The sequence below is a fragment of the Cottoperca gobio genome, chromosome 5 (genome assembly GCF_900634415.1).
Source record: "Cottoperca gobio chromosome 5, fCotGob3.1, whole genome shotgun sequence".
Taxonomy (NCBI): domain Eukaryota; kingdom Metazoa; phylum Chordata; class Actinopteri; order Perciformes; family Bovichtidae; genus Cottoperca; species Cottoperca gobio.
In genome coordinates, this window is record NC_041359.1 from 5,411,541 (window position 1) to 5,482,612 (window position 71,072).

Below are 71,072 nucleotides of genomic sequence, written 5' to 3' on the forward strand. Positions count from 1 at the left end.
TCACTGTTTTTGTACAAACGATATCAGGTTACTGCTGGTGTGCTTTACTAATAAATCCCTCTGAAAGCAAAAATCTTCCATTTAAGATTTATTATTTTTGGAGCTTATTCAAAAACACAATGGATGAAACTGGTAATTGTTAAGGGGCTTAAAAGTTAAAAAAATAAATAAAAAAAGTTATTCCAAGTCAAGTAAAGTTCAGCAGTTTCCTGAGACTCACATTACACCTTCCATTAGGCTCATTAGACAACAGAGAAGAAGCAGAAGTGATCAGCTGTGGATAACACAATGCCACATGCTTAAATCTGATTAGTAGTAAACAGTCTCTTTCAGTCAGCATTAAGTTTTTAGCTGTTTGTTCTGTAATCCTCAGTAAACTCGCACACTGTGGCAAATAAAGTCTGCTGTGTTTTCAAGCCTCACACCTTGGAGAGTATCCTGTCCAGTCAGTTAAAAGAACGTGTGCACATTGCAAGACACATTTGGAAGTGGGCGCATCCACACACACACACACACACACACACACACACACACACACACACACACACACACACACACACACACACACACACACACACACACACACACTGAGAAATCATTGGCTGGTCCTTGAATGTTATTTCTTTCTTATGAAAATGGTTAAAAGTAAAATAAAAGAGGGATTAGCTGTGGAATGACCCACATTCAGACTGCCACTCAAATGTTATATAGGCTCCCAGAAAATAAGCCTTCAAGTCTTCATACTCTCGATCACGTCAGCGCTCCTCTCTGTTCTGAAATACAGACTTTGAAGAATTTGTCTAAGATGTGTATTGGAGCAGAAAGAGGAGTCGAGCGCCCCGGCTCTTTAAAATGCTTGTCTATAGAGTGAAGTTCCCAGGGTTTCCTCTGCCCGGCTCTTACTGGCAGAGTTTCCACTCTGTTCACCTCACTGCTCCCTAAGGAACAGAAACACTGGCTCTTTAATGATGTTCTTCTCCTCTTTATTAAAGGATTAGGTGGTGATTGAATGGTCGTATCAAAGCCTAATGTTATACAACATAGGCAGTGAATTGACTTAATATCCTACTAAGGCTTTTTTATATGATAATGATTAGAACAGGGGGGTGTTGCTGACAAAGTGGCTTTTTTGATCGTAGTTTTGTCCCTGTCAATTTTTTTATTACTTTTTAGCAGACTGTATTCATGTTTGCTAATATTTCTTTTATTATTTATGTCCCCGTATTTCATTGATTGTTATAATTACACACGTTAATTATGATTGCCTGTTTGCGTAACCCCTCCCCCAAACAGTAATCGTCCAATCATAGCTTAGCAACTGTAACTAGTCTCAGCAGGTCTGTCAAGCTTTGTATTCCCCCCCTTGCATGTATTAATTGAGCTGGATACACAGACGCCACTCAGCCTTGCTGCCAATTTGTCCCAGTGGCTAACCGCGGTACTGCAACACATGTTAGCATGTCTTGCTACCGTACTACCTAGAGTGGTAAACTAGCACTCCTTCCAAGGCCAAGGGGTATTTCATACTACATTGTGTTGTGGGATTACAGGTTACATAAAAAGCCCTGTTCATGAAAGCACATCCACTGTGTTCTATTGCCCCCCTGTGTGGAAACTGGTCCTGGACGCTATGCTCCAGCAACCCTGGTGTTACTCTAGCTCACAACACACAAGTCCTATCTTAAAAGCCTTTTCTCCTGTAATATTAAAAGTGAAACATGCTCTATTAAAATACAAACGATGAAGGATGAATCTGACCTCTGTGTTGCTTGACCAAGTATGTAAGCTAAAGTATCATATCCTACTGTATATGAAGCTATCAAGTGCATATTTTATGACCCTTTTACATATTTTAAAACAAGTGGACTGGAAGTATTAAAAAGTTAACTGTGGACAGCGTTTTCACCTACTCATGGAGCCAACCTTAGCTCAGTAAGCTGGTAAAGTCTGATTTTGTCTTCCTCTGTCTGAAATAAAGGACTTGTTTAAAACATTGAACTAGTAATCCTTAGTGGTAGAACTGCCGTCATTGTAAACAGTATATTTGGTTATAAGAACAGAAACTTGACAGGCATAGCAATAGCAACTAAGAGGGGGGCAGGGCTTGGCAAACGGTCACTTCTATTTTATTTGAACTTAGACTGATATTAGTGTTTATTTTTTGTAATCACGCATCTCATGAATAAGAAGCTGAATGTCAATGAGACTACCTGATTAAATAAGGAATAAATGAAAAGCTGAGGCACCCTATCTACCATAATACAAAGATGATAATGAAAGAGATTGAGCTCTCTGCCTGGCAGATAAGCATCTTTGGCAGCAGGTTAGCAATCACTGAATACACACACACACACACACACACACACACACACACACACACACACACACACACACACACACACACACACCAGCACCTCAAACTAGCTTGATTTGAGTTCCGTGGAAGATACCGCCCCAGGGCTCACCCCTGTTGCCCCTCATCATCACCCAGAAGGCTCAATACTGGCATAGATATCCCATGAAAAATGAAGGATCCTGGTGTGCTCTGAAGCAGCCTAAACCAGGGATCCAGGTTCCCAATTCCACTGTTGCTTTAGACGTCAAATGTGATATTTATATTATATATTTATATATTAATATAATTAAAGAAAATAGACCGTGAATAACAAAAGCTACAGCTGTGTAAATTCCTCACCAACCATGTACACACAGACGATTTCAACCTGATATTCCTTTAAGTAGGGTAAAATGGATTTAACAGAGAACTCTCAGAGGATGCACCAGAGGTTGACAGAGTAATTTCTGCGTGTCAGTCATCATTGTGTGTTGATATTGTGTCAACATGAACAGCTGCTTAAGTGTTTGGCAATTGCAAAGGTAAATCTATCCTTAGATTAGTTAAAGGGTAACATCTGTATTTTTCAACCTAGACCCTATTTTCCCTGTTTTTGTTACTAATGGGGACAACCATTTTTTAAATGGGTCCAGTATGAAGCGAAAGCGCTGCAGTCGCGAAAAAATCTGCACAATAAAATGTACAATAAAAGTGCTTGTTTTTGCCACTGATAGGCTAAGATTGTTATTGTAAGTATCTGACAGCTTTATGGAAAGGACCCTACATAGAAATAAGATGTTTTTATTTTCCTTTTACTTAATCTGGTCTATTTGTTATATTTTAGATAACATTAAGCTATGCTTTCTGTACTCCAACATAACAGACTCTTCCCAGCTCACCTCTCTCCAACTCTCCCTTCCGTTTCCACCGTAGTCTTTCAGCAACAAGTCACATTACATGATAACAAACGGAACAGAAAGGTAAAGAAAACCATTTCTCCATAGGGTCCTTTTTCCATAATGTTGACAGAAGCTTGTCAATCTGAGCCTGTCTGTGGCAAAATCGAGCACTGTACATTGTTAATGCGCTACATTTCAGCCCGTTGTTTTGTTCAGTACTGCACCACTTTCAGAAATGGTTGTCTCCATTATTCAATTAGACACAAAAACATGGGAAAATAGGGTCCAGGTTGAAGAATCCTGAGTTCACCATATTCAGAGTACCGAAACTGTTAAAGCCGGGTTTCTTTGGCTCATTACTGCATCAGCATGAGTTTTGTGTTCTTCACAAGCAGCTGAGCCGCGGCTGTGTTGAGGTACAGGGTTAACACAGCATAGTTGGAGAGCTCAGTGGTGGTGGAGCATTGTGTATTGTGTCAGGAGAGTGTTGTGTGTTTTTTCCCAGTGTGCTGCGAAGGGCCGCTCTGTGTCAGAGGTGAGCATGGTGAATGGAGGTCGTGGGACCCCCTCCACAGCTGGGAGGAGACTCTCCCCCCTCCCCATAGAGAGCACTGGGGCAGAATGCTCCGGGCCCAACAAGACGGGGGCTAAGGGCTTTGTCTCTGGTTCACTGCCTTCAAGTAGCCCCGGGATTCCTGGCAACCAGGTTTGACTGTTGGAGCCGGCATGCAGGGAGAATAAAGCACAAAGGCGCTTGTTTTCCTCAGCTGATGTACAACATCGTGGCTCGCTGTGGGAGACAAAGATGGTTGAGGATGTGAGGTCTCGTGTGATTTTAGGAAAGCTTATTACCGATACCAGGAGATAGGAATTCAGATGTCTTCTTTTATGTTGTGATGAATCGGTTGTTTCAGCTCACAGTCGAGGCCAGTTTCTTTCTTCGCAAGAGGGAGCGGTGGTCTTAAATCTCAAGGTTGTTTTTGTTTTTTTCAGTAGGATTTCTTCCATTAGTATTCCGTGGTACGATATTTTCTCAATGTCGAATTACTCCGAGCAAACTGCAAATAGATGAGCTATTAATTTTTGATGTAGAAGAAGTAGAAGTTTAAATCCGCAGAGATGATCCAATTATCCTGCAGGCCCAGGATTAGCATTAATCTGCTCTGGTTATTAGTGGGCACATAGCCTCTTCTGACTTCTGCATTAAGTAAATTTCCTCCTTTTCCTGCCTTCTTCGTCCTTCCTTTCAGCACACACTCACACTCACACACACACACACACAAGCCAAGTGCGTTTGGTTTCTATATGTACTCCTTTATAGAAATATGTACTCAGCTCTTACATTGTCTGGGTCAAAGTCAGGTTGTGCGCATATACGGAATTCATTCCCTGGAGGAGATTTAATAACGCTGCTACTCCTTATGTGCAGCATAACAGTTAAGTCTGCAAAGTGTGCCATGAATTCAAATGAGACAGCTATAGCCAGAAGGCAGGCACACCGACCAGCCAGCCCTGTGTTTATCAGAAAATGAATCCTCAAACACAGACTTGCATGCATGTTAGATTACATTACATTACATTATGTTAGATGTCAGGAGGAGTGAGAAGGGACACTAAAGATTCATGACACGCCTAATGATCTACAACTGAACTAGAAAGTAAGCTTTGAGCATGTGTGTGTCTGCCTTGGATTGGCAAGAGGAGGCAGCGAGTCTGTGAAATAAGAAGGGCCCCGGGCCGAGATCCTATCAAAGCTTTCCACACATCCAGGAATCACAAACCGGCAAAGTCTGTATGATGCGGTGATTGAAAGTGAAACAGCAGCTCTGTGTAAACCCTGATTAAATCAGAGGGCCAGTGTGATGACCCAGGATGCAATATGCTCGCAGGCGGCTGCAGGGGGACTCTTAAGGTCACTGGGTTAAAGCTTGGTTTGTATTTGTACGTCTCCCGCAGTATTTCTTTTTTGGAGAACTGAAAAGCAAAATCAAAATGTAATCCCCGCGCTCAGCTTGACATTTTGGACAGCATAGATCTGTGTGCAGACTTAAGTCTTCTTTATTTAATGGTGACACATTCCATTGAGAGCAGGGACTTTAGAGGGTCGGCGCTCGTCTGCCATCAGCAAACAGAGGCCTTAAGTGGCTCAACCCAACTTAATTAGCATCTTCTCCATGACACGCCGCAGCCTTTTGCTCAAATCAATCTCAGGTTAACGCACGGCACCCACGCCACTGTCTCTGATGGGAGGACAAATTTATCCTCTGCTGAGAAATTACTTAGCTAAATGAGGGCTAATTAAAGAGAGACTCATCCTAATTAGGGTCTTATTACACTTGGTCTGACTCTGACCCTGTAAACGAGCTGAGGCAGTAATGAGTCAACTCTCCAACAGAGCTTCATGTGAGGCCTTAATCATCTCAGATAATGATTACATCATTGGGGAATAATGAATATCCTCTTCAGTCGAAGAGCTCACAACAGCAAATTATTTCCTTCCTGTGTCTTCTCCATCAACTAACCATATAATATCCTTAACAAAAGTTGATGATTTGTTTCTCTCTGTGTTCTCTTCCAGGTCAATGGCAAGGACCTCTCCAAGGTCACCCACGACCAGGCAGTGGAGGCCTTCCGCACCGCAAAGGAGCCCATCATGGTCCAGGTTCTGCGCCGAGCCCCGCATCCCAAAGTGGCCGGCCAGGCTGGTGACTCCCAGGTGTCGGACATCAGCACCCAAACAGACATCACCCTCCAACACATCATGGCCCTTACAAAGCTGTCTCCCTCCTCACCCCCCATGACGCAGCTGGAGGAGTATCTGCTTCCAGAGGAGTAAGTACCAACTCAGTTCATGAAAAACTAGAGAGAAAACCCTGCTAATACGAGTAGATGGCGTAAATACTGTATCGATAAGTCATTATTTTCCCCCAGCAATTCATATCTGTCCTTGGTGTAGGACATGACACCAAGGCCTATATTTCACACACCATGTATGGAGTCTATTTGAGGCCTAATGTACTGTGGAAAACTCTTCCTGGGCGTTCTAGTAATGTAACACACATGGGGGTATGGCCAACAGAACACATCTGCTGTTCTGTTATGAGAGTCCTAACTATATTATATTAAGGTTTTGGAAGTGTATGTTAAGCCTTTCAAAATACACATTTTAACCTGTTTTTATGGGAACAGTGGAACTTGCCTATTCTCATTTTCCTTTTTCTTACTTCAGGAAACAGCACTGAGTGGGGAAGAAAACAATGTTGGGTCAGACTTACATTGTTTGGCCTGTACACACACTGTTAAGACCAGTTAGATGCAGGCCCATACCTTTAATATTACATTTCTTAAAAGTTAATTTAATTGTATAACCTAAATGTATTTTTTTTTGGATAAGATTAACCCCATTTCAACAGCAAGAGAAACAAATCTAAAATGATGTAAAATGTTAATTAAAACCCTTTCATTCATGCCCCTACATATACAAACACACACACGCACACACACACGCCCTCCTCCACTTTTTCCTAGTATGTGACATTAGATAAAGAACACATAAATAGTATCTTCCATGACAATAGACATTCATGATTGCTCAGGTAGCCACGATGTATTGGCTCCACAAGGCTGCAGCAGACAACAGCGATGCATGGAAGAAAGAAAAGCTGCCTCATTCTTTTAAATGTGGCCTTGAGAATGTGCTGAAGCAGCAAAACTGTTGAAGCTGGCTAAACTTTTGCCTGGACGCAATGCAGCTCTTACTGTAACATGAATGCTGTATCTCTACTGTTTACATCACAATCGTTTGATGTGAAACAGGAAAAAATCAGGAAATCGCGCTGAAAGAATGACCTTAATATATTTTTCTATCATTCGACTAATAGATTAGTTAATACATTTTTGCAGCTCTACTATTACATAAACCATCACTTCTGTATTGTATTTCAGCACAGCCTCTTGCATTGGTTTGATCTGAACACTCACTTAGGCTTAATTTAATTTAGTCGTTTCTGACTTAAATTTGATTCTGATTTTGAGCCCAAATCTACACAAACAAAATCTATCTGGGCGGTATTCTGTCCTCTGGTGCCTTGCTTTGTGAAAAAATCATTTTAACCACCATCATTTAAATCCACTTGAGACGATACAGGAAGTCTTTGGTGTCAGAAAAACAATGTTAAAAAGGTCACTTCACTCTCAGAGACACAGTCAGACCTTTCACCTTAATAGTTAATTAGGAGCGCGATACCTCATCTTCCTCTCCAGACCACACAGCTGTGATCACGCAGGATGTGTCTGAAGTTTGAAGGGAAAATGTCCCGTCACTTACTGGAGATGACAGCTCCTCCAGGGCACACAGATGCATTAAATTGATGGTTTATGCATATTTGCATATTCCCAAATTGCAAAGAAATCTTGTGTGTGTGTGTGTGCGTGCATGCTGTCACGCCCTGGAGCTCAGAGAGTTAGGCTACATTCTCCACCCCGTGGCGGCAGCAGTTGCCCTTTAATGAGTGATTGTGATTCCTTTAATTGATTTCCGAGTCAAATTAATATCACTGCATGTTAATTTGCGATTACCCTCCGGATGTAGCTTCAATATATCTGATTCAAGAGCGATTTCAACATTTATTTCTTATTACCTCTTCTCTCCTTCTCATTTAATCTTTCAAACTCTGGGGTAAATTAAATCCTTATTGCCAAATGTGTGCGTCTTTTCTTCTTTTCTCAGGCATCCTCCACATGCATACTTTGACCCCAATGACTTCCTGGAGGTCATACACCAGGACATAGAGCGTGAGGAGCTGGAATACGAGGTAAACATCAACTTCTCTTACTCCCCTCTCAATGAAGATCTACATTCAGACAGTAGTGCATCATTGCTACATAAGTAGACCCAAGGTCGCCCCTGTGTCTCCAGTCCAATGGCCTTGCTAGCCGCAAGTCCCGATATATCAGCGTTATTGATGGGGCACTCTCTCTCCACATGTAGGCCAGACAGGAATCGAGTTGCTGGTTTGTTCCAGCAGATGCACAACGGTGACATCATTACTTATTAGTGACAAGGCCTAATAAGTCTTCCTCGGCTAGTGGATAATTAGATGGCACAGATAATAGCTCTGCAGTGATGAATCTGATGATGCATGCTAACAATGCCTGGAGGAGGCCATGATGAGGCCACAATCAAGCCTCCGTTGGGCTCCTTCAGTGACCTCCGCCGACCCTGACACCCCCTCCAATTAAGCCCAAGCCACCTACTGCTTGATATTAATAATATATACGAAGGAGCTATGAGGCTGAGACCAGAAAGGTGAAACTCTGGGCGGCTAACAGCAGATGCACAGCAGACAAACACGGGGAAACTTGAAGGAGATGTTTTCTCAGCAATATGAAATAGATATTAAACACTAGCTTTAAGCAGTTTATGATACATTGTTAAAACTTATTGTTATTTATTTCTTTACAACACTCAGGATAACAGAATTGTTGACGGTTTACACTGACTTCATAATGTTTCTAATGTTAGTCATGTTGAAAATGTGCCTAATTCAGTGAAATGCTTTGTTTTTCAGCAGGTTTAAAAATAATAGTTTTGAGACTTACGTTAATTTTCTTCCTTGCCTGGCATCTTGTCAATGCCGTACAGTTGCCAGGCAACAAGCCAAGACTCCAGGAACCAGTTGACCAGCCGTTCCTAAGTTCAAAGCCGAGTTATAACACAAGTGAAACTTACCTCAAAAAACTGTGAATCTGTGTGATCGGATTTGTAAACCGTGTCCTCAGATTCCCAATTCCCTTAAGTACATTCTTCTTATGATATTTGCATACGTTTACTTGAATACAACATTTACGCCAATTGGAGTATTTTTTATTATTGTAGTATTGCTACCTTTATGTAACTACCACTGAGAACAGCTCAAGTATAAAAGTATTTAGACTAACAAATGTACTATATGGGAATAATATGGTCTCTATAAACTCACTACACTGCATGATCGGATAAAACTCCCCGTTGTAATATTACAGTACCATATTAAATTGATAAGTAGATAAAAATTGCTAGAAATACAGTAAGTTCATTATATATGTAGGCCTGCTATTCAGTACCACTAGACTCATTATAAGTTCCCTTTAGAAATATTCTAGTGACACAATAGCAGATAAAATTCCACAAAGTACAGTAAGGTCATATTGAGTGCCATGATTATAAAATGGGTAGTTTTTCTCGCGGATTTCCCAAATTGTCAAACTATTCCTTTAAAAAATAGTCTTCGGTATTCAGGTGTGGCTCCGTTTTTTGGGGGGTTTAACCCTCGCAGAGCCTGTCCTCTGCCCTCGAAGAACAGCCCCGTTCGTATCTTTATCTGTATCTGGGAGATTACAGGTGTTGACAAGTGAAAAACGGCACTCTGCCCATCTGCAGTCCACTGCATCATCGCTCATTCTGTCAGCGGGCCTCTAAGAAAGCCAATGGCTTCCCCGCGTCCAGCTGAAAGATCCATTACAGTGATTGATGGATCTCTGTTGCTCCATGATCCCATTTCCTAGTCCGTATATTCAATCCAGTCCAGAAAAACATGAACAAATATACAACCATATTATACTCAATCTTGAAAAAAAAGGATATTAATTTGTGCATTTATCTCACCAGGAAGTGGATTTGTACCGAGCCAATATCCAAGACAAGCTCGGCCTGACGATCTGTTACAGGACTGATGATGAGGATGAGGCTGGAATCTACATAAGTGAGGTATGTGGTGAAGGGGAGCTCAGGGACTGCTGGGACTGTCAGCGGTGATGATGTTCTCTGTAACTCACCAGAAATGTCAAATCTGATCCCAGAGTTGACAGAGTAAATCAGTAATAATCTCTTTTATTCCCTTCTTCTTTAGATTGATCCAAACAGCATTGCTGCAATGGACGGCAGAATTAGAGAAGGGGACAAAATAATTCAGGTAAAATCACTGAAATCTCAGCAGTTTCACTTGTTTCGTTAATATTCAGTTTATGTATAGGACTCAATTTCTTGCTTGTAAATGAATATATATAATATATATGAACAATATTGAAAAACATGGTAAGACTTTCTATGCCTTTCTATGTTTCCATGCCTATAGCACTGTATAATTATCGTTATAAGCACATATAAATATTCATAAAGCTTTGAAACAATAATCGTAGCACATTATGAAGCATTTCATAATGACTTATAAGTATCTTAATGCTTTGCTGGTCACTCATTGACATTTAGACAATTTAGATTTAATTATATTTTTTCACTTTAATTCAAGCAAACAATGACCACGTATAGTGACTTATAACCAGCTTGTAATGTATCATATCTCGCATACCTCAGAATAGTTCATAGGTAATTCATTATTATAAATGTATTATAATGTTTTACAACTGGGAGTTATAATACGCTTTGATCCTTGTCAGTGACTGACCAGCAATTATAAAGCATTATGATACTTGACCTTAAAAGTCATTATAAAATGCTTTATGTGTTATGATTATTGTTATAAAACATTATGAATAAATATGAGTGCTTATAACTATAATTATGCAGTACTTTAAGCAGATTATAACACATTATTGGTATCTTTATAATGCATTATATACTTTGGAGTCATAGAAAGTGTTACCAAAAACAATACTTTACCTATGTTAAGAACTTTAACTAGTGGTGGTTAGAGTTAAATGAAGCATATATGTACAAATTTAAAGAGTACAAACAATATTGCAATATTTCCTTTTATTTCCCAAGATCAATGGTGTTGAGATCCAGAACCGAGAGGATGCTGTAGTGCTGCTGACCAGTGAGGGGAACCAGAACATCACTCTGCTGGTGGCCAGACCAGAGATCCAGGTAAACATTTCATGTTAAAACCTCCTTTAATCACTTTTGGAACCAAAAATAAAGTCATTCAAATGCAATTCCCACAAACAACAGTAAGACTTTCAATGGTAGATGTTCCAACCTTTTTGAGTAAAAGTTCTAATGAGGCGTCTCTTCTCCCCACTGCCTCTCAGCTGGACGAGGGCTGGATGGATGATGACAGGAACGACTTCCTGGATGACCTCCACATGGACATGCTGGAGCAGCAGCACCATCAGGCCATGCAGTTCACTGCCAGCATGCTGCAGCAGGTACACACACACACACTCACAGCGGGTAGACGTAAACTAGCACAATCAATCTGCACAAACACATATGTTGTTCTATAGATTACTTTGGTCGAGCCAATTCTGCCGCAGGTAACAGCTGTTTTTGGCAATTTAGTTTTTCTCAGCAATATATGACAAAGCACATGCTCATTGCCAAACCTTTATGAAGCCTTTGTTAAAGGGCCTTTTCTTTCCCCTTAGATGCAGCTCTATTTCTGAGTGTTTCTGTCTTCTGTTTTTACAGAAGAAGCACGAGGAGGATGGAGGCACCACAGACACAGCCACTCTGCTGTCCAACCACCACGAGAAGGACAGCGGGGTGGGTCGCACGGATGAGAGCACGCGAAACGATGAGAGCTCGGAGCAGGAGAACCTCTGTGACGACCAGACCACGGCCTCCAACACGCTGGGCAGCTGCAGGAAGCTCACCTATAGCCAGGACACCCTCGGCAGCGCCGACCTGCCCTTCAGCAGCGAATCGTTCATCTCTGCAGACTACGCCGACGCTGACTTTCTGGGCATCCCGGCTGACGAGTGCGAGCGCTTCAGGGAGCTCCTGGAGCTGAAATGCCAGATGAGGAACAGTGGAGCCCAGGGTTTGTACTACCAGGGCAGTCAGGACCAAGAGGGTGTGGACAAAGAGCTGGAGATGCTCAACGAGGAGCTGCGCACCATCGAGCTGGAGTGCTTGAATATCGTCCGTGCTCACAAGATGCAGCAGCTGAGGGACCAGTGCCGCGAGTCCTGGATGCTCCACAACAGCGGCTTCCGCAACTACAACACCAGCATCGACGCACAGCGCCATGAGCTCTCGGACATCACAGAGCTGCCGGAGAAATCCGACAAAGACAGCTCCAGCGCCTACAACACTGGCGAGAGCTGTCGCAGCACCCCTCTAACGTTGGAGCTTTCTCCAGACAACTCGCTCCGACGAGGAGCAGCTGAGAATCAGGGTCCGGCTGGGGCGTCTGGCTCCACCAGCTCCAACGGCAGGAACCTCAAACCTCCCCAGTCCCCTGTACAAGAAGCTAGTGGGCCCAGCCGGAGCAGAAGCTCCTCCAAGGATCCAGATGCAGCCCTACAGCCTACCTCTCCTTGCTCTCAGCAGGCTGAGAGCAAGGAGAGGAAGATGGGAGAGTCCAGCTTTTCCCAGCCGCATTCGCCGTACAAGCATGCCCACATCCCCGCCCATGCCCAGCACTACCAGAGCTACATGCAGCTGATTCAGCAGAAATCAGCTGTGGAGTACGCCCAGAGCCAGATGAGTCTTGTCAGCATGTGCCGGGACCCCATCAGCGGCGGCGACCTAGATCCAAAGATGGAATGGAAGGTGAAGATCCGCAGTGACGGCACACGTTATATCACCAAGCGACCCGTCCGTGACAAGCTGCTGAGGGAGCGGGCGCTGCGCATTCACGAGGAGCGCAGCGGCATGACCACGGACGACGACGCCATAAGCGAGCTGAAGATGGGCCGCTACTGGAGCAAGGAGGAGAGGAAGCAGCATGCAGTTCGCGCCAAAGAGCAGAGGCAGCGCCGCGAGTTCATGAAGCAGAGCCGAGCCGATTGTCTGAAGGAGCAGTCCGGCGCGGAGGACAAAAAGGAACCCAACATCATCGAACTCAGCCACAAAAAGATGATGAAAAAGAGGAATAAGAAAATATTTGACAACTGGATGACTATCCAGGAACTGCTGACCCACGGTACCAAGTCACCAGATGGCACAAGGGTTTACAACTCAATTCTGTCTGTGACCACAGTCTAAGTCCTGCTCTCAGTGTGATGGACTGTACATAGGACACTACCAGTTGGGGTAGAGATTCCTGCCTCGTTCAATGTGGCAACATTTTGTAAATAGGAAATAAAGAAAGCCTTTCCTGGACGAACATTTTCCACCACCGCAGTGAAGAGAAGGTCTTTATAACGACGGTTGGACTCGACATGAATGGGACATGGCTATGAGGATGATTTTGGAAACTTTTTTTCCAATTCTTTCAATAACCTTTTCGACCTTTGTGCTTGCTCTTTTGACACTTTTTGGAAACAAAGACACAATATGTGACTTTTTTGGAAGGTTTTGAAAGTGTGTAAAGACCGTGTGCCATACATAAATAAACAGCCAGCATTTACACTATTTTACATTATTTTGTTCGTACTATATATCTCTTATCAGTATTTTTACTGTTATGCATACGTAATGCTTTTATGGAAACAATGCTATTTTCCTGTAAGCTAGAACACGTAATCCTTTTCAAAACGTCTTTTGTAAATTAAAAAATAATTTTTTTGTAACAAATTCACTTTTTTAGTTTTAATTTCTCACTAATGGTGCTGATTTCCCAAAGTTAATACCACCAGCGATGTACCATCTGTTAAATAATGTGGAGGACGTCATGACGTGATATCATTGTGTATGTACGTGTCTTTAGAGAAAGATGTTTCTCACGTTGAAATTGAAATGTCTGTGTTTGTTAAAGCACGCATTGTAGTCGCTTTTGCTTTCTTAGGGTTTCATGTATTGGACAGAATAACAGCGTAACAAATCCTTAGTTAGCCACACAATTTGATGTCTTGTAAAATGAGAGAAATAATAAATTATTGTTTTATATATGATGAGCTTTCAAATGTTGTTGCAATTTGTCATTTGTAAGAGTTGTTGGATCACCAAAAATATGACCAGACAAGGGGAAGAAGAAGCCTGCACATAATGTCACAAAATGTCACAAAATGTATTTTATATAGAGACTAGTTACACTATAATTGTAGTAGTAGTAATAATAATAATAATAATAATAATAATAATAATAATAATATAATAATTGTGAACATTTCTGATTATTTTGAATAATTATTTCTTCCACCTTTTATTTCTGTTTTTCTGTGTGTGTGTTGTTTGCACATCCATAATTGTACATTATTATTATTATTATTATTATTATTATTATTATTATATAAGTTTGTCATTATAATTACTTTTTTTTTCATCACATTGGCAGAAATGGGCATCCATAGTTTGCAGATGTTTTCACTTATTTTTGGCTAATTTGATATCACCAAACTCCATGAGCCAATAACAATGAGGTGTAACTTCTCTCTCTTTAACAATAAGCTGCAACAAAACTAATAGGAGAGTCTGCAAGATGTCGATCTAACACAATCTACATGCCCACACAGGCCGCAGAAGAGGTCTAAGGAGGCAAGTGTGTGTGTGTGTGTGTGTGTGTGTCTTCAAAATAAAATCTGCCTTTTTTATTCCATATCATACCCGGAACATCTACTACTTCAAATTCCCAGTAAGACAAACAATCCAAAGATGGACAAATAGTTTTACAGAATGTAAAACAGCACACAACTTCTCTCCATACAGTCTTATAGAGCACTACTGAGTGTGGAGGGTCCAATAATCCATCAGGGTGGTCCATGTGACAGAATACCCACAAGGGCAAATGTTGGATTCACGTCTAATCCAATATGAAATCAGTTTCCTGCTGGTGCTTGTTCAATACTACTGTTGTGGAGTTTAACATTGGCTAATGAAAGCCCTCTTTGCTTTCTTGTTTAGTGCATATTTAAATATAGGATATGCATTCTTAATGGCATCACAGAATCAGACATTCTGTTCATGTAAACATGCCAACTTGTAATGATAGCAGATTAGCTGTGTCTGTGTTTCATGTCAGAGCCCATTGGTGACATGATGTAAGGCTAATAACATCAATTAATCCAATCAGCAGAGATGCCTGCTGTCCAGATCTGGTGGTTAAGGGCTAACAAAAAAGATATTCTTAGTTTTCTCTTGTCATTATCGACAGTCTTTCCCTCACATGGATTTTGCAGTGGTGGCTTCCCTCCATCCGCTTTAATTGCTTTTACAAAGTGGTCCATCAGTTCACAATGAATATGTTGTTTTATGTTGGGACCAAGTTGGACGTGATGCTGGCACGAGTCTCCCTCACATGGCGATATCTGTGCTAATGGTTTATTTATCTGACTCAAGACTCCCACCATCTGTTAGAGGGAGCTCGTGCCCTCAGTCCCATATGATCCTTCATTAGTGAGGACAAAGGCAGCCCAGACTGCTGATACACTACTTTTGTCATCTCACCTCCATGAAACGCGCCTTTTGTTTTTTACGAGGCAACAACAATTAGGGCGACATTAATATGCATTTAGTTTGTTATTCATACTCGAGCCGATTTGCAAATTAAGTACTAAGGTGTTAGACCTGTATTCTTTTCAAATCACACACTCTAATCAGAATGTAATGCTCTAATTAGGTTGAGCTTAAAGCTGCACTCAATATCTTTATGTTAACGATGGGTCAATTGACTGTGCGATGTGACAAACCTGCATAGAGCTACCATCTGACTCAGATTTCCGCAGCTCTACGGAGCATTTTAGTGTCTTTCAGCTCATTGTTTTGGATATACAGCCCCTGTCTTTACTGTTTTGTTTTTCCCCATTTTCATCAACCTCTCTTTCATCAGCAAAGAACTATGTACCAGCCGGCCATAACGACAAATGCATTTTGCAACTAGCTAGTGATTGTAGTGAAGCAATATTTCCTCTCAAAGTTGGTAGAGACCAAAAAGTAGTTAAAAGAAGAGTCAATATGGGCCTCCATCTGTTGGATTGCCAGAAATACGACTCCAAATAAATGTTGATAACAACACGTTGCTGTATTTTGCTCATTCAGACACTGTAGCAACATGTTCACAGATAAAAGGTGGACTGTACTGTGTGTACAACAGATGTAATGAGACACAAATAAGACAGAAGTTCTAATAAACAGTATTCTATATTACTGCAGCTTTCACTTCTGTTGATGTGCGGAGCAGATATTTTGGATTTTGAGGTAGGGGTTGGGGGCGTTCTCTCAACTTTCTGAGTCGGAAATCTGATTTCAGGGGACAAAAGGAAATAAATCTCTTTGTCATGGCCACTGACGTTAAAACTCTCAACTACCCCTTACCCCAAAATGTCCCTCCCACATGCAACTCATAAAACTGCAACAACCATTTGCAGGGATTATGTGAAACAAAATACATTTTAAAGGGTTGTGTTTTTTTTTATCAAACTCTTCAGTTTGTATTATTTGTCCGACCTGGAAGTTCACGCATTCCACTCTTCATCCATTTTTAAATCTGCCTCACTTAAGGGGGATGATTATGATAATGAGAGCAGCCCAGGGTGCAAGCTCAGCCTCTTCCTCTACGTCTGGTAGAGTATAATTGATTATTCCTCTATAGGCCTGAGCGAACCCAAGCCCTGTGATTTATGTCTGGGTACAAGTCTGTGTACAATAATGGGAGATAACAATATGGCATGCAAGGCAAACAAAAAGCTCTAGCAATCAATTCTGGGATGCCCCCCCCCCCCCCCCCCCCAACACAGAATGCTTAGAGATTAGTCGATCACATACTTGTCTGTACAACCCCCATGTATTTTTATTATCTTAGGGGATGAAAGTGTTTGTCTCCCCGCCCGTTTGACAGTCCTGTGTTTGGGCTGGAGAGTGGGACTCATCAGTTTATATGTCAGAGCGGAGAACAGACCGACATTCCAGTGTGCTCATCCATTAACTGATAAGGAGGCGGCTCCTCTGATTCCCTGTGGGGACTGAGAAGCACTGAAGGGCTCGACCAGCCCAGTCATCATCCCTCACATATTTAAAAGTAGACTGTCATATTTATTTTTGACAGATGACACTGGAACTCAATCCAGAGAACCATTTGTTGCACGTCTTAGTAAAAAGTCCACTTGTAGTCTCTGATCTTTTGCATGACCTGAATTAAAATAAGCACATTTGTATTTTACCTCGGAGGCACCGTAGCTCCAGCAAGTTCAGCAGGTGCAGAGACTGTGTTAGCACATCTCACATCTTGGATTAAAGACAACGAGCTGCTGGATAAACAGAAAGAAATGCTGAACCACGTTTTCACACATGTCTGAACATCAGTCAAAAAGATTATACTTAGATGTGGAGGCATGTCCTCAGAGCTTTTTAGTCCTCTGACCTCGGAATATTTTCTTCCAAAAAATGTGATATTCACAATAAAAATGCAAAACTGCACCCAGAAGAATATTGCTGAGGTGAAACTGGAGCTCAGCATGAAAATATCGCAAAATATTACTTTCTAACTTGAGGCAAAACATTTCCAGCACTCATAACTAATTAGAAACATTTTTGGATACCATTTTTGTCATATCTTCAATAGTGATTTGGTGTATTTCCCCCCTAAATGTAATTTATTAAGGTTACAACAATAACCTCACTAGATATTAACATCAATAGTGTTTTGGTTTTATAAAAAGTAATTAACTTTCCCCTTTGAACTGAAGAAGTTTTTGTGAATAAAAATACAACAAAAACCTTGTTATGTTCTGTAAAATAGAACATTACCTCAAACATGGGTTTCACAGAGGTCCCGAAAGACGATATGAGTCTTTAGAAAGAAAACATTGCAAAACCTGCGTACTAATGCATGACTCTGTAAAGAACTGTAAATTACTTTTATCTGCATCTTGACTGAATTCATCTTTCACGCTGCCTGCAATAATGTCAAACTTGTCAAGAATGAAATACAAGCGTCAGCTGGGGATGGTTTTGAAGAAGTGACAACTTCACTGCATTCTACAGCGTTTTATCACTATTATTTCAATCCGGAGCAATGTGTTTGTTTGCTGTGAAACCATACGTGACAGGATAGATGAGCAAAACTACAAAGGTCCTAAATATATCACATACATAAAAATGAATAATAAAACCCGCCATCTATTCTGATTTATCACAAGTACGCAATGGAACAACACAGAGACATTACAATGATTAATGGCAGGAGAGGAACGCAGAAACATGTTGTTGACCTGCACGAGATAACATGCAACACCCTGACTTATCAGTTAGAATAATAGTCTTAGATCAGAAGTAGAATAGGGCTCATGCTGTCATTTTCATTGACTTGTCAACAGAGTCAAGCATATTCCCAGTCGCCCAGTCAATTCAAACCAATGGAGTACGAAGTGACACAGATTTGTATGTAAAAAGGTTAAAGAAGTAGAACCTTTCACTGATATTACCTACTAAAACAAAATAAAATAAATGGAAATTCGATGCTTGAGGGTTTTATTTCTCATTTTAATTGAAAAGCTGGAGACACCAGCTGCAATGACCCCTTCCCCTCCCTTCTTGTGGCGCCCATGCTCGGACCACACCCATCTTCGGAATTCGACCTTCATTTTGAAGAAGGTCAACTACACAGACAGTTTTCCTGACTGCATCTTGCGACTCATTGCGGTGACAAATTCTGAGTGAGCCGACGCTTTTATTTCATTGTTGTATCAAGTTTGACATTATTGCAGGCAGCATGAAAGATTAAGTCAGTCAAGATACAGACAAAAGTCATTTACAGTTCTGTTCAGAGTTGTGCTTAAGTATATAGGGTCCCCACTACCCGAGACAGACAGACAGGCAGACAGACAGACAGACAGACAACTGAGCAACTGAAAATGGAAAATTTGGAGAATTTCTACTAACATGACGTCACACAAATGGGCCATATAAGTGACAACCCTGTGCTAATCGCAGCAACGCCTGATTTGAGCTAAATGCTCACCTCACCATGCTGACGTGCTACTTAGCACTAAACACAAGTACAGCTGGGGCTGATCGGAATGTCATTTATTTTGCAGATATTTAGTCATGAAACTAAGTATTGAATGAAATTTTAAGACACTAACAGCAACAAGATCTGAGGAAGAGAAAATAAAGAATAGGGTGCCGGGAAAAAATGTGATATGAAAGTTCAGATTCCCCATTAACTCCGACCTTCACAGTGGTCTGAAACAAGTGTATGGTGGCAACATGATTGTCTGTAGTGGGGCCTGTGGGCTGCTGATGCTCCTGTCTTTGAGTTGTTTCTTTGCACTTTTACTCAAAGGTCAGGAGAGGTAATAAGCCAGCAAGAGTCCGGTCAGCTAGAAGAGCGGCTGTGTCGCTTAACCTTCCCCTTAACCAGCCAGGAAGAACTTTAAAAAATGACACAACATTGATTACAAATGAATCCAGACACCTCATTTATTCACTCAACACAAAACAAATACGTTTTTTGCACACCATACCTCACATTTTGCATTCATTAACTTCATTTGAAAACGTTTTTGTCTCATCTTCTTACATTTTTTCCAAAATGCGAGCCAGGTCTTTGACTGCTAAAGACATATAAATGTCCCTAACTACGTATTTGACCCTTGCATGGTCTTGTTAGCTTCAAAGGCCCCTTTGCTTGTGTTTTGTTTATGGCCCAGCGGAGCCATAACTCACAGTGCTCCGTCCTCCCACAGCTCGTCCCTCTCTGCTCAACTATTCTCACAGCGCAGTTTCCTGGGTCAGATCGCATGAACCTCTATGGCTCCCTTTTTTATTGGTTAACAGCTAATTTATCCATTATACACATTCCAAATTATAGGCTTCAGTCAGCAGGATGGCGGCAACTGAACAAGGAAGGAGAGAAGGAGCGAAAGAAAGGGAAAGACGTGCTGTCATTCTTCTGTGCCACCACAGTTCCCACTGGATCCAAAGGATTTACCTCAGCCTTATGCACAGCGTATCAGTGCTCATGTTCAAAGAGATAACACCAACGTCATTAAGTGTTAAGTACAGCACTGTCACAACAGGCTGACTTCATGAATGTAGAAAAAACACCAAGAGATGAGCAGATTGGAGTTTTGGTTACAGAGATTGTACACAGAAAATGTGCTGTGATCAAAACTTTGGAGGCTCTGCCCGCAGTGGTGTACGTCTTTGGACTGACATACAAATTAAGTTCAATGTCCAAGTGTCCAAATGACACAACAGAGCTTTTCACTGTTTTTCACTGCCTGAGAAGCACTTTTCAGGCAGATTTATTTACTTATTGAAACCCGAAAGCAGATTGTCAATGTTACATCTTCTAGTTATGATTATACACATATAGTGCCCAACGGACAGAAACAGAGACAGAGACCCTTAATAACCAGTACTGCTTATTGATTGTAATGGGCCATTGAATCTTTTTTTGGAAAACACAGCATCTTCGGTGGTGACCTGCACCAAGCTGGAAAGTGGGTGTAACTAAAAGAGTCCAGTCACATCCCATAAATAAGAAACTTTAAAATTGTCATGCTACACTGATGGTGAAACCTCATGGACGTTCTATAAGTGTTTCTTATAAAACGTCCTGGACAAGATAAAGACTTCTAGAGATTGCCGAGTGCATTTACTTCCAATCAACATTTTGGTATCGGTTTCTTTCCGAGATATATGAGATGATTGGTACCACTCGGTGCGGAATCTAGAATGAAACCGGAGCCAAAAGGTGATTAGTTGATTAGCGCTAGTCGCCAAGAAAATGGTTACACCACGTAACATCGACATTGGAAACCACAACTTGTTGTTTTGTCTATTAATGTGCAGGAGTATTAAAAAGAAGGCGCAACATCTTCAGAGGTGTTGGTAGGCATTATTTGAACTATTGACAGAGCCAAGCTAGCTGATGTTTCCCCGGGGTCATCCCTATGTTCCCAGTGTCCTATCTTGATATAAACTAACATTGTAATAGATTTGTAAGGGCTATCTTCGCAGTTCAGAAAAAAGAATCCTGTCTTGCCTGCAAATTGGAGGCTGTAGGTTTCAAGAAGTACAACGTCATTAGCTTATAAGCGGAAGGTGGGTGATTTCAATATGCATAGAGAAACATACATTGCTGAGAACAAAAACAGTCTTGTTAATGTGTCCATATTACGAGGATATTAAGCTGGGGAACATAGGACCCTGGGAACATAGATACGCCCCTGTTTCCCCCTGCTTCCTGTGTTTATGTTAAGCTTGGCTAATCGCCTCCTGGCTGCAGTTCCGTACCTAATGCCTCCCTCAGGACGAACTTTGAACTTCAATTCTGATTAGTATGTTTTTGGTTCCATCCCACAATTTTATATTGTGGGTACAGTGGACATTGTTAGCAAGCCTTTAGACTGTTAGTGCTTCAACAGCCTAAATCCCTAAGTGGGGATACAAAATAGTGCGGTCCTTATGATTTAGATAACTTGGCCTTTGCAGGAACGATTTTTCTGTTGGGTATTTTTACTTCTTAGCCCTAAGTTTTCAAAGGTTTTAAGGTTTAAAACACATACAACTTTAAGCCTTTCAGAGCCCTTGATGATTCATATGACCATGTTGAACTTTTTTCTTAATCTAAGGATTATAATGGCAAAGGACTTTAAATCTGCACCTCTGAGAGTTCTACAAGTTAACGATGTAATACGCTGAATTAAATGATGGTGAAATTAAACTGCTCCTCGTTTTCAAAGGATCCCCGCCAAGGGCTCCACTTTGAGAACCACTGGAGTAATGAATTAGAATCTCAGCGTGATACGAGCCGCAATTGAAAGACTTCACTAAGAAATCATTTTCAGGTGCTGAAAGAATCATGTGCTCAAACCGTATATATAAAAAAGACATCAGTGATTTTGTTTAAATGAACATTATCCTCTAACATTCGTACAGTGTATGCACTCAAACACAGAAATGTGTGCATATGCTCCGTGTGTGTATGAGCCAGAAATGCAGTGTGTGTATTTTTGGCCACAACAAATGTTTATGTACATGGGTGCATGTGTATGTGTGTAGTTTGTTGGGGCTTTTATTGACCATTAGCAATTATTAATATCCCTGGGGATCATGAGGTAAGGCTGAAGTTCACATATTTAGGAACGCTTGATTCTTAGCATTTAGATGTCAGCCTTTAATATTTACTATCTCCACCTTGCTTGTTTATTTATAATGTATGTGCCATGACGTATCACTGGTAATCCAAGTCCTGTGCACATAAAATGTTGGTCTGCAGACCTCTCGGCTGTGTGACAGGCTCCGTGAGTAACTCTTATTTCCTGCCTATTGATTTAGAATACAACAAGCGGCTCTAAATGTGACAAAAGCTCTATTGTCGCTGTGAACGGACTGAGCTCATGGCACAGGGTTTTTCTGGCCTCCCGCGGCAGCAGTTCTCAACCATCCGTGGCATGTTCTCACAAGCTACATTTCAACTTTATGTTCTCCCAGCTGAAAGTCAAATCAATACAGCTTAAGTGACCAGCTCAAAAGAGTCCATTTCATTTAGCTGCTTTTAAGGGGCTCAAATAAATAAACACCAATTGTATTAAGTGTAAAGAGTTCAAGTAACCAGCCCAGTCACTTTCTCCTTTATTGATGTTTTTATACTTGAACCACAGACCTGAAGAAAGACTATATGTCAGTGTCTGCTTGGACAGGTAGAAGCAGCTCAGACAGAGACTCTCCCGGTGTGGCCTAACAATCCATTATCATTATCATAAAACATCCAGGCAACCCGCCTCCTCAGCTGCAGGATGCATGCACACAATCCTGCAACAGCGGGTATCACCACATATACACTCAATTGCTGTAATTGCACCTTTATTAGTCTCCCATTCACACTTTTTACAACTCAGCGCAAAGAGCAGGCCGCATCTGTGAAAATGGCCTCTAAAAGCATGGGGCTGCTATAAACAAGACCCTTCAGTGCCATTAGACTGAGTGGCTGGGGGAAGCAGACAGGCCCTGTGCTGCCAACAAGGTGAGTAAAGTAAATTAGTGTACTTCATTAGAGTGTTGTAAACTTGCAGAAATGCTGTTGAATACTGTTAATGTTTCTGATATTAGAGGGATATTTTAGTATGAACATAAATACAAATGTAATGTTGGCATCAGAACAATAGAACATTGAGAAATTGAGCATTTCTTTGATATTGTAAGACCTGGGTTGGTTAAGATGAAGCACCTACCATCTGTTACCTCGTTGAATGCTTTACAGACCTAACAAATGAAGAGCACACAATTTCCTGTAACAGAATTTCTTGTTATTGTAAATATGTTCTGCCCTGTCTCCGATGGTCCCGCAGAGGTAATTATTGTTGATTCTGACCTTATTTTCTTGAGCAACATGACATAGCCCTTTATCGTCTAAGAAGTATATGAGTCCACAGCCATGCTATTGTATGTTAACTATGTTGGTAAGATGAACTTTAATGATACTAATGGATGCCACCATTTGCTAATTGGCACTGAACACAAAGTGCAGCTGAGGATAGTGAATGTCATTAGTTTTGCAGGTATTTGGTCATAAATCAAAGATAATTTTCATAGTTAAAATTTAAATATTGACCTGATTAACGCGCTGAAATCAAAATATATCAAAAGGATCACCAAAGTTATTACAGTTACATCCTGGGGGAACATGAATGTCTGAACAAATTCCATGAGAGATCATTCGATAGTTTTCACTTAAATAAAAATAAAAAGTCAAACTCTTGGTGGTGCTCGATGTAACTTCAGGGGATCACAGAAGTCTTTGGGATACATCATCTAAGGATCATGAATATCTGTACAAAATGTTGTGGCAAGCCATCCATGTAATGTGGAGATATTTCACTGGATAAGTGGTAATTGTGACCCACTGGTGGCACTACAGAGAACTTGGCGAATTACTTAAGTATTTAGGATTCATCCTCTGGGCACCATGTGTATCTGTATAACACTTCATGACAATCCATCCATTATTTGTTGAGATATTTCAGTCTGGACCAAAGTGTTGGACTCACAAACCCGACCTTGTCATCAATTGAGCCGCTTGCTTACCTCGAACAATATCTGGCGTAAGAGACTTCTTGCCTTGCTCGATGCAGAAAAACAACATTCCTGTCTAATTGGTTAGATTATTGCAGTACCCTTCTCACTGGTCTACTTAAAAAGGCTCTGGGCCGACTACTGCTAAATTCAAAAAGCCGCAAAGCAGCCAGAGTCCTTAAAAGACCAAGTTAATTTGACCTGATTTCATCTCCTTAGATCTCTGCAGTTACTTCCATGTAGTTTCTGAATGTATACCAGATTTGTTTCTTGTATAAATATAAAGCCCACGTGACCTGGCTCCACAGCACCGCTCTGTCTTGCTTGGGGAGGAACACAATATATGGAATAACTTTACATAATAAGGATACAAAAAAAATCTGTATTCCATTACAGTTACAGAAGAAAAAGATGTTATCAGATTACAGATACATTTAGTAAAAAAATAATTAAAACCTGGCAACCCATTGTGCCAAATGATTTGAGTATGATGACATCATTTTCACAGCTGAAAGGCAGAACTTGCACTGTACTGTGATGTTGTTCCCCTTTCTATTTTACATACTAAAAGAAATTCCAAATTTCAACATTTGTCTTTTGTCTTTGCATTTTTGGTATTGAGGTCGTTAAAAAAAAAAAAGGAAACCAATCAAGTTACGTTATATTGTGATACTTGGATTAGGTTACTGACTACATTTGTTTAACAGGTAATTAGTAATTATAACGGAATACATTTTTAAAGTAACCCTCCCGACCCTGGGTATGAGACATCTCAGGTCTTCTGGAACAGGCCTCCTGGTGGTTGCCAGATTGACTTTCTATTTACTGTACAGTATGTTCATCTATCTGTAAAACCAAGATGCATTTGTAGGAAACACAAGGTTAAGTGCTTCTGTAGCAGTCAACCTTATTCTTAGCTTACAGATCTCATAACACTGCCCTGATTTCCCCGAGCCAGGCTCACACAGCCAGCGTTTTACTGCCAACCACACACTTTATGTAATGTGTGATGTCTTCGAATTTCCCAACTTGCCATTTTTGAAGGGAGTGAAGGAGGCCGCCAATAGGCAGTGTCACAAATAGACCAGCTGAATCAAAGCAGTCTTCCACTTACAGTTTCTCTCTCTGTGTGGTGACACCATTCTGACAGAGAAGTGGAAATTCAAACAGCAGCCACCTGAGGTTGGTGCCCGCTGAGCGCGCCGCCCCCACGCTGAGCCGCACCAAAATCCACTCCTCAAACCCACTGGAGTTTGGACGAGAGAATAATTCAATTTCTACCTTCTTTTTTTCTTAACCACTAACCATTTCAGAACATTAGACGGTATTTCTCACTGTCCCCCACTTTGCTTAAGCGGTGCTTGTGAAGTCTGTCTGTGTGGTGGAGCCTCCCTGCTGCCTCCATTTTTAGGTGCGCCTGGTATTTTTGAAATGGAGGAAAAGCTTGCCCACACACTGAACAGCGTCCCACCCACTGCTGGTGTTTGTCATTTTGTCAGAGTAGCTCAGAATGTTTGACCCTGCTGTTTGCCAAATAATTAGGGCTGTCAAGCGATTAAAAAAATAATCTAATTAATTACAAGCTTTGTGATTAATTCATATTAGTTCATCAATATTTGCTGTGAGAGCTCCGTGCAACGGGGGGGTTGTCAGAGCTCCATGCTCCGTGCTGTCGGACCAAAAGTCAGGGGCATCTAGGAGCGTGATTAATCTGCGTTAATATTTTTAACGCGTTATTTTTTTCTGTGATGAATTAATCGAAATTAACGCGTTAATTCGACAGCCTTACAAATAATGTAACTTGGCATTGACAACAAACCCCCCACCTCCCTATTCTGGGTCTGCTAGTGCCTGGAATTCAACAGAGAACACTTACAAACCTATTAGGCAATGTCGAGAAAATCTCACCTTGTTTACTGTCTCAACAAATGTGACTAGGAATTCCCCACAAGGTAAGAAGCTAGTATTTACAAGCAGCAGATACTTCACATAAAGGTGTGAGAAAATGAGACACGTGGGACTCGATCTGACATCTGTGGTTTTTAAAGAGACAAGGGAAAATGTGTGGCATTATGTGAGGCATTCAAAGGCAGCAGGTGCTCTCCCGAAGAAACAAAAGTAGACAGGCGAGGGTTCATCGTGCAGCGTTGGATGGAGACGAAGGAGGTCATGATGTCTGTGTCTACTTTTTCAGGCGATTCAAGGCGGTGTATTAAAGAGGCACACTGAATGTGTCACAGCCTGCATTCACTGGCAGCAGGACACAGTGAGCATTCTGATTCCTGGGCAGGCAAAGCATGTTTGGTCTGGCTTGGAAACTAAACAGTACCCTCTATTGGATGACACGCAGATTGCGTGACCCCGTCTGCGGGGACATGACTGCTGGTGCAGCTTCATCAATCCTGAACATTTAATACTGTTGAACCACTTAGGGCGAGAGACCCTAAGAGACCAAAAACCTTTTCATGCACTAGTCAATTTTGAGATTGTGGGCTACTTTGCTTCCATAACATGTCTTCTTACAGACAAAGAAAACATCCAAATACACATTTAGGTGTTGATTTTACTCACAAAGAAATGTGATGGAAAATATAATTGTCTCAATGTAAGTATTCATCTTGGGAAGTTTCATCGTGGTATCTATTAGTCATTTTTAACCTATTTACCTGTAGTGTCTTGAAAATATATGGGATTTTACAATACATATCTTTAAAGGCTGTTATCTCAAAATGAGTTTCATTCCTCTCTATATTCTGAAGCTTTTTACCAAGGGGTTTGTTCATATATCATTCATAGCCTGATTCATGGAGCATTTTATTCCTAAATAAATGGTGAAAATAGATTATTTTCTATGGCTGTTGACAGTATTTTCTGATTTATGGAGCGATACAAAGAGATGCCTCATTTGCATATTCAAACATACATTTCAGAGAACTTGTAATACAAAAAATAATTGTCTTGATGTACGTAATCAGCTGGGGACATTTCATGTTGATATGTTTCAGCTCAAATCTCTCAACTGACTATGTTATAATGGCTTTCTTAAGACTTGATGTATTTCTCCTTTTAATCCTGTCAATGTCACCAAGTGTGTCCAACACTTTAGTGCTTCCCCTTTGCACGATGACTCGAGACAATTACTTTGATTTGATATGCACTACTACGGACAACAGATCCTTTTAAAAGTTCTTCTCTTCAGCCAGCTGGTGAAGCATGAAACTCAACTATAACTACATGCAGCAGCCCACTGGGTTTAAGTGTAGTCCAGAGGGCCCCAGGGGTCCGGGAGGGGGCTCCACGGGGGTCAGAAGCGAAATGAGGAAGAGTTTAATTTCATAGTTATTTTACTGACTAGTTTGATCAAAGGCTGCACTCTACTCACCGCGGCTATTATAACTATAGGAAGAGTTCCTTTGCGAGTTTGAGCCAATCTATAGGACTTACACGATAAACACCAACATCCATAGGTTCTTAAACATTTTCGAATAATTCTGAGAAGTGATGCTGCCACACTTTCAAGAAATAGCCCTGAAGTGTTTTCTTTCCTTTTATAACATTTGATTAGATGTTTTGCTTCTCAGGGAGGCCAGAGGGAGTTTGTCCTCAGAGCGGCTCTGACAGCAGGCAGGCTGGTGCATTTAACTTTCTGAAATGTTATCCCCTGGTAATACGGCTGCAGACACATGCAAGTGTAGTAATGACATAAAAAAGTGAGGAGTAACTATAAACTGTGATACAACAGTACGATAAGTCCACTGGCCATTTTTGGCAGGCCACTGGTGTCTCCTATAATGTCCGTGAAACCTTCAAGCCACCGTCATCCTCTGTCCGTATTATCTGCTAGGGTCAGAATTAAAATCATTTGGTGTTAAGCTGCTTTTAATATCCCTTCTGACCTGGTATTTGTTTCCCCGGAGACAAGTCTTCAAAGCCCACCGTTAAAAAGGCGCGGCGTGGATTAACACTGTCCTCTTTTTATTTCCTCAGAGAGCCTGGGCAAATTTCAGCAGTCAAAAGACAGCAGTGACAGACGATATTGGCCTTTTATCCCGGAAGACATGTTGACATGTCACAGTAGGAAAAAGCGATATTAATGATGACTGAAATCCACTTAGCTGCTTTGATTTCAGGGACGTGGTATCGTGCATGCTGGCTCACTGGGGCACTTGAATAGCACAGAGCCGCCATTAGTAACACCTGTGCTTTTCCTACTTTGACAAGTGGAAATGTGTGCCGTGAGAAAGGCTTCGGTATATTCTGATCATGACCACAGATAGCAGATGGTGAGCCTCTACAGAAAATGTTTGCCAAACACATCTTGTGTCCCCCTTTGACAAGTCAGAGATGTTCCTGAAAGAACAGCTTAAAAAAAAAAAATGTTCTCATGGACATCGAAGCTGATAGTGTAACTTGTCAACACAGCATTGGCAGCATTTCATTAATAGGTTATTACTATACATTTTGACTCGCCATAGTGGGATAAACACAGGTGGAAGTCATTTCGTTAATCATGGCTCCGTTCCATTAAGTGTCCCAGTAAGTCATGACAGTGAGTCAGCATGCACAACACCCAGCCCCCTGGAACTAGCTCATCTAAAGCATTAGTGACACCTGTGCTTGTCCTACTATGACAAGTCAAAATGTGTGCTGTGAGGAAGACCCATTATTCAAACGTCTGCCAGAAACATCGTTCCCGCTGCTCAGGACCCCGATACTTTACAGCCAACTACTCAGAGCCCATAACACACCAGGGTTTCACTTAACAAATACACAAGTATTCTGGCAGTCTCAATTGCCTACTACATAACATACTAACCAGGGTTTGTGATTAAATACACTGAAAACTGTACTCCAAAAGTCAGAACGCATACTGCGAAACACTTGATTTTGTGAGTGTTGATGATGATGTGCACTACTGTCCCATAATGCAATGAACAAAGCAAATCGAGGAGCAACTAACAGCTGTAAAGATGGTGAGAAAACTCTTGGAAAATCTGAAACATTAAGAGCACAGGTGTAACTTTAACATTAACCAATCTGCCTTGTTAATCATCCCCTTTCAGAGAGCCATCATTAACCATCCTGCACCTGGCTGTTAATGCACACAGTGAACAGAATAAACAAGGTGCTGTGTGTCAAAGTAAGCGAGTCCACCACTCATAAAAATGTTAACATTTATTGCCGTTTCTGAATACCGCACTGAAAGCAAAAGCATTCAGAGTATACACAGAAATGATACAATTATATATGGTTTCACAAAGGCAGTGAACACATACCGTATTACAATCTACAAAAATCTACTTTACAGAAATTTAAAATTCTAAATATCAAAAAGTACAGCTGCAGAAAACAGGTGTAGAACTGGAACTGGAAACTGCTCTGGATATCGGTCGGTGAAACAACATGGTGACATCACGATACAAAGAAAGCAGAATTCATCTTTGTACTTACAGCTGGTTTTTGTAAACTACAACTGGCAGACGAAACAAAAATGTACTCCAAAATAACTAATTGAATTGAAATGATCATATAAATTATGGTGGGTTTTAATGCATCCAAAATATATAATTTTACAGAAGACACCTTGTAGCATGGTCGTTGTATTGTAAATGGGATTGGTAGTGTATCATTGCAAAAATATGATTAGAATAATATAAGGACACAAAAAAAGTTTCCCATCTCATAAGGATTGAGAAATAATTTTTAAAACAATGCAGGTTCTCAACACCAGGCTGGAACTTGGTGGAGTAACAATATACAGTGGTGGTGGGGTGTTACCTCCAAAGAACACTTTTACATGAGCTTCAGTCAGGAACAGAAATGGTGGCGGTAGATCATATCTTGTACAATTTCATAAATAATCAGGGGCTGGTATGGCTGTTCTGACCCTGGTAGTGTGGCACACTGGGCTTAAAGGGTACAAAACGTAGACTACCAATCCTCTCACAATGTCCAAATGGTTGGAGTGAGTGGTACAAGAAAAGAAGCAGACCACCTCAGCATCCGAACAACCCCATTAAACACAGAGAAAAGAAGAATCCAGCCAAGAAACTCAAGGCTGCTGAAACCAAACCCTTTGAAGGTTAACTTAAAATCAGAGAAGATCAATAAAATGTTCCAGTTAAAAAATAAAAAAAATAAAATGAAAATGTATTTGTATGCCCATATCAATGCCAGGTAGCCATTTTGGAGGAGTGTCCAAAAGGGGGACGAGGCGTTCGTCTTGTGTACGAGATGCAGTTATCCTCATTCCCAGTGACAGTCAAGCTGGATTCAAGGACAAGCTGGTTTATGGTCACGCATGGCTGCAGGGGGAAGGGGGGCTTCAGTCTAGTCCTGCTCCATGGGCTCCTCAGTGGTCCCAGTGTTCAAGGTAGCACTTTCCATGGCGCCCTCTGTAGGGGGTTCAGATGTACTGCTGGAGGGAGCGAGAGCTATGTCTTCTCTTGCCGCTTCTGCACTCTCCTCTATGCTACAGCTGCTACCACTGCTGCTGCTGCTGCTCACTGGGTCACTGTTGCTCTCCTCGCTGTCTCTGCTGGTCTCGGGGCTTTCCAGGACGCATGCAGGTGCCTGCTGCTCCGTCTGATCCATGTCACTGCCCTCCTCCTGGGAGCCGCATGGCACCTCCCTCTCCGCCTGCTCAGCCTCCGGACCGAAGCCCGCACACACCTCGGCCTGCGTGCTGCTTGTTGGTTCTGTGGTGGAAAAGACACATTTAAAAACATTAAAACAACGCAGAGTATGTTTCATGTTTGAGTTGCTCTTCAGACTGAAATGACCCAAATCTTTCCAGACAACTTAAGACAGATGAATGAGAGGTCTTCTTGATCATTTGTACATTAGTTACTCACTCCGTGTTATTTTCAACTTTAGTTTTTCTCGCATGCCTCCAGAGTCACCACTCAGTATCAAACAAGACTTGATGAATTGAAGTAAAGGGGCTGCATTTAACAACCGCAAACTATTGCATCAAAGCATCTATTTACAAACCCTAACACAACTTGTGCAGTCTTATTTGTTCAGTTGAATGCTCACTAGATCCTAAAAGACATACACTCTTGCTAAAACTTTACTATTTAAAAACACTGGCGAGTAGTGTGCCTGCGCAGTGTGGGACTGCAAAGTGATTTAAATAGTAAGGTTTTAATGAAAGTGCATACGTTTTGGAAGTAGTGAGCATACGACTGCACGAGTTAAGAGAGTTTGTAAAAAGATGTTTTGATACAATACAATGTTTTGTTATAAGCAGCCCCGATTTACTTCAAATCAGCTAAGCTGTTTAATAGTGTCAACTCAAAGTAACTGATATACATATATAGTGATATTGTGGGTAAGTATTCCTATAATTTGTCCCATTTACTCACATAAGCTTAAGAAAATAGATTCAATGTTTCCTTTCATTATTGCAAAGAAACTACATTACGATAAAATCTACATAACAAAAAGTATTTTAATTCAAGAATATGACAAGTATAATATAAGTCATATGCCTCTTAACGTATAACATCTTAGTCTGATGAACCACATTCATGATGACAGCAGAGTCATCCTCGCAACATCAACTTACATATTAATAGAAATCAAATCTCATCTGTGCCTTCCATCTAGCTCTCGCCAGCTCGCATTAACTATGAGAAAGACTTTGGGCATAATGAACATCAGCTGATCTTTTGAACATTTTCCCACAATGGGAGAAAACCAGTCGCAGCTGAACGTGTGCATGTTTTGACAGAGCAAACGAAATGAACTGAAGCAGGCAGTTGTGTTAAAACACTGAAAGCTCTGGTTGGGATGAGCCGATCCTAAACCGTAGCTAAGAGACACAAACTACAGGGCTACAGCCAAACACTTTTGTCCATGTGGAACTTCAACAGCAATCTGAAAATGCCATTAAATTCCCAACTCTTCCACTGAGTCACAGCAAACTGGCTGTACATTTGTAATTGCTTAATACCAGGCATCGTGTTCAAGACTGATCTTTTTTCTGTAAAAACAGTCAACCACATGGTCATTGGACTGTCTGAAGAGAATTAAGCGCTAATGCAGCAAAATAAAACAAAGTAGCACTAGATGGGAGAAATTATAAAGTTAATTTGAAACACACTGCTCATGGAAATTGTGCCGATTGCACACACCAAGGTTCACCAAAAATGTATATTAATTATATTAAATAGAAAAAACTAAAGTCTACAGTCTGCCCTGACTCTAAAGTAGATCAACGATCATTTAAATAAAATCAACAATTGAATCCGTCATCGCCGGCACGGTTTCTGGCACACTGTCAGATGATAGCACGGCGCATCACATTTTCCTTGTAACTCACTGCAAACAAGCTCAAGTAACGTTGCCCAAGCTCCAGTGCCTTCGGAGGTTCTCCCGTGGGAAGGTTTTGATGCACGTTTATGAAATGGAAAATTAGTAATCTAAATATGCAAATCTAATATTCAAATGAGATGGTGTGGAAAAAAACCTGACACATAAGTCTGATGTTTGCCCACCAGGTGATTAGGTACATCTCGCTAAAACTATTGCAATGCAATCCAACAGTCCTGCAATAGATTTTACCTTCATGAAGGTTGTAATGTTAAGTTACAATTCAGTTGTTCAAACTGTTTAGAGAGGAGATGAATCAACTTCATTATCATGTTTTCGGCTGCAGTTTGTGATGTTGTTGAACTGTATTGCCATACAGGCCGTGTTTTTGTATTTAGCCTTGATAAATTTGGGTGGACAAAATAAATAATAAGACTGACCTGTAACTAATAAACTGCCAACTGAGTGTAATATGCAGCCAGTGCAATTGCAGTATTGGTCCAGCTTTCCACACCTGAGTGAACTCTGCTTTTTAAGAAAGTGTATCATGAACAGCCCAAACCACAACCAACCAAAGCATCACAAACAAACCAATCAACACAAATTAAATAAAAAACAACAGCCCTACCTTGGTCCTCAGCGGCAGCAGCACTGCTGGAGGCTTCATTCTCCTTGCTGTACCCGATCTTCTCCTCTTCGTCTTCCTCCTGGACCATGGCTTCCGCCTCTTTTGAGAGGCAGGTGGCGTGTAAAGACCTCAGGGTATCCGCCTCCTGGTCATCTTCTTCGTCCTCCTCATCTTCCTCTTCCTCATCGTCCTTGCTGAATTTAAGTCTCTTCACTTCCTGCTGCTCGGCTTCCATGTCCTCTTCTGCGTCTTCTGGGTGTTTGTTCTTCACCGAGCTCCCCAGGGAACTGCCCGACGCTGAAACCTCACTGACAAAGAAAGATGAATCGGGATATAAATGTGATTCCGGTGGGTTTACGTGGATCATGAAGAATAGATTTTCTGCTATAGCTTCTTAAATACCTCGAGTCTTTGTCGTCTTCTTGCTCTGTGTTGAGGTCTTTGTCGTCTGTGCTGTCTGGCAGGCCATTAGCTGCTAGTGAGTTGGCCAGAGACATCTTCGGTCGGTTCAGTGGCCGGGGAGTTCCAGGACCGTTCACTTTCCTAATAAAAACGCATCAAAAAAAAGGAATGAAAAAAGCATTTCATTAATATTGAAAATGTTCTGTTGTAATCTGAATTGTTAGGGTCAAGGACTAAATCTGTCCCTAGCACAACCTCTCTGTAAAAGCAGATGTGTTCCCAGGAAGCATCACTCCATTCATTCTGTTGACTGCGCTGCATCCATTTTTCCTGCACAAGCAAGTTAAGTATAAAAAAACAACTCTTAATCCAGTGGAAAGTATCATTCCCAGAACTTCATATTAAGTTGTTGTTTAGTTTATTCTACAAAGGTTTTGTTTACACTTACTCTGAGGTTGGGTGAACACAGCTTACCACCATTACATTCTAGAGGGGGAACAAGAATTCCAAAATGAGTGAAAACAGGTGACAGCAAGTTAACAACTTGAGGGGGATGAAAACCAGCCACGCTGCTGGGAACATACCTTCTCCACCCCCCGGAGAAACTTATCTGTTCCTGTGTAGTTCCTCTTGGGTTCTGTGAGCAGCTCGCACAAGCGCTGGATCGTAAATGGAATTCTAAAATTAAGAAGAAAAAAGCAACAGACTTAATACAAATTGTACAGAAATGTGTCATTTGGTGGCCTTCTGTACAAACTTGCCCTGACATTCTGTTTCGTCCTATTATTTGGACAATTTGGTTCTCAGGAATAGTGGGAGCTTGGGTAGGAAATCACAGCAGCAGACAAGTTGGGTATTAACATCACTAGAAAGGAAACATGAAGTATATTACTGGAGCATGATTACATAACAGTTACCAAATAATTGTGTTTGTAAACCCACTATAAACCCATAAAACACATCTCCCAATTATATCAGTTACTTTATAAAGGCTATTAACTGTTCCTTTCACAATCAATTAGTCTAATGATTATTTCCTTGATTTATTGCTTGGTCTATAAAATGTCAAAAACCTGAAAAATGTCCATCACAAGTTTCCAGAGCCCAAGCCATCATCTTCAAATGTTTTGTTTTGCCGATCAACACGCCAAAACCCAGATATTTAGTTTACTATCATATAAAAACAAAGAAGAGCAGAAAATCCTAACTTTGGAAAGGCTGGAAGCAGAGATTCTTTGGGCATTTTTGTTTTAAAAGAATAACTCAAGACAATCAGTCGATTATCAAACTTGTTGCCGTACAACTTTCTGTCGATTGACTATTTGAGTAAATATTTTGGCTCCATTACTTTACCAAAGTACTAGGGCTGTAACGAATGGATTTTTTTTTCTTCTAGAAGTCAAAGTTAGTCAGTCAAAGTATGACGACAGACATTCAAAGCTTCATTTCAAAAACCTCAATAGAAAAAAAAAATAATAATCCTCAATTTGAATACAGTGATTAATCGGAATAAATTTGTCTCTATTTCTTTTTACTTTATCAAATCAACTTTATTCTAAAAAACAACTTCAGTGTGAGCTTCCCTTTGTGTGCCGCAAGCTGGAGAGCAAACAGGGGACTGCAGTGAAAATGTTTTTGAAAGGCTAAACGGCAACAAATATGGATTAAGGTATAATACTCCTTGGATAAAATCATGTGAATTTTGGAAAGGATCTACATTTTTTCAATAAAAAGGTTGTGTTTTGCACTTTACAACGCTCAAGTTATTGGGAAGGTTTGGATCACACAAGTCAGGAAAAATCTGACGCAGCCGCCACTGGAATATAATTCTACAGTAGTATAATACTAATATTATTAGTGTAGCCTAATCTTTATCTGCAACTGTGCAGAAATACCAAGTTTAAACCGAATGAATAGAAAAAACAAACAAAGCCTTCAAATGTTCATTTAGAATTTGAATGTCAACGTTATGAATGAAGCTTTAAACTATTTGGTACGGCCCTACAGAGTACATTACTGTCAATCCAACCTTTTAAAAACATTTCCAACATTTGGACACTTTCTTTTGTTAGGGTCTGATGTAGAAGTTGTCACAGGTCTGTTCTGGACCCCATACTAGGTCTTTTTAATTGCTGTGGGTCACTGGTCTGTGTATCCACATGTCTAATACCAAAATAGATCTGAGCACACTCACAATTAGGTTTCATCATGTGGTATGTCTTAGTTTAAAGTAAGCATAAATAAATTGTGATCTGTGTCACTTATGCATCATCACTGACCAGGTGTAGAGTCTACAATTGCATTATTTGTGGTTCCATTGCAGGAATTTGACATATTGTACTACATAGTAAATTGGGAGTCATTGCAGATACATCCCTGTTTTCAAATTAGAACAGTGTATTCAATGGAGCAAGACCTTGCCATACAATTTGGGATTTTACAGTTGTGACAGGATAAAAAAAACCTCTTTAATAATAATAAAAACAATAACAACAATACTGTAGACTACTGTTATCTGTGTAGCGCTTAGCGTGAGCTAACCTAGAGGACAACCTGTCCATGGCGAGTGTTGGTCAAAGGGAACGAGACATGCTAAGTCTGGCTTTTCCCTCCAAAGTACTACTTAAGATAGTCACCTACCCATTGTATCCCTTCACAATCTTCAGGATTCTCTCCTTCATATCTTCAAATGGAATTGACTCAACGTTGGGATTTGCAGGACCCCTTTGCTCAGGTGCTGCGGTTCTGAAGTCATCCATCACGTCCTCCAGTTTAAACAGGAAGTAGTTCTTAAATTGAGACCACTGAACCCTGGAGGTAAATGGTAAGCACATTAAGGCTCAACACATTTGGCATAACACATTAGAATTGGACAGAAGCATATAGAGAAGGGGCAACGACATTATGGCGCATTGCATTCTAGATAGTGGTCACCATGTTTAGTTAACCACTCGTTGTTTACATTGATCATTTTTAACATAGCAACAACAAACAAATCAACAGAGAAAAAACTGTAATGAAACATTATCCAACAAGTGAAGCGGCTCTGTTGCAAAGGCTAACGGTGCTCGGTTTACGTACAGACAGCTTGAATGAAAATGTGGTTAGCTAGCCACCATGCTAACAGCATTGATAACTACGCCGACCGGTGCCATCACAACTTTTTAACAATCGGTTTCTTGCGATTGTCACGTTAATGAGAATACAACTATTAGAAGTTATAATTGAAGTCTAAGCTGACACTGTGACAGTTGAAGTCTCGATGAAGCTCCTAAGATGATATGTCAGTAGGTAAGGTGGTTAGTTAGCCACCATGTTAACAGCATTGATAACTACGCCAACTGGTGCGGTCACAACTTTTTAAGCGGTTTATGAGCAAACCCTTTCTTTCAGATTGTCACGTTAATGAGAAGTTAATATTTGAAGTCTAAGCTGACTCTGTGACAGCTGTAGGGCTAACGTTAGCTTGTTGTCTTCATGAAGCTCCCAGCCGAACTCCTATAAGTCACTAAGTAGTTAGGAAAAAAAGTATGAGCTAATTAAAGATAACATAAGCATTTTGACTTGGTGGATGTCAATTTTTATTTCATGTTAAAACAGTATCCCATCCATCTTTTGATTCACAGACACAGCCTGTCACTAGGTTTCTACAGTAGCTTACAATCCATGTCCTAAAGATCCACAATGCCTTACGTTGCTCACTGCTTCTCACGATCCTATTCTCTATCGTGGTAGGATGTTAATGAACATGTTAATTAAGGAGAGGCATGAAAATACAGTTACACTAACATAGACAATGCACCACAAACTAAGAAAAAATTTATTCTGCCAATTTTGTATGAACATAATTTCTGGACTACACATCTACAAAGGTTATAAATAAAGTTATAGTATAAAAAAATAATATGCGTGTGTGGTGTAGTAACGTTAATGAGGGGAGAATTTATCAGGCCTGCTATGTTCACTTACATGGTCTCTCCAGTCTTGGCAATATGACATAGAAATTGATCCAGAAGAGGAGATGCCTCCGTCTTTGCCTTCTTGTCAAAATCTGAGAACAGAAAACAAACTAACGTCACAGGGGAACAAACACAAACCGACATTACGTTAATAACTAGCCAAAAAAAGAGATGGACAGGCTTTGATTTAACCTAGCTTAACCTACAGTTTTGATAACTCGGTTGTTACGCTTGGGTGTTTTGCATTTAGCAAACAAATTAAGTTTGTAAGCAGGTCTCTTGCGACACGTTGGCTGAAGACGATCACATTGTCTAATTAACGTTACGTTAGCTATTTACATAACGTAGCGGGCTACTGTGTGCGATCCGTCTAGCTAGGTTGCTTGCTAGCTATAAGTTTAGCGCACTGGCTAGCATGTTAAGTTAGCCGCAAAAGCATAGCCGGCAAACAGTAGTCTACCGTTAGCCGGTGACACTTGCCAGTTTTCTCATCTCACCCAAAACATATTCAGCATGTTAAATCAAATATAGAGGGCAAATACATACAAGTTCGGAAATAAGGATAACGGAAAGCATCATATTTTAGTTTGCTTTCTTCCCTGGCTAATGAATTGGTACAGACAGCTAACCATTTCCGTGTAACAGCTTGTACTGTTAGCGTTAGCTAGTCATGAGTAGCAGCTAGCTAGCGACATTAGCTTGTGAGCTACAATCCGTTTGTTTTCTATAATATAACAATTGCGGACGCAAACGTATGACGCGTGGTCTCAATTAACACAACAACTATCGAAATAAAGTGACGTGACCTCGGAGCGCCTCTTGAAGCGAGTCAATTTCCATCACGCCGTTGCCCTCTGTCAGTCTTGGGGATGTAAAAAGCAGACTGGCGGCTAGCTGCTGCTAAGCTACGATCTCACAGGCAAAGAGGAGGGAGCATTTTAATATGGCGCCGTGAGGTCACTGCCTGTTCAGCAAACTGCACTAGGAAGAGCAATAATGCCCTATGGCATGAGTTATTATAACAAAATGAATTAAATTACAATATAGCAATATATTCATTAAAGGTATAATGAAACGTGAATACAAGACGGATGCATAGTATTTGATACTACCAGTATATGCATGTTGACACATCTGTACACTACTGTAGCCTACTCCCTCCTGCATCTGCCCACCTTATAATGTGAATTAGTAAACACACGCGCAGTTTTTGTTTTTTTTAAACACTTGCAAGATCAGAAACACTACTTTTTTGAAAATACAAAGTTTTAACCTGCAGACTATTATTGATCACCTGAACAGATGTTTGTCCTGTGAGTGGCAAACATTACATTACAGGTCATTTAGCAGACGCTCTTATCCAGCAACTTACAGTGAACTAACTATCGGGACAGTCTCCCTGGAGCAACTTAGTTAAGTACCTTGCTCAGGGGCACAATGGTGCCAGCTCTGGTATTAAACTCACAACCCTCCGGTGTAGTATTTGGAAGCCAAAACACTAGACCACTACACCACTAGACCACTAGGCACCAAACAGCTAATAACTCAGCTCATTATATCGCCTCTCTATTGTCTAAACATTGTTTGAGAAACAAGATTGTGATTTGTACACGGACGGGAATTGGCTTTGTTTTGTTTACTTTATTTGAATTAATATTACAACCAATAAACCTGTTACGTATTGCTAAGAGTTTGCTCTTAAGTCTGCCTTATTAGTTTTGCTTATGTGCTGTTCTGAATTGAAATTGAATTCAGGAACTGAAACTAAAGGACTGTATTAGTTTGAAACCCTTACAGAATTGGAGACTAAATCTTTCCTCAAAAATGGCCATTAACATATTACTACTATGAGCCATTGGTGAAACACATACAGTGAACATTTCAGTTAAAGTCCAGTTTCAAAACAACTATTTTATCACATTATCAAACCAAACTAAATATAAATGCAGATGCTTGTGTCAAGACAGATATTCTGTGTTGTGATCCAGCAGTTACCTATACTGTTGGTCAGGCATCAACAGCGACCATCTAAATTGTGTCTTACCTCATTGCATAATTAGTATACATTTGTGACAAGAATGCATTTCATCCATTTGTATTGGTTTAGTATGTTTCAATCCCCATAAAGTACATTCATATGTAAATGAGACTCAGTACATTGCATTGATTTATTTAGAAACGCATGTTGACTGTACAGCCACGTTCAGTTTCCAGTTTAAATGATATATTTAGATCATTACACCACATTGAAAGTAATGCTGCTAAACCATGTGTTCACAACAGACCATACATCATATTACAAACTAAGATACCCTCTCAAACACACGCCTATAACACTCATTGTCTTGTAATAGTAAACATGGCAGACATGGCACATAATTAGCTGTCACTATTTTTAAATGCTAGCACTTTTGGTTTTGATTAACTCCGGAGAGTGTAGCATCTAATGTGGACATGTTGCATACAAACAACCATCCAGTCCTAATAATATCATTCTGAAAGTGCATTTTAACATTCGGTTTGTTATATAAAAGTCTGTATTTCCTCTTGTTGTGCTGTATTTAATACTGTCAGTGGCATTTGGCAACCGCAGAACAGATCATGAACTCTTCTCATTCACACAAGCTCACGTTCCAAGTTATTTGCTGGTAAAACATTCACATGATTTTAGAGGAGTGGTTTATGAATCTACTACTTCAAGTAGTAAAGCTTTCCAAAGTCCAAAGTTGCCTTTGTTTAGTGTATGAGGAAAAATAAAGAAGGTAGATACACAAATATGTCATAAATGTAGCTTTAAGCCTACACTGGAGATGGATAGCTCATAGTTTCATAATTCTTGATTAAAAAAAACAATAAAAACTTGTGCAGTCTTTTTTTTTTGACTGTCGCTTTCCAACATTCTTATACATTTCATCGTACATAACTGAGATGTGAAGACGGCAATAAGGCAAGCCTATTCTACGGCACCACTGACCAGCACTGTATGCTTCTCTGTATACATAGGCTTGTTACCCATACCATGATTAGAGGTTCATCATTTTCACAAGACCCTTTCCAGGAACACAGAGCAAAAAGTTCAGTCTGGGAGATGCTCGTATGACACATAATCCACAGCAAGATGGTGCTTAGTGTTGTCAGATAAAAACAGAAAGTCCGTTTCTCCATCAGTTGTGCGGTCTGACGTGTCGGACCACTTTCTCCTCAAACACCTTCCTCATGGTCTTCTCTATCTGCTTGAGGAAGACTTGAGGAATGCGACCACACAGGGTGTTAACTGTGTCCAGGAACTTGGTCTGGATGGGGTAGAACAGCGACTGGAACATGTTGTCCTCGAAGGGAAACTGCAGGAACAGAAGCATTGTCCTGTGTTAGTTCTGATCCAAGAGCTATTTGTGTTTGATCGTTTTTTAATGGAACATATCAAAGACTAAATGGTATTTACACATTCTGTCAGCAGGGGTCGGTGGGGTGGTGGTGGTGTTGTGTATTAATCATAAATTACGACCCAGCTCGTCTTTAAGAGGCTTATCTCAGCAGAGCAGGGGGGAACTGACTCTACTGCAGGAAAAAACACATTCTATATTTAAAAACTGACCCAGATTGTTTAATGTAAGCAAGGGAGAATTTGTATCACAGAGAAAAATACTCAAAGCTGCTCTATTTCTGAGTCATTATAGGAACAGTGCAACATTTTGGGATATATGCTTCTTTGCTTCACCTAGAGCAGTGGTCCGTGGACCGGTACCGGTCTGCACAGAAAGAATGAATACAAAAATATTTTATTGATTATCAGTCTGAAAGATGTTTTATTTGGAAAAATGACCGGATACATCCGTCTGTGCGTCTGTCTTTACTTTACTTTACTTGAGTGGAAAACAAACGTCTTTAAAGAGTGTTTTTGGAAAGGGGAAAAGACCCAATGAGGAGACTGAAGAAGAAGAGCCTACGACTTCCAAAGAAAAAGAAAGCTGCATTTAAAAGTCAGGAGTACTTCAAATATGGGTTTATCGCTTCAGGTGATTTTCATGCACCAAACCCGCTCTGCAGAATATGTGGCGACAGGCTAGCAAATGAAGCTTTCAAAACTGCTTCGCCACATGGAGACCAAGCACCCCGCGTTAAAAGACAAGCCCTTTGAGTTTTTTGAAAGAAGAAAACTTGAACAAGGAGGACAGAAACAATTACTGATGGCCTGCTAAGGCGACGGAACCTTTTACTATTGGTGAAGAATTTATCCCCCTATATTGGACGGGCTCGTTGCAGAGACACAAGCTCAGGGCTCCCACTAATTCAGCGTAATGGTGAGTTTTTTTATGCACTTTATATTTGTTTTTATGCCGGTCGTATCATTTTATTTTGTCATATTTATCCCCCCACACTTTGAAGGCCGGTCCGTGAAAACATTGTCTTACATGAAGACCGTGGTGCCAAAAAAGGTTGGAGACCGCTGACCTAGAGTCAGATGAAAAGATTCAATAGCTTTGTTTGGAGGTGATAGAGTTAGGCTAGCAGTCTCCCCCTGCTTTCACTTTTTGTGCTAAGCTAGGTTGTGTCAGACTGTATTAGGAAGCACAGAGTTGACATTAATATTAAGCTTTTACCTGACTCTGGTTAAATAGTAAACAAGAGTATATGATGAGTTTATTCCTCTGTATTTTGGGTATATTTACATTACTCATATGTGGTTTGAATGAGTTTGAGAGGCTACGTAGTAAAATAAGCCTTATAAGTCTGAATGTTTGGAGGCAAAATTCAGCTGCATATTCCTCACAATTTCTCTAAATCACCTACCCTTTGCTTTAACAAATCACTAACGAATCAAAGCCAATTATACACTTAGTTGGGCTAAGTAAACAATCCCATATAATTAAAAAAGAGTGCATATATGATCTTCAAGCCAAATATAGAACCCTATCATATCATCTTCGCCCCATTCTTATAGCTAAAAATGCACTTGAGTATGTTTCTCATGGTAAATTCTTAGGTGTTATCATTGATGTTCACGTGAACTGAAGAAAAAAAACATCTCTTATGTGTCCAACCAAGTTCCAAAACAAATATTGGTATTTTACGAAGAGAAAGACAGATCTTGTCAAGAAAAAACTTTCTGGAACTAGAAATTATTTCCTTATTTTACGGCAATATAGTATGGGCAAGCACATATAAAATCAGTCTCTATTTTATCTTTTTATTATAAGAAAGAATATTCGAATAGTCACTAACTTTAGCTGGAATGCTCATACTGCCCCATTATTTTAAACCCTGGAGTTATTTAATATATTAGACACTGTAGGTACTTTTGTAACAATTCTCTTCCCATTTCCTTTCACACTTTCTTTGTAACTAGATTTCAAATCCACTGTAATCTCACCTGATCATATGATTTTATATTAGGTATAAAACAGTGCAAATATTTGCTATTGTAATCCTTGTTTATATTTTTATCTCTGGTATTTCTTCTTTGGAAATTGTATTATTTTCTTTCTTTTAGACATTCAAACCATATTTATTTCTGTTTTGTAAATTGGTGGCAAGCATACACATCTGTCTTTAATTTAGCATGTAACTGTATATTTCTTCTCTTTTGTTTTATTATTATATGCACAAATAAAGAACTAAAAGAACTATGTGCGGCTTCAACAGAGGGCGCTGTGCATCAACACCATATTGTGTCAGTAAAACTAGAATATCCTTCAGGGGTACTTACATCACGTATTGCATCATAGACTACTTTGAACGCCGGCTGCTTGTCGTCGTGATACACTCCACGGTTGCCATGGAGGATGGACACGCCCTCCTCTTCGGCCCCTTTGCAGTTACTCCCGTACATACAGTGATCTGGCCTGTAGTTCCACTGGCAGGGGAAGATGAAGAGACACTCTGGAAGAAAAAACAACAACACACAAGAAGTATCATTTTTATGCATTAGCAAAGACTGTATCTCATGTAAAAACAATGCTAGGACACGGTGAGGACAGGAACTCATGAAGGTTTATAAAAGGTTTGTGACAAGTAGAGTGTTAGTTTCCTCAGGACACATAACTAAATCTGTATGAAGAACTTGAACTAAGGTGTAGAACATACATGTCTATCCTTCCTCAAATACAAATTGTATGTTTCGGGAAAGCAACCTGAATATGCAGCCTGTAATGGCAGCACACAGCCAGCAGCAGGACGAGATGTTGTCCCACGATGGATGTAACCATGTATCTTTCTGTTTTATCAGAAATCATAAATTCTTTATTAGTCCCACAACGGGGAAATGTATCTTGTCACAGCAAAAGAACATATGAAGTAAGAAGGCAGTACACAATAATTAAATAGAATAAAAAATAATATAAGTACCAAGTAGTTTATAAAATAAAGTGAGTATTGTAAATGGCAGTGATAATTGCACAGCAGTGGTGGAATAGTCTTTTCTTGGTGTGGTGGTCTACCTCTCTATCTTTCCATGTGTTTATGTTCCGCTCTGCAGAGAGCTGCTTGTTGGGCCAAACTCCGCCGAAGAGCGTTAACTTTATCCAAACGCACTCGTCCTTTCAGCTCGTGCAGTTCGGCATGTTTCGTGCAGTACTGACGCTCGAGATTATTTCTCCTGGAAAGTGCGACATTCCACATCCAGCTTTCTCTGTTTTACACTCGCCACGCTGCGTTCACTGATGTCAATGACAGTCTCGTTTTTTGACATGACGTGACCACGTGATGACACGTTCCGCTCGTGTTGTGTTCAAGGACCCTGACCTTGGCCAGGAAAAACAGTCAGTCGGACGTTTAAAATATTGCCGTCTAGTTTTCTTTTGCTAGTGGATTTTATTTGCGTGCGTTTTACAAATTACCTCGAGGGCCGGATCAAATGGTCTCGCGGGCCGTATACGGCCCGGAGGCCGGAGGTTCCCCACCCCTGCATTATAGTGATATATTATATACAGTAGTATATCCAGGGTTAATCTCTAATATTTTAAAGCACTGTAAATGTGGTCTTTGTATGTGCTATATAGTACCGGGCCATGTTTTTAGGAATAAAATGTTATACATAAATCAGGCTATAAATGATATATGAACAAAGCCCTCTGTAAAAACCTTCAGACTAAGTTTGAAGTTTATGTAACTACTACTGAAGTGGAGACTACTGGATGTCTTTAAATATGCAAATGAGGCATTATCTACTGCTAACTTTTGGGTGAATTTAGGACAAAAGAAACTAACGAAATAAATAGACAAAGTGTTGTAAAATAAACACTGAAATGTATATTGTGGATGTTTTCTTTCCACTAGTCCTGATCTGAGGAGAGATCACAGTCTTTCGAAGCGTTTCCAGATTGCAGAACAAGCAAAAAGAAGTCAGAACAAAGCTTTTGCACTAACTTGAATATTCCTCTGGAGATTGAAGAGAGCTCCAAGCCGTACCATGTACAACAAACGCTTTGCCTGTGTTTTCAAGAAAACACCGTAGCGCTGAGTGCTTAATGCCCACATCTGGCTGCTGCAGCTGGAACTCAGTCTGCTGTTGCCTGCAGCCACAGCCTCGTGTGTTAATGCAGATTCATAATGCAGACCAGTTTATCATCAGCAAAATAAGACAAGATTTATGTTGAATGACATGTTGATCATGTGCAGACTAGTAATTCAAAATTGATTCATATACACAGATTGATATTCTGGTTATGCCTTTTGTGGGCCTTCCATTGAGCATTTTGAAGCCTCTTTGTGGGTGTGCATAATGTGTTTTTAGTGTGATAATAATATGTTCCATGATCATTGTAGACAACATGAATACACCGCTAAAAAAAAGCAATGTACCTGGGTTGTAGTGGAAGATAATGTTGAGGAGGTCCTGGTCTCCCCAGGTGATGTGGTTCTTGTACTTCTGATAGAGTGGATGTAGGATATCTTCCCATGAGAGGCCACTTGGGATCATACTGTTCTGAAATACCAACAACAACATTCACTCGCAAACAGCTCCAGAGCAATTTCTTTCTTCTTCTTTTTTAAACCCATCATCAAAGGAGGAGCACATTTACATTCCCACTTCCATTTGCAATCTGCTGGCAGTGTTAAGAGCTGGAGAACTGCTAAATTGAGTTCTGAGGGCAGAAGTATGTGCTTCTAGCATGGTAATCAGAAAGCTTCAATCGCAGCCCACTCACGAGCGCTGCGACTTGAGCTCAAAGAAAATAACCTTCAGTATGCAAAAGGGAAATCACAGCTCACTCTAGTGTTTCACTGATCAGAGTGTGAGGGAAATATGACTATGTTTTGTCCTTACTTTGAACATTGTGCTGCGGATCCTTGTAAGGTTCATCAGCATGACACCAGAGTTGACCCCCGTGACTCCGTAGAAAGGGTGTCGTGCAAAGCGGCTGTACCAGCCAATCTTTGGGACCTCGTGCTCCGGGGCCATTGCTGCCAGCTGGGTGCTGTTGAAGGACTTCAGGAGACTCCAGATGTCATCCATGGGCCGCAGGAACAACACATCAGTGTCTACGTAGAGTAACGAGTCCACGTCTTTCAGGATGACCTGGGAGGACAGCCATCATTAGAATGTTTATGACCACAATCTCTCCTCTGATAACTACAATGAGGATTACTGTATCACACCATGTAATACTCAAAAATTAGGTTAGACTAAGAAAGGTCACTCAGTAGAGTGCAGATCTCCACCAGGTGTGTCTCCCTCTCCCCTCCCACAGAAAGACTCAATTGTTCCTCCTGTCTCCCTTACAGTCAAGATGGCGGTGGGGATAACAAAAACAAGGATTTATGTAGCTCGTATCCTGCATAACTTTAGTGGATCATAACATATCAATTCATTAATGGAATTAATCTGCAGATACTTCGGTTCAAGATGAGACCAAACTATGGATGTCAGCCACAACAAAGACCAAATGTGGTCTCCAACAGGCTGCGAAAGGCTTGTTTTTAGCCCAGCCGATTGCTGGAAATCCTTATTGCTAATAAAGCAGCTGTTTAACACTTGCAGCCAATACTCAATGACTCAATCAGTCAATGATGGTATAACAGTCAATAAGATAAGTTCCTCAAATCTTGTGTTTGAGAGGTCCTTGAGCACAGAAAGTATTAGGCTCACACATACACACACACACACACACACACACACACACACACACACACACACACACACACACACAACCAAACACATGTTCTCCCTCACGCCTGGTAGAGCTAATAATAATAAATAAAGCTACTGTTGGTACATGGTCTCAAATACCTCTTACATTGAAAGATACATTATTTTCACCGTGTCTACTGTGCACCTCCTCTTTTGCACAAACAGCTCATCACATATTAATAAAACATAACTATAAAGTATGGAGAAAGCATGAAGAGGTTAAGTTCTGATCAGATCAGTGGGGATTCAACATAAAACCATCAGCATCAGTATTTTAACAAAACTAGATGCCAGGCTAGCAGCTCTGTGGGGCTGTAACTGAGACTCAAAGGTGCTTTGAGCTAAATGCTAACAATGACAATGCTAACATGCTGATGTTTGGAAAGTATAATGTGTGCCAGGTTCAACATCTTAGTTTAGCCTGTTAGCATGCTAACCCATTTCTTTAAAATGTATTTATTTTGACCAAAAGGCAAGGCTATTAAAAATGACTCCCCTGATTTAACAATCACATTTAAACCCGTTTACAATTAATTCATAAAGTCTTCATTATGGGGATGGTGAAGTCTCTCTATGTAAAGGTGTTGAAAAATATACATGTCATGTCTTAAGATATTAATCTATTTCACATTTTTGCATTTGCAAGATTAATATATCCGTTACCGTATTGGTATTAGTCACACAATCCAGATAATTATTGGTTATCGTCATAAGCTGTGAAATTCCTTATTGGTACATCTCTAAAATTAATAAAAACAAAACTATAAACCAGCATCAAGAGGTTCATTACAGATCTGGAAAGAGTGTGATTTAAGGGACTTTAAATATAGTTATATATAGTAACATTGAACAATCCTCCAGTCAACAAGTCAAAGAGGATCTGAAAGAGCATCTTCGTATTAACATATCATCAAACATTGAAGTTGTAGGATACAGTAGGAGAAGAACATGCTGACTTCCACCGTCTGCTACAAACAATAAGATGAGTTAAGACGAGACAATTACTTCCTGTATCCACTGATAAATTGTGCTGTCAACGCATGGCAGACAAATTATAGTCTCAGCCAGTTAGGCTGAGATAAGATTTCACCAGCAGCCAGACTTCAGAGCTGAGGAACTTTGAGAGTTCAAACTATATTTTAGACAGCTACTTCCGTGTAGGTAGTATAAGGAGTTATGAAGTTTGTTTTAAATCCAGCACACCACTTTTTGCTTTACAGCATTGCGCTTCCATCCCCCCTCCCAGGCTCACTCTCAGCCAGGCTGTGACATGTTTATTTCAGCTCGAGCCAAAACGACAGAAAGAGCGCCTCTTGTGTCAACAAGAAAGGTAAAAGCAATTCAGCTGTTTGGAAACAAGGAGTCTGACGAGGAACACCAACAAATACTTTGCAAGATTTGTTACACGGTCGTGTCTGCAACACGAGGCAACCAATTTGTTTAATCACCTGATATTCAATCACAAAGTGGTCTATGAACAAACAACACGGAAGAAAATGTTGAGCCAACTTGACCTCTTCCACCGCAACACATTCATCGATTAAGGACATTCTTTATAATTCAGCCCCCTCCCCGTCCACCCCTCATAGACAAAAAGAAATAAGAGATGCCAACACATTGTTCTGAGCAAAAGACCCAATTAGCACTGTTAGCATCCATGGCTTCAAGAAACTTGTAAACACTTTGGACCAGAGCTACGTCATGCTATCATGTTACCATTTAACCAGAGATGCACTGCCTGTGCTGTATAATAAATACTGTGAGGAAGTTGCAAATGATTTGTCGACAGCCGAATACTCCCCCACAGTGAACACATAGTCGAGCCGCACCACAAGTCTTACAATTCATTATACAAACACCAATCTTTAAAAAATATATATACCATAATTTCCGGACTATAAGCCGCGACTTTTCCCCCATTTCGCGACCCTGCGGCTTATATAACGGTGCGGCTTATCTATGGATTTTTACAGCTAACGGCCACTAGAGGAATTCCTAAATCTATGGATTTTACAGGTTACAGTCCACCGGATGCTGGGAAAGAGCCGCAAAAGTAGCGAGTGGTACAAGAGACAGACGGACATTACGAGAGCGAGACAGTTTGTGAGACACCCTCATTGGAAAAAAAACGTAGAAATGCATATATATTTATTTCGAGGAGTCTTATTTTGTTAAATATGTTGATACTCCTGAAACCGGCACTTTCTGGGGGACGGTTAGAAGGAAACGCGGAAGAGAGGGGTGAACAGGCAGAAGTTTTCCATCGTTATTTCCTGGTTCTACGCAACACAACGCAGAGTCGATCGTGGTGTCAGCTACAGACCGGCTACATACACATCAGTCAATTTAGCGTCTGTGGTTTATAGTCAGGTGCGGCTTATAGTCCAGTGCGTCTTATATATGTACAAATTAGTCAATTTAGCGTCTGCGGCTTATAGTCAGGTGCGGCTTATAGTCCAGTGCGTCTTATATATGTACAAATTAGTCAATTTAGCGTCTGCGGTTTATAGTCAGGTGCGGCTTATAGTCCGAAAATTACGGTATATAATAAATCCATAATCGATGAGTATTTGCGTTGAATAATCGTGATCTCAATATTGACCAAAAATAATAGTGATTCTGATTTTTTCCATTATGGAGCAGCACTAGTGGTAGTAAGAAACCTCGTCCCTGTGCAGCAGTGGGTTGGACCGCAGGCTGTGCTGGCTCTGTTGGATTATGTTGCTTACAGCAGCGAGGAGCGAGTGCTGGCGAGTGTGACAAAGCAGCAATCGATACCAATAAACACAAACAGATCAGTAACACACTGTTTCTACAGCCTCATTTTATGTGTGCACATGCACAACAATGTAATTATAGCCGCTGTGGACTGAGTAGGAGAACACAGATTTATCCGTCAATATAAATAGTGCTTTTTAAATAGTGTGGTTACACTCGATGCATTTTAAACCAGAGAAGGACACTGGATGTCCAAAGTTTTCTCTTAAAGCCAGTATCCATGATGAGCCTAAAGAAAGAAATCATGTACACATCTATTGTGTGGTGAGTATTGTAAAACCCACAACAAATGATTAAGGTAGAACCCTATAGCTGCAGAGCAACACATAAACAATATAACCTTAATATTTTGATATAGCTCTAACTTGTACATAACCTTGTGAGTTTTCTAACGTTACGCTATTGCTGTAGCTTAGTGTTGTTGATTAAGAAGATGGGGAGGTGAAGAATCTGCTGGAGAACAGAGTGCAGGACGCAGCACAATCTTTCCTCAAATCTTTTTTTACTTCAAGACAATGTCACTTCCAGATAAAACTAAAAAGAGCGATGCCGTGTTCGTCTGCCCTGCTGGAAATGTTCCATGATTTTAACAATACCAACTCAACCTGAATGTTACTAGAAAATAGGGCAAGGCAATAAACACTGCAGCTCCTAAAGACTCAAGGAAAGTCCCTGTGTCTTGCATCCCAGCTGCATGGTAAGGCGGAGGGGTTGTAACCCAGACGTGAGCATCAATTTCCCGGAGGAGAAACCGAGTCTGAATCAGGAACGGTTAACAACATGTTTCCAACGAGGCCTTGAGTTATCTAAATATCTTTAGAGTGGAAGAGCGGTAGTCAGTGTGCACTTTATTTTGTGTGATTTGTTACTGTTACTGAAGATCAGTAAGATTTTATATTTATTTTTTATATCTAAATGAATATTATAATATATTATTATACTCTGTTTGAAGGTATTTACAATAAAATAGCTAAATAAAGATATGAATTCATATATAATTAATCAAATTTAACCTGGCCTACATTAAAGAGCCGTTCATGTGTTGACCGTGTCTAATGTTGTGTTGGTCATACTATAATATCATTTATTGCTTTTGTTTAGATATAATTATGTTCATCCTTAAAAAGGAGTGTAACAGACCACTTTTAAGAAAAGGTGGATTTGGATTTTTGCAGGCAAAACGTCTGCAGAAGTCCGTGATGGTACTGATGGACTAATCCTGCCCTTAAATAATACAGACTATTGTAGAGGCAGAAAGACTACAATGGTCCTAAAAGGTATTCCTGTGAAAGTGAATAGTAAATGTTCATTGATTGTCTTGCAGCAAGAGAAGTCACCTATGGATCTGTCTGGCCCCCAATATGTTCATTACATGGTGTGTAAACTGGCTGTTATTTCAATGAACACCAGCAGAAAAAGAAAATCAATAGGCTTGACTTGATTAAATGACTGGAGTCTCTGGAGATTGCTTCTTTGTAAAGTAAATGCTGCAGAAAAAGTGTGAAATCATCAATAATCACACAAGTAATGAACTTCAGAGCACTAGGATAAAATAAGAAGGGTAGGAAAATGCTGTTTAAGTAGAAATGTTCTTAACACTGCTTAATGACATTATGCATGGCTAGGATATGAGAGGAGATAAGTGCTGCAGCCTTACGGGGAGGAAGAGTCTCTGAGCAGCGCAGGGCTTGAAGAGCTTCTTCCACTCGTCTGCGTTCCCCACAGAGAAGGTGATTGGGTAGATTCTGTACTGGAACTTGGCCGAGACGGCGCGAGGCCATTGGTTCAGCTGGAAGTGAAGCACAACATCACATATATTTAATTTACAAGATATTACGTGGAACAAGTGAGAATCTTTCTTCTTGATCCCTTCTGGTATTTTCCGAAGTAGTAGGATTAGTGGGTTTTTATTTAGAGAAATACAAAAATATTGGACAGTTCGCTAATAGAATTTCCCAGAAGCCATCTGTCGTTTACATGATAAAAATATACGACTGCTGTTTGCCATTAGAATTAGAAATCAAGTTCATGTCTATAAGGAAAGGTGGGAAGAATGGGTGAGGTATACAGCACACATTTCTAATGATCCTCCTGTTAGATGTGATAACTAAGATGATAATGTGTGTGTATCCATGTTACCCGGATGTTGTTTCCTTATTGGTGTAATGTGTTGTGGTGGGTTTTCTTTAAATAAATCACCTTAAACAACTAATGTTTGTCTTTGAGTTTTATTGAGAGTAGGCTTTGTGCGACAAGGTTCAGAGCGTACAGCACAATGTCTGTCAAGCAAAGATCCTGTGTGTCTGGCACAGTCCATCTTTACACACACTGTTCTAATTTGAAGGTTGCGTTTAGACAGTTTGGGTGAGATATTCTGTTATTCCTGCTGACATTTAGCAAAAGAAGAAAACAAGGTTGCAAAACCTGGTTACGGAAAAAGTCTTGCACAATGGTTGAATAACACAATATCTTTCCATTACAGTATCCTCTGACTTGATTTGATCAGTCAACTATATCCTATGAACTGATATTTATGTAATGTTATTTGAATAACTTTTTTTCTCTTTTTCTTTCGATCTTTCTTTCATTATATCCTGTTTCTAATTATTATTTTCTTTATTTTTCTGTATGCTCTGTTACTACATAGTTTCTTAAAAAAGCAACCTATTACACTTTATATAGAGGAAGTGTCTAATAGGCTTCTTGAAAGGTTGAGTAAGGAAGAGTGTGTGAGAAAGAGCCATTATAAACAACCCTTATTCTAAAAGCTATTCCCCCCCCTTCTCACACACTTTATCAACATAAAATGTCTCGTACAGACGTCCATTTAAAACAATGAAGTCATGTCTCGTGGTGCTGCTGGGTGCTGCGTGAAACACATGCAGCCACCAGCTGCTGTTTGATTAAAAAGCTACAGTCTAAACAAGGGAAGGCACCCTCTTAAACTCCACAGTGATATCCGACCTGTTTCAGGCACGGAGTCCCTCCACAATCGTCAGTTTAACAGTTTGGCCCTGAAAAGAGTGAGAGCGCTGCAAGCATTTGGCAGCGTTTGTGCTGACGAGGACAAGAAATCAGAGGAGATTATGGACAACCCTTGTAACTCCTTCAACACGCATACACCGTGTCTTTTTACACTGTGGCTGGACATAAGCTCCTTGCTGTACATACCCTGCATTTGTGCCCTATTATCTATGCCTCGACTATTTCCTGTCTGCCACATGGGGATTTTCAACACATGGCAATGATTCACTCTACACATGATGGCAAGGTCACAGGTTTGGGGTTTGGATTTAAAGCGCTTTAAGGTGCTGCTTGAGGTCCATTGATAGAAGTGATGTTAATAGACTGTTACAATATCAGTGGAACTGAACAAAATCATGCAATGCACCTCTGTAAAGGTGACTTTGAAGTGATACATGGTGGTGGAGAAAAAGCAGGGTGTTTTGGTAATATATTACTCCCCTGCCTTGAGATAAAAGGGTTATATGTCTGTAGAGAGGAAGAGTTAAAACTGCTCTGATCTTGATATCATCTGTTACAAAGAGAGGGGGGAATGTTTAACACACACTGGATTAAATCAGCAGTCAGAGGACTCACTAAAGCAGTATACATAGAAAATAAACCAAAAAGAGTTAAAGTCTCTGTGGCACCACGTTTAATCTTGTGCCTTTTTTGTAAAAGCCTGCGATATACATTAGGGCTTCAGGCCACTGGAGGGTTCTTACCCTTTTTTCGAACTGCGGGGCCAAAGGGTCCTCAGCAAAAATGTGAAACGTGATCCTCTTGAGGCTGAACAGGAGGGCTGATTTAACCATGGTGAGGGTCTCGTCCAGACGATTTCCACAGGCCACCACGGCCAGGTGCATGATCTCCTCTGCCCGTTTGCGCTTGGTCACAGGTCGGGCCACGTTGTTCCGCGGTTTGCTGAAACAGAGGTGCAAAAGACAGGGATGAGAAGTGCTTACAGTCTAATACAAGATAAAAATGGGTCCCATCTATTGAACAAAAATGTTTTCAGATCAAAAAAAGGGCCAAGGTTGTGTGTGGGGAAAGTGGAGGGGGTTTGGATCTGCTGACAATCACTGACTACACAAACCTTGTTTCACTCACTCGTCGCCTGTAAATTGGCCTGTGTGCTGCAGTGCTTGTGAAGAGCAATTTGTACAAGATATTTACTGAACCATACTTGAGTCATAACATATTTACATTCAAAGTGAAAGAACTGAAAGAGAAACTGTCATTTAAAACTTCCACATTAGGTTTGACCAATACCGAATTTTGAAGGTTGAACATTTCTGAGCCACCAAATTCTGATTTTTATACAAAAATCGGCAAAATTATAAAGCAACTCAGCTCTTGCCCTTGTAATTGGAAAAGCCTATAAAACAGCCCTTGAACACCATAAACCCTCCGCTGTGAGTGGGGTAGTTATTAGCCTCTTGCTCCTTCAAATTCCCCTTTGCTTCAACATTCTTTTCACTGTAAAAAACATTATTCGCTTCATTGCAGCAATATAATGCTTGTATTAAACATTCAAACCCAAGAAACCAGTTTTTCTGGTTGCATGAATACATCAAATGGAAAATCATGTGTTGCTCATTGCTTAAACACGTTCCTCTGTAACTCTGTAGCCTGACATATTTCAATGATAACATGACAACTGATCATTTTACTTTTAGGTATTTACATAAAGCTCAGCTGCACAACATGTAATTACAGAGTCAGTGATAGAACTTAAAGGGTAGAAGTAGGGCTGAACCACCATACTTCTTTCCGAACAATGTTGTGATTTAAAAACCAAATTATTTTATTTAAAAAACATTGGTGATCTACATAATATTAAACTAAATAATCACACATTTCTGTTGCTTTTACATAAACATAATAAAGCAAACCGGCTGAAAATAACACGATGCAATCTTTCCACACTGTGACAGAGTGACTGCATGTAAATACTACAAGTAGCATAAGTATAAGTCCTTCTACAGTTAATGTTAATTAGCTACAGCTGACTCGCCGGTTGCTAGCTAATGTAGCTGGCGAACTCTATGGTTTCAAAATGAATCTTTCTTCAGGCTTGTTAAGACATTGTTAATTATGTGTTATACACCAATTTCAAATTTCAAATCTTATTTTGATTTAAAAACAATTGGTCGTTTAGCCTTATTTAGAAGATTTAAAGTTAAATGAGCCAACAAAACTGTGACGATTACAGGATAATGATAAATGCTAATACATAATGTGACAGTAGCACAAGAAAATAGTTATTATTGGGCGAACCAGCTGAATAAAGTTTGCTAATGTTAGTTAATGCTAGCCACCATTAGCCACCCTAAACTACTATTCATACACAAGTGGCAACCTCTGTGGCTGAGCAGTGAAGGGCCATGAAACTGCAGTTCATCGTATGGCCACTTGAGGCTGGCTCCAAAAGGGAGTCAATCTCCATAGACCCCCATGTTAAAATGCCCAACTTTACAGCAGAAATAACCATGTTAACCGTCTGGTTTTGGTCTCTATAGCTAATTTCTCTATTAATGACAACTGTGACCCATTTTCAATTATATTAGGGTTATGAAATAAACTTTTCATCTGTAAGAGGAAGAATGTTTTCTGTCTTTGTTCAGAGGTTACAAAGTCTCACTTTGCTTAGACACCCCATAGAATGCATCCAAATGCATCCAGTGTCAGAGCACAGCGGCACATGTGAGCTCTCCTGAACCGTCAACATGTCACTGTTGAACAGTAACAGGACGTCACAAGCACAGAAATTCAAGACCGAAGAAACAAGCGAAGCATTCAAAAAAACAAAATAGCAGATCATCACATTCGTCCTCCTGTCAGACAGACAGACAAGGTGAAAAATATTTTTTCTCAAAGACAAAGTGCATATATTGTTCAACACTACCCCCACACACTACTACACACACACTACCACTTATTTTCTTCCGTAGCTCTGTGAGTTCCCACCAGACTTTGTTCTTCTATGTTCAAAGGCAAGGAGTTCCTTTATCTGATGTAAAAAATGTGCTCTCTCTGCAGAGCTAGTGTTGCTGTGGTGTTAAAATACACTCAGCAGTGCAGAGTATCTCCCACTACATTTGTACAATGGGGGAGCCTGGAGCTGAGGCCGACATCATCTAATTGCCCTCCACATACACACTCTGCACGGGGCTGGTTGTAATAACAACATGTTCAACATAAAAAAAGAACAAAGATCCTTTTCCTTCAGCATGTCACGTTATTTAGGAGAACAGTACAAGGTAAATGGTTTTTACGACTAAAGACTGCATATTCGGAAAGGCCTTGATCTTCTCTGAGCCTGGAGGAAGCAACCATAAAGCGGATGTGAAGAGAGAAGAGTGAAATTTGACAGGTGGGTTGCAGGGCTGTCTCCAAGCGTGACACTTCGTTTTCTGCATGGCTGAGGGACAATGATGAACCGCAGATTAGGATGAATGAGAAGGTGCTGAGAAATCTGTCTGCCACGCTTCAAAGGCCGATGCTCTGTCAAGGTTGTTGAACACACATTCCTATTTTCCCGCAGAAAATGCAATCCATATCTCCAACACGGGTGTAATTACGTTGGACTTAGTCATGCAAAATAAACGCCCTTGAAATGATTTCTTCGTAAAATTGGAAGGACAAAACTAAAACTAAAATTCCTATGTTGCATAAAGCATGGGCTGCACACACAGTGTTTTGTGTCATGGCACTGTTCCTCACATCTGGAAGCAGTCAAAAAAGCACAGAAGAGGTACAAAAGAACTGAATTCGTTACTGGCTGCAGAGTGAGCACATGAGGAGCCCTCTGCTTACAAAGCAGCACAGCCAACCCTTTTAAATCATGTAAAGACAGAAAAAAGCAGCACCTTTGAAGATAATGTCAAAGAAAAATGTACATGTAGTGTGAAGAGCCGGAGTACAAACTAACCCAAAGAACACCTTGAAGGCATTTAATTATTCAGCATATGCCTGGGTAATTTGGTGGACTTGTCTTACAAGTTCACTTTAGTTTGAGCTGGTCGGTGTAAACGCCATTAAACTGAACATGTCCTTCCTCTATAGGGGAGTTGAGCAGATTGCAGAACAGGCACAAGATGTTCAACCACACGGAAACCTACAGATGTTTCTTCAGACTGATTAACTGGATTCATGGCTTGCACTTTATTCAAGACGTGGCAAAGCAGAAACAATTCAGAAACTTTAGCAGACCTGTGGTGATTGGTTAGGAAAAGTTGTTGATTACATTACATTTCATTTAGCAGACGCTCTTATCCAGAGCGACTTACAGTGAACTAACTACAGGGACAGTCCGCCTGGAGCAACTCAGGGTTAAGTATCTTGCTCATGGGCACAATGGTGAAAGCCTGGTATTGAACTCACAACCATCACCTGATTTCCTATAGGGATATCATGAGAACCAGTGCTTTGTTACCAAGTTGATGCCAAAATTCTGAAAACAGACAATACTCCTTTTTCTACAGTACTCCAGGTACCTGAGGTACCGGGGCAGTGCTTGAGACTACTACTTCTGTCTGTATGGTGCATCTGGTGAATCAAATCTGTTGTTCGGCTTATCAATTAATTAGTCAATTTATCAATTGTTTTAAGCATTTGCTGGATCAGTAATTTCAAAATAAATAAATAACCTTGAGGAAAACTTGGGATTTATTTGTCATGAGTTGTCACTTTCTAAACCTTGACTTTCAAATCCTGCTCCTTAGAAATTGTACCCAATGCATGTCTTTGTATCCTTCTAGTTCAGGGGTGGGGAACCTTTTTCCTATCAGGGGCCATTTCAATTTTTACAACATCCTTTGAGGGCCATACTAATTATTGAACTCATAACCTCTGCTAAAGATTTTAAGACACAGCCCATTCATTTCACCTTTCTTTCATGCTGTGCAAATAAAGCAACTTTTTCATCCATGTATCTTTCTGTTTCATCTTTAAAAAATGTTTTGCTCTGGAGAGAGCTGCTTGTTGGGCCAAACTCCGCCGAAGAGCGTTAACTTTATCCAAACGCACTCGTCCTTTCAGCTCGTGCAGTTTGGCATGTTTTGTGCTGTAATGACGCTGAGAGTCTTTTTCATCACCGCGAGCGCGTCCGCACAAACTGGCCTTTTACTTCCACTAAGAAATAATCGTTCGTCCATTTCGCCTGGAAAATGCGACATTCCGCATCCACCTTTCTCTTTTTTACACTCGTCATGCTGCGTTTGCTGATGTCAACGACCGTTTCATTAAATATTGAAGTTTTTTGACATGATGTGACCACGTGATGACACGTTCCCTCCACACCCTCTATGACTCATGTACTTGTAAATTAAAAGTGAAAGTTAGCCACTGTAACAGGCAGATTTAACTTCCCCTATTGAGGTTAACACAAGCACCCCCTCCAATGACGTTCAGCTACACAGGCAAGCAGGGAGATTTTAAAACTCTCCTCGCAGAGAGTGTTCAGTCATCCAAGATGACATTTTTATAGCTATGCATAATGCCACAGCGAGAGATTGACTTCTTTACTGCAAAGAGTGCTGCTGAACGATATTTGAAGTGACAGGGCAAGGGATTTGTTTCAACACAAAGTATCAACACCCATCTAATCCTATAGATGGAGGCCTTAATTAAATGTAACAAACAGATAGAGGGGTTACATCTGTGTTATTCTGCATATACTGATGGTAATAAAGAGATCAGAGTGAAAGTAATGTACAGGTAAAGACTCTGTTGTGAGGATTATAAATCACAGGTTTTGATGTTTGGTGGTGCAACCAACACTTGTTTTTGTTTGTTTTTTACAGACAGAAGAACATAGCAGCTTGCTTTCCACTTCATCCTGACACCTGGCGTGAGCTGTCAACTAAAGTTACCAGCACTGAAACTGGGACAGTTTGACCATGTGACAGGGCTAGCAACTCGGATACAACTAGGCAAGCAAGATGTTGAAAAAGTCAAGCATCTGGAATAAAAGATTTTTGCAAAGATGACCAACAAAAAGTTGAGTGCCAGAGATGCCAAAGGAAACAGCATATCCCATATGGCATTAGACAACTACGAGTTTGAGGAAATTATCACTTTCGAATGAAGCTTCCATGAAGCTACGAAAACCCAAAAATGTAATTTGGGAAATCCCTAAAATTTTGAAAAAACATTTTAAAATGTTCAAGAGTACGGTATATGTAATGTGTCTGGGGGGGCCAATGGAGCTCTCTTTAGTCTCTCTATTTTTGGCCACAGGAAGTAGTGTGATGTGTCAAGAGGAAATGATATGATTAGGAAAAACAGGGATGTTTGTCTATTAAGCATGCTGCACAGGAAATCTGTCCACCGCTCAGACTTACATATGAATAGTGTCAAACAGTAAAAGGCAAAGATACACACCTATACAATCTGTTTGACGTCATCTCTAAAATTGCATGTGTGTTTGAAAACTACACCCTGTTGTTGAGATTCCTCTGGCTTTTATTCTCCCAACCAAACATCCATCTGATTAGCTCATGCAATTAAATAGAAGAAGGTTTTTTGGAGGCTTTGGCCAGAGATGCTCAGTGTGTTTCCCCTAATCGCAGCACTCAGTCTTGAGCGCTTTCCAAACCTGGTTGTGTGTTTTTGTTTTTTTTACGGCCACAGGTGACCCCTTTCACCCCATCTCCCTTATCAGTGCTGAGCACACATGGAGGAGTGGGGTTTCTGGGAGGATGTAAAGGTTCTTTATCAATGTAACGCCTTGATGGCTTTTATCTACAGAAGAATGTCCCGAACCTCCAGACTGGCTTTGGAATAGAATACATATTATTGGCTGGCGACGGAGCGGGGCATCTCCACACGTCGACACTCGTGGCTATTATGGCAAAGCTGGCATTCAGCCCAGGAGGAAACGTTAAGGGATGTGTGAGGTTGAAATTAGAAAGCTGGAAGACATAATAAAAATGCTCCCATCCTTGAACAGAAATAGCAACTGACAATCTCTGCCTTTTGTCTACATTTGAAAGGCTGCAAAGAGATGGTGACTTAATCAGATCATCTGCCAGGGTGCAGCTTCTCTTTAAGCGTCCAGAGAGGGAAATCACACCTGACAAGCTTTTCACTCCCACATAGATTGTTTCGGCGGACTTTGACAGTCAACAGGATGGGTTTCCGTTTTCTGTCATTTTCAGTAATATCTCACCAGTGTTGTAGTACAATTAATATAACAGGCTAACCAAACTATTCTGCGCTCATTTGTAATCCTTATTAATTGCATTGTATGTCTTTCAAGGTGACCTTTACCCCCTTTAAAGCAGCAGAGGACTGAATTAAAAGGCCTGAAAAAAGGGTCAAATGATCAAGATTTAGAGGTCAGGTAATTGTGTATCATTCAGCTGTGCTATTATGCCCTCTCTGCACATACTTCCACCTAATCACATTAGTAATGCTCTCTACTCACATTTCAGCCAGACATTTGAGCAGCCCCTGATTACAACAACGTAACTCACAGTTCAATAAAAAAAATAATGGGCATAAAATGTAGCCAAGCAGGATATTCTCATATCCATGTTGAAAGTGTCCCTTGACAGATCAGGCTATTGTGAAGCCAGTGTCCTTGAGCACAATGTAGGCTGTTTTGATGGAGGGAGCACGTCTGCTTCAAAGCATGATTAAACACTGACTCTTTAACTTCCTAACGACAGGAAAGATGAGATTCAGCAACAACGAATAGTTAATGATGCGTTTGTGTGTGCACAAATGGAATCAGGCGTGGAGGGAAAAAAGAGCTCATCAAGGTTGCAAATCGACAGAGGAGAAACAAACAAACTCCCCTCACCTCTTTGCATGCACACTGGCTCCTCTATTGATCGCTTTCCCCTCTTTCCGTCCTTTGAGAGGCTCTTCCGCACGCACGCCGACTCCAGCGGGGGATTTCTTCGCAAACTTCCCTGCAACATCGCGTCTGAACTCAGAGGGCGATCGCCGGGAAGAGTTGCTGTCCTCCTCCTTCTTCTCCTTCTCCTGCTCTACAACTTCTTTCAACAGCGGATCGTCAGCGGCGTTGCCCCCCAAAAAGTACAAAAGTAGAAAAACTCCGAAACACACGGCGATCACAACTACTTTGCAGTGGATCCGCATGGTGAGAGCGACTTGTTGCGGATGGCAGAGGCAGACGGGACTCTGCTCATGTCTGCGGGTGAGGGAGAGCAGCCCGAGTTGACATTTTGTTACCGCTCCCCGCTCGCATTTTTCTGCAGATGATGATGGGGAGCGGAGACTAGAGGAGCTTCTCTCAACGTCCATGGAGGATTACACGGCGGAGGCGTGGCCCCAACGGCATTACCGTAATCATGGTAGCACTACCGGACTATTATATTGTAATTACCATGTAGGAGTTGAATTGTCTATGTAATAAGTATTGTGTGTATTGGAAATAAATGAATAATTTATCCTTTTTTTAAATTTTATAAATCTTTGGCACAGTAAAAAATACTTTCACACAACTAACAGTGTCATATATTGTCTCTCTAAAAACTGAAACATGACACGTAAATTTTGCAAATAACATTCATATAATCTAATCTAGACTATAATCTAAAAAACACTAGTGATTTGTTCAGCCTAAATATTGATTCACACCATACCACACCATCTGCTATTTTTCGACTCAGTTTAAGACCTACAGTTATGCCTATTAAATAAACCAGTGGTTCTCAATCTTTCCAAGTTGCGACCCCCCAGAATAATCAAGTTGGTTTTGCAAACACATTGATCGCTCATAAACTGTCTGCACATACAGGTTTCGATGCACTTAATGCTGGTCAGTTAATGCGTTTTGGTGTCTAAACATTTTGTCATAAAATGACCGCAAGCCCTACAGCTAAGTGCACAATTTATCAATGGTATAGGCGATGTAATGTTAAAAGCCATTTCCCATTCTGAAATAAGTAGTTTTATTTTTAATGTTTTTTTTTTGTTTTTTTATCTCCATAACCATCTGACACCAGAAATAATCTAGTGACCCACTGGGGGTCCTGACCCCTAGGTTGAGAACCACTGCAATAAACTACAGTCTTCCATCTGATAATCAGTGGCCAACGAAGTATTCAGATCTTTTACTTAAAGTAAAAGTAGCAATAACATAATGTGTGGGCAGATTATGAGATGATGGGCCCCTGGGTACATATGCTTTAAAGGCCCTCACCATCATCTCTGCTGATCAAGTTACCACAAAGTTGTTGTATGATTTCTTTCTGCAGATCCTACATAAAACTTGAGAGGATAAACACTCACTAAGAAGGTATAATAATAAACCCTTTCTTGTCTTTTTTTTTTAAGAATTGCAAGGGCATTTCTTTAAGTTTTCAAAAGAAAGTTTTGCTCTTGTAATTTGCAAATATAAATTGTATCAGCAACTTCACACAGAGGCTTTGATTTGGGACCCCCGACCCCTTTGGCTTCTAAGTATGTGTCTGATAGGCGTGTTCCATAAATCCATGCCACAGTTTAAAAATTGAGGTCCTGCATTTAAAATCCCACTACAAGCAAAATGTTCTTAAAGTATCAAAACTAAAAGCGCTGAATATGCAACAGAATGGCCCGTGTGGCATAAGCAGTATTTCAATGTTGTGACCAGTGGAGATGATTTCCCCTACTTATAGGCCTACTGCTGGATAGTTTAATCTATAACAATGCTTCATATTTTATAAACTCATACCATAGCAGGTACAGAGTAAACTTTTCAAATACATTTACCAGAAGGAAGACTACAACGTTTGCCTCCAGAATGCTGTAAAGTAATGTATAAAGTGTCATCAAATGAAAATAGTCAAATAAAGTACAAGTACTTCAAAATGGTATTCAAGTACAGTAACTGAGTAAATGTTTGAGTTAAATTCCAACTTCAAGATTCAAGTTCTTTAATATCATATGCAAAACAGCTTTGGGACTGACTTGTGCCACTTCTAGTAAAACAAACATAGCTTAACAAAGCTATACTGACACATCCATATATATTTGTATTGTCCATAAAAATATCTTGTGAAAACAAACTATATATTTTGGCTGAAAATCTTTACTGCCAGTTTACACTTTACATTACGGTAAAACATGGGCGCTAGATCCAAGAGCTGCCACTGAAGCTTGTTGGGATAACTCAGTGTTTCTCTGGTGAGTGTGTATTGAAAAGTGTATCCTAACTGTGCTTTGTCTTAGTCACTGTCGTTGAAGCGATTCAAACTCTCCATTCCCACCGCATGCATTGGAATAAAAGTAGTGTTAGGTCGCGGTAGCATCTGACAGCTAGCACTGTTGCTGTGCTATGTTAGCCGAAACACGAGGAGCCTCATCATGTGTTAGCTTAGTTTACAGGCTAGTAGCGAGCTATACACAAAACCAAACTCCCTTAAAGAAACCTGTGAAGTCAGTGTGACATAAAGCTCATCGACAGATATGGTCACCTCATAGAAAACCACTTAATGTATTGTGCTTGTTAGAGTCTAATGTTAAATTCGGAATGCATGTTGGCCAATAAAAACTGTACTATAGACAACATTTAGACCTTGACAATTCGTTTTGCATGTGAAGTCCCCATGTTCCTAAACTGAAATAACGTTAGCGCCATAAGATTTGTGCTAATATTTTAATATTAACATTCTCAAATTTCTTTTAAACATGCTTTAGGTAGATGAGATTCATGCCGGACATAAAAACAGACCACTATAATTAGTCAAATGGGTTAAGCAATGTTTTGAAAGATGCACATGTTTGTCAACAAGTAAGACCTTTTAAAATGTCTAGATTTTCGAATGCAATTTGGTATGAAGATATTTGTAAACAAGAGAGGGCGGAAGTAACGTGTTATACTTGTACTAATGTTGTACTAATGTTGTACTAATATTAAGCCAAAGTAAAGACACCTTTTGTGACTTGCTGCTGTAGGAAACGAGTGTTAATGTTTTACACAAGCTATGTTTACAGTTCTCACTATCGGTGTGTCACATGTGGGCTGCTGCTTGTGGAGACGTGATCAACTACAACAACATTTAATAGTCAACCACAAGGTGGCATGCTATAGTCTGCTGGGCCGCCATTCAGACTGCTGTGTTATGCAATCCTATACATTGTTACTGGAAATTGAGATTCTTCCTGTCATTGATGCTACAGGTCTGTATTACACCAGCATTCATAATGTTAACTCCTGCGTTTGACCTGAGCCAAGATCCAGAGTACCTGATCTTCAGCATCCGTGTGCCCTACACCAGAACATCGGCGTTTGACCTGTACATTGATGGAACAGATTTCAAGTTCTATGCTAAGCCATACTTTCTCAGGTGAGTTCCAGTGCACATAAACTAATGCAACTGTATATCTCTGTTCAAAGAGGGGTGATGAAAGCAGTTAATCAATCGGCTGATCAAGTATCGCCATCTATCTGAGCCTTCAATTTGCAGACAACAGGCTCAATAGATATCACGCCCTGATAGAAAACCTTGAAGTCAACAGTAGTACAAATGTCGTATGAAAGGTATGAAATACAACCAGTGAATGTAATATTATAGCCAGTGAAAAGTACGGAAAATTAGCTATTTTCCAAAATGTATAAAATGATGCTGTAATGTACAATCTTTACTTTTTTATTCATATGTAATGAATATTAATAATTTCCCATAAAGAAGTTTCAAGGGAAATTTAAAATAATCCTTTTGGGGAAAACATGCAATCAAAATTCCTTTAGAAAGTGAGGTTTTCAAAGCTGTATTCAGCTAAATCTGTGGCACTCAATAAAAACAACTTGTATTTGTGACTATGTTAATACTACACAGAATCAGAATTTGGTTGCAAGAAAGTGAAAACTAGTGGATATATTCATTTCTGAAAATGAAAGATTTTTCGTTAGGGTAAAAAAATATTTAATTTGATTATTGTAAAACATTCAGCAACAACTAGTTGTATGTTTATCCTTAAATTACATTTCAACCCAATCCAGTTCAAAATAAGCAATCTAAAAATTCATAACTTTAAAAGTATTTGGACTAGAGCTATATAATTTTGCACGTCCCATTCATTTAATACACATTTTTAATGATTGCATTTTTTAAGAAAAGCCATGATATGAACTGGGAGTTGGTATGAAATGACCCGGTCATTTATTGTCTGATCATAGTATTGGTCTCAATATCAATAGACAGGATCTAACAATTAGGTTGTTTGTCTTTGTTACCAGTGACTGTAACCATCTGGGTCTATCTTACTTTCAGATTATCTCTTCCTGGAAGAATAGTGGAGGATGGGAGAGAAAAGGCCAAATTTGACATTGATAAAGGTAGGTTATATCATATGATGGTAACGCATGCAATGGTAGTAAAAAAGGGTGACTTGTCAACTCAGTTGTAGTCATGTTGCAGAACAAAATGTCTGCTGAGTAAGTGCACTGACAGCTGTTGCATTAAAGAGAGCCCAATTTCTGCAATCGTGCCGCTTGTAAGTAGCAATGTAAATTTAGCATGTACACAACCTGCAGCAACAAGCAGTTTCTCATTCACATTTCCTACATTCAACCTGTCCTTTTCTTGTTTGATGAACTATGATTCAATTAGTTTCTCAGGTTGCTGTACAGTTGCTGTTGTCTAAAGCTATGATATGATTGGATCTCTGTCCCCCACTGCTATATAGAATATCAGCACTATGAGCATTGAGCCACAGAAGTGCTGGGAGGCCAGAGAAAACCAGAATTAGAAGTTTTATTGGTGGATCTGATATCTTCCATTTATTTTCTTCTGTGTTTTTGTGACTCAGAAAAAAGTAAAACGATACGTTTTCTAAGTTCTCACAACTGTTGATTTTTTGCTCTGGGGTTTGTCAGAATGTGGTGACCTTTGTTTCAACAAGGGAAAGACAGTTTTCCTGTATCTTTTTATTGAGCTTTATTTCATTCCAGTCAGGGATTTTTTAAAAACAGTGTAACCCTTTTATTGGCTAGTTTCCCAGTGGGAGATGCTGACAGGGGGTACAGGGAGAAAGAGAGATGTGCATATGACTTGCAACAAAGGTCTCTGGCTGGGATTGAACCGAGGAATGTTGTGGTTATATGGGATGTGTCTCAACCGCTAGGCCTTCCAGGACACCCCAAATTAGTGTAACTTTTTGTTTACAGTTAACAATGATATCACTTCAGTGAGATGAGGTTAATTCTTGAGCGTGAGCAATTATCATGCTCGCTGAAATATGTAAAGCACAAATTGGGGTTATGAAGTGAATGTGGTCTGAAACTTTGATATGTCAGGCGGTGTTAGGTGTGTGACTTGCATGTGACATGATATAATGGCTTTGTAGTAGGGAATCACCAGAACCCCCCCGCAATACGATACTTGAGTCACAAAACGATCTTATAGCTTATATGCTAAGTATTGCGAGTATAAGTATAACGTATATTGCAATCTATTACCTTCAGTTTGACTCCATCTTTGTTTTGACCAACTTCCTGCCAAATCCCGCTGACTTTACCGATGACCTCAGCAGACAAAAACAACATCTAGCGGACTGAAAAAGCAATTCAGTTTATTTGTATTTGCAATATTTATAGTTTATATAATAAAATATTCATACTTGCCATCCGTGTATAGATACAATGTTTTCATGCAAATGTATCGCAGTACTATGCTGTGTCGATTTTTCCTGGGCTGTAACTGTTTGTAACTGTTTGTAACTGTCGCGGTACGGGGAGCGCGGTCCGGTGCACGTAGGATACATGGTATGTAGATTGAAGCATGTGTTGGAGAACCAAAGTCCTGACCTGTCCAATATTAACGTCAGCAACATGTAGCACCATAAACACTTGTATGTATAAATGTTTTGCACAAGAAGCACCATAGACATAGCACAACAAGGGGATTGGCGTGCGAGTTAGTCACACTATGGCGAGTGCAGTAGAAACGCCAGCGCTGGGAGACCCGCCGGGGGGTTCTTGGTCAACTACAACAGCATCGGAGAGAGAGTTGTGTATAAGACGCTGCGGTGCTCCACCGTTGTAGGGTTTGTGAATGGGAACACATGCAACAAGCTGACGCCGGCATCACCCAGATGTGCCAATCAACACTCAGTTTTATTTAGTATTTTCAATTTCACATTATAGGAGATGCTTTTCAGTTTTATAGTGTATTGTGAGTTGTTGCCTTTGGGAAATGGATTGTTCAGTGTTTGCACAGTGTTATGCAGTAGTGTTGAAATGCTCCTTGTTTTTATAATACAAATGGTTTACCAAAGTTGCCAGTGTGCAAAATGCTACCTCAGTCTCCAGCGAGACAATTGTGTCCGTTTTTGACATTTGCACATTCTTCCATGACCTCTGTGTACACCACTAATACATACTTAGTTAAAATTAAAATGTGATCGTTAAAATTGGAAACCTCAGACATCCTGCTCCTTATAAAAGTGTAGCTTTGCTTGATATTGTTGAGCAGTCACACTCTTACAAAGGCGCTGACTGAAACCTGGTTCTAGTTGAAGCCAGTGATTGATCCCCGGGGGAGTCTTTAGTTTATACTTCAGTCAATCAGCCAGGGTGAATTAACCCACTGATCATGTCATTTCATCCCATTTAAAGGGCCACTGTAATGTCATGATGATTAAAGCCTGTAGGCTGCCTGTAATATCTCTTCACAGTGACAGTGACGGGGAGCTAATGTAGGATTTTCTTTAAATATATAATGAGCAAATGAAACGTTGTAATGACGTTCACTAGTGTCCGCACACTGCTGTCTGTCACTGTGATCTGTCTTTCTGTTGAACATAATCAGTTCTAATGAAGTTGTCTTTATGGAACATCCGCCTTATGGACTCTGACACCTCGTTGCCCGTCTGTCAGCATGGCCCCGGTTAACTCGCTGTGTCTAAATAAGCCTGTAACATCTGCTAATAAAGCGCCGCTAATGAGTGTCCTTGTTTAGACTTATAATGAGTAATCATTAAGATTCCTCTTCCAGGCTCTCCGTTCTGCAAGGCCTGCAACTCGAGCAATTAGTCAGCTCCCATCGTAAAGCACATCTAAGCTTTAACGCTTGGGTGCATTGAAATTTTATGAGGTCTTTAGGAGGCGTCAGATTTTCTCTGTTGTGTAGCCAAATCAGTGTAATTCATCAAGCCTGTTTAGTTTTAATAACTACTTCATTTAGAAGAATTGCATGCGCAGGTGGCCAGATTGATTGGCTATCGTTTGTTTAAAAGAGATGCTTCCTTTGAAATTAAAATGTATGATTGTACAAACACACTTTATTTTTTCTTTTGGATTCAAATGTCAGTGATCACTGACTTCCTCGTGTGATGTTGTGTGTTTCTTGTCATGTACTCCCACACGTTGTGAGTCACCATTTCATTACCATTACACTTATCGCATGTCAGTTCATAAACCGCATTTAGTCATTTCATTCTCAACTTATACATATTATAATTGATATGTGATTTAAAGGAATACTTCACCCACAAAATGATAATTTCTATATCAATTACTCACCGTGTTACCCTGAATTTGCGCATTCCTCCACGGGGAACAGGGAAAATTCTTGATGAACTGATGTAAAGGGGGCGTCACGTTGAATAACAGCAATACTCAAAAAAAACATCACACCACTTCATGTAATCAAAGTCTCATTTTCCCATGCAATTTCACTAAAGCCTTACTATTTAAAAAGTTCTGCTTAAACAGTATTCACATGAGTAGTGCACCTGCATGAGTGAAAATGGCAGAAAATGTTGTTTTCAGCCTTTCAAGTATGGAGATGTTGTTCTTTTCTCTGCTTTATATCTTAAGTGAATATGTGTGGGTTTTGGACTGACAAAAGAAAAACATTTAAAGACCTCACCTTGGACATAGTGAAAAATGTCCATTCCATTTTTCTCAACGTTCTCACATTTTATAGACCAAACGTGTCAATTAATCTAGAACATGATTGGCAGATTAATTGATAATTGTTTCAGTGCTATAAATAAAGAGTGATAGGCTTCTGAATTTTGTGGAGGAATGTTATTACAAAGGAGAGATCTGTAATGGTTAAAAAAACATCCTTTGCTGCAGGGCTTGTCACTCTCCAGGTCCCAAAGGAAACAGCTGGGGAAGACTTCGAAGGACTTCAGATGCTGACGAGTCTTCTCGCCCCAAAAGGCTCCCGTTCAGCAAAACCACTGATAGAAGACATAAGCACGGGTAAGTGAAAGCTATGCATCACTTTACTTAAATTAATATTTAAATGTGTCTAGTACCAACCATAACTTCTTAACATTTCAAAGGATGCAGTGAAGGTGCGGGAGATAAAGAAGAAGAAGATGAAGATGAGGAAGAATTTGACTGGCAGGTGGAGCAGGAGGTGTACAAGGAGAGCTCTGCGGAGGAGCTGGGAGCGCTGCAGAAATATGGCTTTGGCAATCAGAGGTCTGGAGTGTTTGCAAGATTACAGGTGAGGTTAAACCCTTCCGTCTTTTCTAAAAATGATTAAGTTGCTGAATAGAATCATGCAAGTACAGTTAAGATGACACTGCAAGATTGATTATGTTGGGACTGTCTAACAGGAGGAACTGAGCGACGTGACTGATGTCAAGAACCCAGAAGGAACGACGGCAGCAGAGAGGAGGCAGGGACGGCTGGATGCAGAGGCCTCTGCTTTTTCTCCTGACCATTACCTGTGAGTTTAAACCTCTAACACCCTAAATCAGAGGTCTTCAACAGGGGGTCGCAACATTTTTGGTTGATTAGACAATTATTATTTTAAATGTCTTTAAATACACATTAACATGAATCCGACATATTGCAGCGAACGGATAGACTGGAGGCAGAAGATGTCATCTTCAGCAATGCACACATTCGGTATTAATTCAGTGTTTCCCCTAAGTTTACTGCTTTGGGGGGGGTGCTGTCGCTGTCTGGGCTGGATGAGGTCCGTGCGACGGGGGGTGGGCGCGTGCGTGGTGCGGTTTCTATTTTGTTCTCCTTTCTTCCGCTCTGTAGGTGTGTGCGCACGTGTGTGTGCGTCAGGTGCGAAGGAGAGAATGTGAATGCGCAAAGTAGACAGTACAAACAGAAACGTGCACATAAATTAGATCAATAGCGTAAGCCAGTGGTGTAAAACATGCGGCCCGGATGCCAAACCTTGCCCTCCAGAGGGTCCAATCCGGCCCGCGGGATGACTTTGTAAAGTGTAAAAATGAGTTGTTTTGATCATAAAGTAAAATACTGTTCCAGATACCTGTGACGAAATGTGTTGTGCCTTTGTAGATACACTGTGATCTGTAAGTTGTAATGCACATTGTAAATATATATATATAATATATATATATATGATATGGTTGAAATTGCACCTTTCTTTCTTAAGAAATGTCAGGTTGTTCATAATGTTTTGTAAATAGATAGTTCATTAAATTTGAACATTTTCAGAATGTACTTTCTTGCACTAAGACTAAGGGAAACATTTGGAGTTGTCGTTATTTATAGGTTATTATGCTTTAATTTTACTGGTCCGGCCCACTTGAGATCAAATTGTGCTGCATGTGGCCCCTGAACTAAAATGAGTTTGACACCCCTGGCGTAAGCGTTTAGTTTATTTAATAAAAGAGCACCTGTCAATGTGAAAAGTGAGTTGTGAATTAAAAATTAAAAAACACCTTCAATTTCAGGGGGGGCGCTGGGCTCCGTTGGCGGGGCGCAGCGCACCTCCAAGACAATGGTAGTGGAAACACTGTAATTGAATAGCTTAGTATTGAATGCACAATAACAGGGTAGCTATGTTTATACATGGCACTAGCCCAGTTTAATATTTTATACAATATATAGTAGAGAGTCCCTGCTCCATCTCTCCATCAGTTTGGGGGTCCTTGGCCTGAAGAACGTTGAAGACCCCCCCCCCCCCCCCTCTGATAACATTTATGTATCATTCCAGGGCTGATTTGTTTGAGGATGATGAGATAAAAAGGCTGCTGAAGTTTAATCCGTGGTGGGCAAAGCGGAGTCCTTCCACACAGCGGGAGGGAGAAGATGGTGAGCTGAAGTTAATCATCTTTTTGTGTAGATCTTTTAATGTGAATTGTGTGGCTTGAATCAATCTAATATTTGGCTGCTTTCTAAAAATCGGTAACATGAATTTGAATAGTGAACAGCAAAATTCTAGACACAAAAAAACACCCAAAAAAATGAAATAAAATTAGACTTGTCTTTTCGGTGTGATGCATATCACATGTTAATATAAATGTGAATCATTTGAGTTTTCAAGTACTTGAAGTGACTGAAGGCTACCAGAAGGTGGCATGAAGTTGCAAAAATTGAGAGGAAAATCATGCATTGTTGGATGATATTATTTGACAAATTAAAATACTCTTTTTATTACCATGTTTACTATGCCCAGTCGTACTATTCCAAAACTTTCACTAGTCGTGTATTGTTACTTGAAACGAGTTCTATACGGGAATGTGTTGGCTGGGATTTATGCCTGCAAGGCACGGACATTGTTCTCTGACAATATATGAATCCCCAAAGGACACATGAGTCTTTTCACTGCCCCCTTCTAGAGGAAGGTCGGTGAGAAAGCAACAGAGCTGCGCTCCCTGCCAAAGAGCCTCAGGGCTCTTCAACAGGAAAGACACACTTCCATTAGGAGAGATTGAACTTGGACCTTCCTCATTCACTACATCACTCTGCTGAGTTAGAATGTGACTACTCAGAAAAAAAGGCAAATAGTTCTACCTCCTTGCATTTTCAATATCTTTTTTCAAATTCATGTTTTCTTTTTGCAATCCACTTCAATGCAATGGCTCATTCAC

General features: G+C 40.3%; 4 protein-coding genes across 8 annotated transcripts in view; 2 read left to right on the forward strand and 2 right to left on the reverse strand.

Moving 5' to 3' along the window:
* The window catches only part of pdzrn3b (PDZ domain containing RING finger 3b), a 96,404-nt gene extending 82,383 nt beyond the window's left edge, over window positions 1-14,021 (forward strand). For all 3 annotated transcript variants that reach the window (XM_029431902.1, XM_029431903.1, XM_029431904.1), the window contains 7 exons: window positions 5,813-6,066; window positions 7,964-8,048; window positions 9,884-9,982; window positions 10,125-10,187; window positions 11,000-11,101; window positions 11,266-11,382; window positions 11,645-14,021. In XM_029431902.1, the coding sequence (XP_029287762.1) occupies window positions 5,813-6,066; window positions 7,964-8,048; window positions 9,884-9,982; window positions 10,125-10,187; window positions 11,000-11,101; window positions 11,266-11,382; window positions 11,645-13,165 (2,241 nt within the window). In that variant the 3' untranslated portion in view covers window positions 13,166-14,021. The remainder of the gene's footprint in view (window positions 1-5,812; window positions 6,067-7,963; window positions 8,049-9,883; window positions 9,983-10,124; window positions 10,188-10,999; window positions 11,102-11,265; window positions 11,383-11,644) is intronic.
* Window positions 14,022-29,239: 15,218 nt separating this feature from the next.
* On the reverse strand, window positions 29,240-38,347 carry ppp4r2b (protein phosphatase 4, regulatory subunit 2b). Of its 3 annotated transcripts, none has more exons than XM_029432463.1 (9): window positions 38,191-38,347; window positions 37,395-37,476; window positions 36,066-36,236; window positions 34,010-34,103; window positions 33,874-33,911; window positions 33,681-33,755; window positions 33,426-33,566; window positions 33,024-33,331; window positions 29,240-30,777 (listed from the first exon to the last, which is right to left on the reverse strand). In XM_029432463.1, exons 1-9 carry the CDS (start codon window positions 38,222-38,224, stop codon window positions 30,410-30,412), a joined length of 1,311 nt encoding a protein of 436 aa, XP_029288323.1. In that variant the 5' UTR covers window positions 38,225-38,347; the 3' UTR covers window positions 29,240-30,409. The 3 variants fall into 3 exon arrangements, with proteins under 3 accessions (XP_029288323.1, XP_029288326.1, XP_029288324.1); XM_029432466.1 differs by lacking the exon at window positions 38,191-38,347 and adding an exon at window positions 38,014-38,032; XM_029432464.1 differs by lacking the exon at window positions 38,191-38,347 and adding an exon at window positions 37,591-37,609.
* A 1,191-nt stretch (window positions 38,348-39,538) lies between these two features.
* gxylt2 (glucoside xylosyltransferase 2) lies at window positions 39,539-60,536 on the reverse strand. Its single transcript, XM_029432743.1, has 7 exons — window positions 60,106-60,536; window positions 53,021-53,219; window positions 50,950-51,081; window positions 45,651-45,902; window positions 45,185-45,308; window positions 43,092-43,264; window positions 39,539-40,725 (listed from the first exon to the last, which is right to left on the reverse strand). Exons 1-7 carry the CDS (start codon window positions 60,405-60,407, stop codon window positions 40,549-40,551), a joined length of 1,359 nt encoding a protein of 452 aa, XP_029288603.1. The 5' UTR covers window positions 60,408-60,536; the 3' UTR covers window positions 39,539-40,548.
* A 1,762-nt stretch (window positions 60,537-62,298) lies between these two features.
* Window positions 62,299-71,072, forward strand: part of shq1 (SHQ1, H/ACA ribonucleoprotein assembly factor) — a 41,772-nt gene continuing 32,998 nt past the window's right edge. Inside the window, 7 exon segments of the mRNA XM_029432651.1 lie at window positions 62,299-62,438; window positions 63,435-63,601; window positions 64,529-64,593; window positions 68,341-68,469; window positions 68,553-68,719; window positions 68,832-68,944; window positions 70,196-70,293. Coding sequence (XP_029288511.1) covers window positions 63,459-63,601; window positions 64,529-64,593; window positions 68,341-68,469; window positions 68,553-68,719; window positions 68,832-68,944; window positions 70,196-70,293 — 715 coding nt within the window. The 5' untranslated portion in view covers window positions 62,299-62,438; window positions 63,435-63,458.

Excerpts from the sequence above, each read along its gene's own strand:
- gxylt2 (XM_029432743.1), bottom strand. The coding sequence starts at position 60,407 with ATGCGGATCCACTGCAAAGTAGTTGTGATCGCCGTGTGTTTCGGAGTT. Across the intron at positions 45,903-50,949 it reads CTCAGAGACTCTTCCTCCCC|GTCATCCTGAAAGACGTGGA; the intron begins GTAAGGCTGCAG and ends CTGTCCTCCCAG. Across the intron at positions 45,309-45,650 it reads TCCGCAGCACAATGTTCAAA|AACAGTATGATCCCAAGTGG; the intron begins GTAAGGACAAAA and ends TTGGTATTTCAG.
- ppp4r2b (XM_029432463.1), bottom strand. The coding sequence starts at position 38,224 with ATGGAAATTGACTCGCTTCAAGAGGCGCTCCGAG. Across the intron at positions 36,237-37,394 it reads GCCAAGACTGGAGAGACCAT|GGTTCAGTGGTCTCAATTTA; the intron begins GTAAGTGAACAT and ends ATTTACCTCCAG. Across the intron at positions 33,332-33,425 it reads GAAGACGACAAAGACTCGAG|TGAGGTTTCAGCGTCGGGCA; the intron begins GTATTTAAGAAG and ends TTTCTTTGTCAG.